This window comes from Gastrolobium bilobum, unplaced genomic scaffold, assembly GCF_033153095.1.
Source record: "Gastrolobium bilobum isolate Gb01-03AN ecotype WA unplaced genomic scaffold, APGP_CSIRO_Gbil_v1 utg10499, whole genome shotgun sequence".
Lineage (NCBI taxonomy): Eukaryota > Viridiplantae > Streptophyta > Magnoliopsida > Fabales > Fabaceae > Gastrolobium > Gastrolobium bilobum.
In genome coordinates, this window is record NW_026897582.1 from 4316 (window position 1) to 76404 (window position 72089).

General features: G+C 33.9%; 6 protein-coding genes across 9 annotated transcripts; 3 read left to right on the top strand and 3 right to left on the bottom strand.

The window, feature by feature from the left end:
• Positions 1-5168: 5168 nt before the first annotated feature.
• LOC133308282 (large ribosomal subunit protein uL15x) lies at positions 5169-5815 on the bottom strand. Of its 2 annotated transcripts, XM_061508891.1 has the most exons (2): positions 5543-5815; positions 5169-5464 (listed from the first exon to the last, which is right to left on the bottom strand). In XM_061508891.1, the coding sequence occupies exons 1-2, from the start codon at positions 5783-5785 to the stop codon at positions 5345-5347; spliced, it is 363 nt and encodes a 120-aa protein (XP_061364875.1). In that variant the 5' UTR covers positions 5786-5815; the 3' UTR covers positions 5169-5344. The 2 variants fall into 2 exon arrangements, with proteins under 2 accessions (XP_061364875.1, XP_061364874.1); XM_061508890.1 differs by having other exon boundaries at positions 5169-5815.
• Positions 5816-8813: 2998 nt separating this feature from the next.
• Positions 8814-15528, bottom strand: LOC133308263 (DEAD-box ATP-dependent RNA helicase 20-like). 3 transcript variants are annotated; one of them, XM_061508872.1, is made up of 10 exons: positions 15237-15528; positions 14631-15145; positions 14359-14538; positions 14108-14269; positions 13852-14006; positions 10808-10900; positions 10545-10630; positions 10241-10467; positions 9240-9473; positions 8814-9160 (listed from the first exon to the last, which is right to left on the bottom strand). In XM_061508872.1, exons 1-10 carry the CDS (start codon positions 15290-15292, stop codon positions 9036-9038), a joined length of 1833 nt encoding a protein of 610 aa, XP_061364856.1. In that variant the 5' UTR covers positions 15293-15528; the 3' UTR covers positions 8814-9035. The 3 variants fall into 3 exon arrangements, 1 of the variants encoding a protein (XP_061364856.1); XR_009751141.1 differs by lacking the exon at positions 8814-9160 and adding an exon at positions 9617-9704 and having other exon boundaries at positions 9335-9473; positions 9832-10467; XR_009751140.1 differs by lacking the exon at positions 8814-9160 and having other exon boundaries at positions 9335-9473; positions 9617-10467.
• Positions 15529-30077: 14549 nt separating this feature from the next.
• LOC133308264 (uncharacterized) lies at positions 30078-31838 on the top strand. The gene is made up of 5 exons (XM_061508873.1): positions 30078-30766; positions 30867-31054; positions 31164-31335; positions 31381-31550; positions 31633-31838. Exons 1-5 carry the CDS (start codon positions 30078-30080, stop codon positions 31836-31838), a joined length of 1425 nt encoding a protein of 474 aa, XP_061364857.1.
• Positions 31839-32790: 952 nt separating this feature from the next.
• LOC133308285 (ferric reduction oxidase 8, mitochondrial) lies at positions 32791-35874 on the top strand. Its single transcript, XM_061508894.1, has 8 exons — positions 32791-32947; positions 33115-33208; positions 33290-33475; positions 33554-33791; positions 33930-34257; positions 34356-34614; positions 34777-35453; positions 35531-35874. Exons 1-8 carry the CDS (start codon positions 32791-32793, stop codon positions 35701-35703), a joined length of 2112 nt encoding a protein of 703 aa, XP_061364878.1. The 3' UTR covers positions 35704-35874.
• A 252-nt stretch (positions 35875-36126) lies between these two features.
• LOC133308284 (L-type lectin-domain containing receptor kinase S.1) lies at positions 36127-38471 on the bottom strand. Its single transcript, XM_061508893.1, has one exon. The coding sequence runs from the start codon at positions 38281-38283 to the stop codon at positions 36310-36312; it is 1974 nt and encodes a 657-aa protein (XP_061364877.1). The 5' UTR covers positions 38284-38471; the 3' UTR covers positions 36127-36309.
• Positions 38472-69454: 30983 nt separating this feature from the next.
• Positions 69455-70600, top strand: LOC133308281 (protein PAL OF QUIRKY-like). The gene is made up of 2 exons (XM_061508889.1): positions 69455-69868; positions 69967-70600. Exons 1-2 carry the CDS (start codon positions 69715-69717, stop codon positions 70419-70421), a joined length of 609 nt encoding a protein of 202 aa, XP_061364873.1. The 5' UTR covers positions 69455-69714; the 3' UTR covers positions 70422-70600.
• Positions 70601-72089: the final 1489 nt, after the last annotated feature.

Consider the following 72089-nt stretch of genomic DNA (forward strand, 5'->3'; position numbering starts at 1 on the left):
TTCAGTTCTCAATTCCACACAATTCGACAATATTTGTCACAACCTTTGAACTCTTCCATTCTTAAAAGGAATAATTAATTGATATACGATCACAATCCCTGTGGAGACGAACTTTACTTACTATTATATTACTAGTGCGATCGGTATACTTGCCGGAAAGCATCAGCATTCTAATTCAGTTCTTTTAGTATCAGTACCCAAAGCCATCTCCAACCCTTTAAGGATTCCCCAAAGTTCTGCTTCTAGGGGTTAAAAAAAACCAATCTGAAGCCACTTGAAAAAACTTACAATCTGTTTTCGTTTACAACCTCTCATAACTATATTTTAACTATTGATTTTCATCAATCTATGATTATTATTTTTACAAATTAAATTCATTAATTAATTATTAATTCGCAATAAATAATAATCATATATTGATGAAAATTAACGATTAAGATATGATTGTAAGAGATTATAAACGAAAATAGGTTGCAAGTATGACCTTCCTCCATTTATATTGGCGCAAAATGATTTTGACTTATATATATATATATATATATATATATATATATATATATATATATATATATATATATAACGAGGAAGGATCCGTTTACAAACATCTTTTACAATTTTTGCAAATTACATTATGTACTCCCGGGAGAATATAGTGTAACCTAGTGTTCTCCCGGGAAAACATAGTGTAATTTGTAAGAGTTTGTAAACAAACAGTTTGTATATATATATATATATATATATATATATATATATATATATATATATATATATATATATATATGACTAAATGATTTGTAATGTGACTGCATATAAGTATTGGTGCAGTCACCTAAAAACTACGTCGTTTTGGTTGGGATAAAGAAAGTTCGCGTTCAAAATTAATTGTAGAAAATGGAAATATTATATTTATTTCCACATTTGTATGATTATGATTTCTCATATTTAATGCTTTATATTTATTTCTGTCTTTGTATGGTTATAATTTCCCATATTTAATGCTTTCATACTATAAAACTACGTAGTTTTATATGACTGCATCAATCCTTAGGTGCAGTCACTTTACATCCGCTAAACCCTATATATATATATATATATATATATATATATATATATATATATATATATACTCAATAAGTTTATTTTTTTTAAAAAGTGTTCAAAATTTCTTATGTAGTAATAGATAATTTTATCATTTATACACACATAAAAATTGCGTGTAGGAACATGAGAAGCAGTAATCATTAACTATAAATAACTATGAATGTTTTTACCAAAAATAATAACAATAACTATGAATGTATGGAGCACTTTTTTGGTGCATCAGATGCACTATATATTTGTCCAAAAATAGTAAAATTTTGGGATCGATGAAAAATACTTAAAGTAATATGGATAAATGGGAAGAAAATTTTCTCTTTTTAATAAAAAAATATACCCACTTGAATACATATGATGTATAGAAAAAATTTTGGTGCATCAGATACATAATATATCTATCCAAAAATAGTAAAATTTGGAATTTGATGGAAAATTTAAAGTAATATGGATAAATAGGAAGAAAACTTTCTTTTTTGATAAAACAAATATATCTACTTAGATACATCCGATGTATAGAAAAAATTTCCAAATGTATGATGCTGAAGATTTTAACCAGTATTTTCAGCTCTTCTAAAAAATATCTTATCAATTAAATTTACAGGACTGATGTTTCGACTTTCATGTCCAATTGTTCATAGCATTCATTCAGTCTTGGGAATATTTGGTGATTGAATATGGCCAAACAAGAAATACACACAATCTTGAGGTCTGACAAGTTGACTAAACAATAGTAACCAACTATTAATTACGACCAAGTCAACATCGATCTGGACCATAAGTCTTTATTATTGCTTTCCATCCATATACTATCAGTCATCTGCATCAGATACTGGATTTTACACTAGGGTTAGCCTAGTAGTGTCGGGTGAGTGTGTTAGGAGTGTGTGTAGTGTAGGGTGTTGTGTTCAATTCCTTGTAACCTCCAAAAAAAAAAAAAAAATACTGGATTTTAAACACTTCAATCAATATCCATTTTGCACCCAAAATCTTCTCCAAGTTTAGAGTTTGCTAACATTGCTAATTGATGAATCGTTAGCAACTATTTATTTGCATCAGCAAGACAATTTGGATTAAGTTCATTTTCCAAAATATATATATATATATATATATATATATATATATATATATATATGTGTGTGTGTGTGTGTGTTTTTTAGCGGATGTACAGTGACTTAATCTAAGTTTTGATGCAGTCAAAAATTATAACTATATACTACGAGTAATATATAGATATAATATTAAAATTATGTTTTTTTTTACCAACAAAAAAATTGTTTTTTTTTTCTCTCTTCAGAAATTTAACTATGTACTATGGATAATATATAATTATAATATTAAAAGTATTTTTTTCTTTCTTTCTCCTCAGTAAGTCGAGTGATATAGGAGAAAAAAATAATTTTAATATTATAACTATATACTAACCGTAATATATAGTTATAATTTTTTAAGTGCACCAAATCTTAGATCCAATCACACGACAAATCATTTTACCTCCCCCTCTCTCTCTATATATTATATATATATATATATATATATATATATATATATATATATATAAAACTATTTTTGTTTTTACTGCAGAAATAGTTTTCTGTCCAATAGAGTGCATTCCAGGAATGCACTATGTAATTGTTTTTTTTTAAGTAGTGTATCTTATTTTTTTTTAAAATGTATCTCCATGACAGAGATATCTTATCTATTGCCGCTACTTTTACTGCAGAAATAGTTTTCTATCGCACAGAGTGCATGCCAGGAATGCACCATGTAATTGTTTTTTTTTTAATTAGTGTATCTTATTTATTTTTTAAAAAAAGAATATCTCCATGACAGAGATATCTTATCTATTGCCGTGGCAGAAAATTAAGTAATTTTATGAGCATTTAAGTAGTTTTATGTATGAATAACATTTTAGGATTTTTTGAATGTATAAATAATATAAATATTCGGTATTGGATACTCGTTATCCAATATCCATAATTTCTATTTTAAGTATCTTAGACATTTTGAATATCTATATCTTGAATAAAATTGAATACAAATATAGAATTGGTTTTAGAAATTGAAGTAAAATACGGGTAGTGAAATTTTTTAACATTCACCCAATAGCCTTACCAGTTTTAAAAATTCGTTGTTCGAAATCCAGCAATCCACTTATTACTATTCAAGAGACATTACTTGTTATTCTTAAACAATTGCAGTTTACTACTACACCAACGCTAATTCTAACTAAATACAATGTAGGAGCGTTTAGTTCGTGTACATTTGAAGTACATGAAAATATAAAATTTTATATTTGATATTTGGTATTAGTGTTTATTCTTTTAAAGGATATAAAATTATATTATTTTAATCAAAACTACAATATTTTATAATGAAAGAAAAAAATTAAACAATAAAAATCATGATGAAAGAAAATGAAATTTTATTTTTAGTTTAAATATTAAATAAAAAACAGTCATTTTAGCATCGTTAAAAAGACAAAACATTGTTTCCTTAATATTTTGCCTGTAATACAGGATACAGAAAGCAAAGCAACAGCGCGCTTATTTGACATCTGTGAATTCTCGCTTATAGCATCTTTCAATATCGAAATAAAATATCCCCTCCCCACTTAGGGCCGTTTGGTATTAGGTAATGATAATCATATTTACTCACGTTCGGTATAAGATTTTTAAAATTTTTCCAGAAATCTGATTTTCTAGGAATTTTATTTTGTGTGTATTTTTTTTTGAAAATATCATCCAGAAATACTATCCAGGGAATGGTATTCTAGAATTTCTATGGCAAGAAAAAATTTAATACAAATAAATATAGAATTAAGAAAATTAATCCAATATTCCCAGAAATATTTTAATCTACCAAACAACTTTTTGTTAATATTTTCAAAAAATTCATCTTCCCATCATATTTCTGGAAATCGTAATTCCCGGATAAAATTTTTTTTTCCTCTACCACTTGAACGAATATGACAAAAGAAAGGGAAGAAAAAGAAAGGGAAGAAACAAGAGATTTAATTGATTAAGTTGAACGAATATGACAAAATTCTCCTCTATCTATCTCATTTATTCTCATCTGGGCGTTTTTTTATTAATTGTTTACTTGTCATTTCAAGAGGCTTATTGGTGAGAACATCTGATGGGTAATCAACCTTTCCAAGAATGTAACGGTAACACAAATCTTAGTTCAAGGGCCAGTCTTGGGCTTTCAGCAGTGCTAATTACATTCCATTGGTTTCGGGCCCACTGCAACAAGTTTAGCAAGCACTAAAAGACTGAAACCAGCATTATATATTTTTGCAAACACATCCTCAATGAGACGCCTAATCCTAAAGAAATTAAGGATGGAGACAGAAGGAGTCCAACAGTATATTAGAGTGGTAAACAAGCACTCAATACATTCATTCTTCGAAACTTTAACAGGTGAAAAAAAAGAAAAAGACTACAAATGAATATTGACATCTAACCATGGGTTGAAGTATTACTGGTTTTCAATTTTTCTATATGCATTGCTCACTACAGCACTGTTTCTACTTCTATAAAATGTTTAACCTTTGTCGCCACAAACACAGGATGGAGAAGAAAGCTCAGCTCAAGCTGCCTCATTCCAAATCAGCATTATGAATGGTAAAATTATCATCTTTCACACCATATGCTCATGATTTTTAATGAATGGGATGCATTCGAACGCACACATACATACATAACATGTATAGAACCGTGGCGAGTTACATGAGCATCAGTCCAACAAGCAGTAGGTTCAATTCAGCATTGGATTATGAAGTAGAAGGATGATAACTAGAAATGTCATTCTAGACAGGCCCTAATGAGAAGGTGCACGAGAATGAAATAAAAACACACAGCATCCATTCACTTTGTTAAGTAATAACCTAATGATAACTAAATGACAAAATAACCTATTTAGTTATTTTGTCCATCACAAAATGTGAATAATATAACTGAGACCCAAATGTACTCCAGAAGCAACGAGAAGAAGGAGCATCAGAGTATCTAATGCGACCATTCTAATACGCATATTAGTCTAATTAACAGAGATAAGTGTTAAAACAAAAACACACAGCATCCATTCACTTTGTTAAGTAATAAAAAACAAAAATGATAATTCAAAACATTCAGCATAAAAAACGAGACTAAAACATGAGATCTCATATTACAACTAAGTCACTACAGATCGCAACAGTTCAAAACCCTAAATTTCAAATAAATTTTAAAATTGAATACCGTTAAGATCAAGCGGTGAGGACAACGGCACCTCCAGCCTCCTTGATCTTCTTCTCAGCAATCTTGGAAACGAGTTTGGCCTTAACGACGAGGGGCTGGTTCTGTGGCAAAACCCCCTTGCCCAAAACCTTAAAGAACCCGAAGTTGGTGACATCGATCAATGGTGCCTTATCCTTAGAAGGATTGTCCTTAACCTCTTGGGGAACCAAAGACCACAGCTTGTCGATGTTGACAATGGGGCAATAGAACTTGTTGCGGAGCTTGTGGAAGTAACGCATTCCAACCTTCCCGAAGTAACCGGGGTGATATTTGTCGAACAGGATTCGGTGGTGGTGCATGCCACCGGCGTTACCACGACCTCCAGGGTGCTTACGGTGTTTTCCGATACGACCGTGGCCGGCGCTGACGTGGCCTCTCTTCTTCCTGTTCTTCTTGAACCTCGTCGTCATTTTTCTTCTCTTTCTCTTCTCCCACTATCTACTGAGCGGCCGAAAGACACCAATTAGGGTTTCGGGTTTTATAAACCGAGCGCGTTCTGTTGATTTACTAATTTGACCCCTCTCAACTAATTCAATAATTATTAGGAAAAAGTTAACTTATTTGAGAATTACTTATATTTTTGTGATTTTTTTATTATATATGTCCTCCTAATTTGTTAAGGAGTATATTTTTTATCACACATGTTCTTGTGATTTTTTATTTTTTACAAAGCACAAAAATATATGTGATTAAAAAAAATTATTAAAGCATAGATAATTCTGAAACAAACACACGACATTGATGAATTTTTTTCTAATTATTATTATATCACAGGTAATACATCCTTATAGAAAAACAAAAAAATTTCCTGTATATTAATATCCAAAAGGTTTCTCGTGTAATTACGTGACAAAGTTATGCATGTATACTTATTTGGTTTGCCTGAAAGCTTTTAACCGTGCATCTTAAAAAGGGGGGAAAAGAGAGAGTAAAATATTTAAAATGAATGAGAAATTACGTTTTCTACCTTGAAATTTTATGATCACAAGTCGGATTAAGTTGGTTTTAGATGAAAATAAAAGCTAAACTAATTAAATTAGGTGATGTTATGTTGGACTAAATAAATTATTATTATTAACCTTATCCAACCCAACTCAATCTTAGTTGAATTTGTTTGGCTGAAATGATCAAATTGACTTCTTCTTTTAACAAATTTATTATGTTGATTTAGTTTGAATTTAATCAAGTTGAGAAAATAAAATTTGATATCTAAATAAATTAATTTTAAAAGTTAGTACAAATTAAATAAAAATCAACCCAACTATAAAATTGGTTAGATCAAAATTGATCTATAATCAACCCTATCCTTGATCATTCGACATTAAATATTTAAATATTGAGTTAATAATTAGGAAAATTATTTTCTCTAAATGAACAAGCCGATGTATGAGATGCATTTTGTTACACTAAATTAACAATTCAACGGGTATAGTTTAGTTGGCAACGGCTAAATAGAGTGAGAAAAAAACCTAGGTTTGATTCCTACCAAATATATATTTGAAGAGGGGTGATAAATTTTAATTATGACAAAGCCCCAATTTAAAATTAGTCTCATAATCGGCTCAAATAATTGAAGTTTATGGGAATACTTGGAGAACCGACTACCTTCAAAGAGGTAAGTAGAGTTGGTATATATAAAATAAAATAAAATCTTTTCTACTAATTTGACACTATAGACTTAAGAGTAATGATTGATATTTGAGTTTTTTTTTTTAATTACAATGAGGATACGAATTTTGAACCTAAAATTTTATCTAAACTATCTAAACCTATCACCACTAACACACTCATAATGGTTATGATATTTGAGGTTTGATAATCTATTAGATTACTGTCTGGTACATTGGACTTATAAGATAGGTCTATTGGTAACGAATAGGGTGGAGGTTGCAATACTTTAAAAAGGTAATCTCATGATTGCAGTATCTTAAAGTCGTAATTATGAACCCGCCCTGAATATGATTACTATGGTTTATCCAAAAAAAAAAAGGTAATCTCATACTTACCAAGAAGAATATGTTAAGGTTGATGAAGGTCCTAGAGTGCCATACCTCTTGGAGGCTGAAAGGAGACACAAAAACAAATACAAGAGGGATTGAGTTGGCCACCCGTTTTAGTGTGATGTAGTGATAATGTGTGTTTTGTTTGAAAAGAAGTGATGATTACAAGATGACTTAGTGAGTCAGCTTTGAGATAGCCAATTTTCAAGCCATGGATGGAGATTAATCGTGTAATTGAAATGTAGATAACGCAGCTCAGCAAACTAGGTCCAAGGGAGGTGAGAAAATTGTGTTAGACTGAATGTAAAGGGCATGCCAGGTAATATCCAGTATGTGCTCCTTTTAGTGAAAAATATTGGGTCAAAACAACTCATCTTACTTGGCTAAAAGACCCTTATCTAAATCATCATACTTATCTTCGTTCCCAAAAGCCGTTTTCATTTCATTCCCATTCCTAGGTGCTTGCTCTCCAATGACATTATGTACTACTTTCAAACTGACTTGTGAGAAAATAATCCTAAATATAAATATTTAAATTGGAAAATTATCACATGATATGATGTTCTCAATTACTGTAATCACAATTAATAAACAGTGATATTTACAGAAAACTTTTAGTGGTACTTATAAATTATCTACCAATGAAAAACCATAAATCCATAATCACCAAAAAATTAAGAACTTGGAATCAAGATCCTCCCAGTTTTCTTTAAATAAGAATCTGTTGATTATGATTTGAAATATCATTATCAACTATCGACCACAAGCAATTAAAAACAAAACCAACGATAGCCTGTTAGCTAATATAAACAGAAAGTGAACCAAAGTAAGAATCTATTGATTATGAATCCTCATAGCTATTCAGGCACATTTCGATGCTTGATATTGGCTGATCGTCCACATTTAACCCATCCCACCCTCACCTACTCCAATAAAAAATTACGATTAACCCATATAAAGAACCAATTCAATCGAAAGCTAAGCTTAAGTTGATCTGATAAACAAATTACGCTTAACTCATATAAAGAATCAATTCAACCCAAAAACTTAAGTTGTTAAGTGAGATTATATTAATAATTTTATATATCTCAACACACTCCCTCACACGAGAGCCCACTGCGCTTAAAACGTGGACAATGCACAGGTCCACCTACATATGAGAATAAAGAAATTCCACCGAAAAGAAAATGAGAGGCGGCGAGGATCGAACCCGAGACATGAAGCTCTCATACCATATAAAGAACTAATTCAACCCAAAAGTTTAAGTTCTTGAGTAAGACTATATTAATGGTTTTATATATCTCAACAATCCATAATGATAGTCACCTGCCTCGGCTACCTGACCTAATACACCAATCGGATTAACTCATTGCTTACTATGAAAAAGCATCAAAACTTAAAAAGAATGGTCGGCACGCTAAAATAACAAAATGCAAATTAGAAGGGCGAGTGGGTAAATCCAACAAATTAGGTTACAAGTATCAGTCATTTACAACACATACCTTGTTGACTTTAGTCATTGTAAGATTAATTGTTTTTCTTCCTAAAAGCTAACAATTAATGTGTTGTTTCAAACGTAATACGGGCAAACTGCCCCCCCCAAAGAAAAAAAAATGTGGTTTATATAAATAAAAGTTGTAGAGATTGGCCAAGGCAGCACCTAATACATACCCTGCCAAGGCCTCTTTAAACCTCCTATAGGAATGGTATTAGATCCTGATATTGAACCCCGACCCCGATTGCCATAGCCTCCTCGTCCTCTAGAACGAAAGCTTCCCTTAGACCCTACAAAATAATAAGAACTAATTAAACATCATCCCAATAAAAACCCTCAGACTTCAGTGTTAAAAAGAAAGTGAATTACCAAATTGACCCGAACCAGCTGACCGAGCCAATGCTGACAATGAAGGACCCACAACCTGACCAGCATCTTGTAAAATCTTGATCAGATCCCTAGCATACTTGCCATTGGCATGTGTGAAAAAGGTGTATGCAGTTCCTTTAGCACCTGCACGACCAGTTCGACCAATTCTGTGTATATAATCTTCCAGGCTTGATGGAAAATCATAATTGATCACACATTTTATGTCTTTCACATCTGCAAGCAACAATGTAAGACATCATCAGGAATAAAGTGCAAGGCTTGAAAAATGGAGATAACTGCAAAAATCCTTATCCCTGCCCCGTAAGATTTTAGAGATCAAACTCGAGTCAACACATTCATCACATCAATGTGCCCACCTTAACCTTTCAGGGATAAGGAGCAGCTTCACCATCACTGCCATCTACCACATCCAATTATCGACTAAGCATGTATGAGTCAACCGGGCTGCAAAGACAACCAGCTCTATAACTGTGGATGGGGATCAATCAAATCGACAATGTTCTTAAAAGCGGACAAAAGTTGTATGACTTGTATCACTTTAGGCAAAACTAGCAAATTATAGGTAACTAACCTTGTTTTGCCAATCATGTACATTGCCACGCATTAACCCATCTTATGAAATTTATAGGATATCAAATGATATACTACCTCAGAAATTATAGATCAATATTCAAGCCATATCAATGGAACTCTGCCCCATGCATCAAGATAACTTGACATCTCTAAAAAAGATAGTTCCCAAATTAACAGCAGCAGGTAGTCTACTGACTGCAGCAAAACAATTTCATCTCTGAATGCAACTCATTAATCCCGTGGTCAAGTTAAAGGCAGTTCCAACACATTGACAATATGGCCCCCACACACACCCAAACCACAAATTATATCAAGGGGAACTGGACAGCAGCCGGCCGACTCGCCTATGGTTAAAGTTTTAGACCTATATCAAAAATCCTAAGATTCTAAACACACAGTGATCCTACCAAGACCCCGTGCAGCAACATCAGTGGCAGTCATTACTGGACTTCTGCCACTCTTAAATTCAGCCAAGACCCAGTCTCTTTCAGCCTGATTTTTATCACCATGAATGGATAGTGCTGGCCATCCATCCATTCTCAATTGTCGAGTAACTTGGTCACAACCCTTTTTTGTCTCCATAAATATTAGAATTCGGCTCCCATCCATCTCTTCTTTCAGCAGTCTGATCAATCTGCATTTGCAAAGCTGGAGTGTTAATGTGGTTAGCAAAAACATTGGTCACTCTCTACTACCAGTGAGGATACAAACCTATTGTATTTCTCCGTGTCTGTAACTATTTCAACAACTTGATTGATAGATTGATTTGCTTTCAGTTCTGATGACCCAATAATTACCTATAAGATCATGATATCCCACAGGAAAACACACTCATCAATAATCACCTAAATAAGGTTTAATTAAGTTAATGCATAGCATAACAAAAAAGAATTGTTGAAAAAATCAATAACGAACGAGAACAGAAGTCCATAAATGATTGTGAACATATGAATTGGAAAAACTATTGCAGTAACCTTATATGGGTTGCGCAGAAACTGCCTTGCCAGAGTTTCAACTTCCCTCGGCCATGTAGCACTCCAATATAATGTCTGCCTATCTGGTCGAATCTGTTATTTGAAATCACCAATGTAACTGATTAAGTGTATCTCTAAAGCTAACGGACTCAATATGTTACAGTAGTATACACCAGTAGCTCATGAGTGATCCTAGAATAAGGGCTAAAGGGTACGCTTGGTAAGGAAGTTGGGAAAAAGGAAGGGGATAAAAAACGAAGTGACATGAAAAGCTTTGATTATGGCAAATGGGTGGAAATTCATAGAGTTTACTTTCATGATATGGGAAGAGGGGCCAAAACTTATGACTTGTAGAGAAAATAAGTTGCAGTCCACTTTAAAAAATCCCATATATCTTTTGTACCAAGAAAGCATAGGATATGTATTTATATTCCAAATTTTCATGTTCCACCAGCTCATTTTTTTCCAACATAAGACCTATACGACTCAATTGTTGATGTAGACAGTCAAAAATAAAATTATTTGAGGTTGATATTTGTGATTAATTAGGGTTTCTATCCTATTCAAGGAGTTTGATTCTGTGTGGAGTTTGATTATGTGTAATAAATATTACTGCAACATTTTAATAAGACACTGATCTAATCAATGAAGCACAAGACAAAGTGTTAATCACCTAGAGATAAAGATACCAGAAAATGACTTCTCTTAATAATAATGAGTTGCCCCTTGAAGGTAGTTCCACTAATAGGCCACATTTCTTTAATGGAACCGATTACCCATCATAGAAATCTAGAATGCAAATCTTTCTTGAATCGGTTGAATTAAGAGTTTGGAATAATATTGAAGAAGGATATGAGTTCCCCACCATTCTTGATGAAAATAACAATGGGTTCCCAAAAAAGATAAAAGACTATAGTAAATTGAAACGTAAAGAGGTTCAATGGAATGCCAAGGCAAAGAAACTTATAACTAATAATCTAGGAAGATATTAGTACTTCAGGATTGCTTCTTGTAAGTCTGCTAAGGAAATATGGAAAACCTTAAAGGTCACACATGAAGGAACAAATGAAGTTAAAAATTCAAAATAAAATGCTCTCACTAGAGAATATGAAATGTTTGAAATGCTTGATGAGGAGAATGTTTATGATTTACAAAAACGTTTTACTCACATCATTTCAAGATTGAATGTCTTAGGTATCCGTTACAATAATAAGCAATTTGTCACAAGATATTGAGGTGCATGACCAAAAAATGGGACACGAGTTTCGGCTATATATGAAGCAAAAGAACCTATCTAATATGTCTAGCTATTTGGGAAACTTCAAGAATATTAATTTGAAATAAAGAGACATGCTATAAGAGATTAACCCAGAAAGAAGATGAAGAGAATTTCTCTCAAGTTTACTACTCCAAAGGATCAACAAAATGAATTGGATAAGGAGGAAATTGATATGGATGAAATGACTCTTTTCATAAAAAAATATAGCAATTTTTTCAGGAAGAAAAATATCCAAAAGAACAAACAAGCTACTTCCCTAAATAAAGGAAAAGGTTTAATGCAATGATGTCCTAAACTAACCTTTAAGCAAGGACCCAGAATAATTTGGGTACCAAAAATTCATTGAATAAACTTGTTTTGTTACTTTTGTAGGTACAATTGTATTTGAAAGCAAAGAGCTCAAAATATTACTAAAATAATGAATGCTCCAAACACATGACTAGAGATACAATAAGGTTTTCATCCATCATCATGAAGCAACATGAACATGTCACATATGGAGATAACAACCAAGGCAAAATTGTTGGTATATATAAAATTGATAAGTCTTTCACTACTTACTAACAGATGTTTTATTGTTGGTATATATAAAATTGATAATTCTTTCACTACTTACTAACAGATGTTTTATTTGTTGCAGACTTGAAACATAATCTTCTAAGCATTAGTCAATCATGTGATAAGCAACTTAGAATAACATTTGACTCATTAACATGTAACATTATTAATATGCTTGGTGGTGAAGTTAAATTCATAGGTCATAGAGTTGATAATGTTTATATGCTAGAACTAGATGAGTTTTCTTCATATGACTCTAAATGCTTGTTGAGTAAAGATGATGAATTGAGGCTATGGCATAAACGTATTGCACAGATTGGAATGGGTTATCTAAATAAATTAGTGAAAAGGGACCTAGAAATTGGGCTTCCTAAACTCAAATTTGAAAAAGATAAAATGTGTGATGCATGCCAAAAAAGTGAACAAATTGAAGCTTCCTTTAAACGTAAGAATGTTGTTATAGGCCACAAGAAAAACGATGTTTGGTGGTAATTAATATGCTCTTGTGATTATTGATGATTAATCTAGATATACATGGACATTATTCTTACCTCAAAAGAATGAAGCATATAAAGCATTTAGCAAAGCATGTTATGAATGAGAAAAATATGAAAATAGTGCATAATAGAATCTTGTGATTTGAGAGTGAATCAGGATAAATCTTATTTTTGATCTTCTTATCCCTTATCTTTTAAATTCCTCATCTTTAATTTGACTTTTGTTGTTATAGTTGCATTTTAATCTTTATTTCTGCAATGTTTTTTTATTAATTCAATGTGCATTTGTGGTTTCTTGATCATGAACATTAGTTTCTCCGTAAAGAGACCTTAAGGGATTAAATTTCTTAGACATAAAGAAACCTCAATTCACCCTCTCAAGGTGCAAAACCATTCTTCCTTAACAACTAACAAGAATATCTCTTAATATAATGATCGTATTTTATAAAAGTTTAAGAATATCAAAGATAATCTCTTAGGAACAGTTATCATATATCTTTATATTATATGATTTATTTCTGTATTTAATTAGGATTATGAGTATTCTATCGGTATTTAATATGAATGAAGCTTAGTGCTTCATCTATTGTATCATATATATCACATCATTCACATCAATATCAACGTAGATTTATTATTTTGAGTATTCCTTTACTCTCTTCCTCCTTCCCTACCTAAATCATGAAAATTTCAACAGTTTTAAACAGTACCTGGCCTATAATTTTCCGTATCTGAGGTTCAAATCCCATGTCCAACATTCGATCAGCTTCATCCAAGACAAGATAAGTCACTCTCTGCAGGTCTGTATGCTGAGCTTCCAACATATCTATCAGACGACCAGGTGTAGCAATAACAATCTCAACACCTGCCAAGTACCAAAAGTTAATCATCATGTTCATGTTACTCCACAATTATGATTAGTATAAAATAGGCCATTCATATTATACATAGAGGCAAAACAAGTACCTCTTTTAAGGTCACGGATTTGAGGCCCCTTTGGTGCACCACCATAGATGCATGTACTTCTAATACTTGCCTGTGAACCAAATTTCAGAGCTTGTTCTTGAATTTGAACAGCTAACTCTCTAGTTGGTGCTAAAATTAAGACAATGGGACCTTCACCATGTGCTGAAAAAGCAGCATAAACATCCATTATACCACATAGATAAAGCGGAAACTCTGCCTTTGACAGATTAAAGAGGGAATCCAATTCATACCCAATCGAGGTTGTGCTTTGACATGCACTAAAGCAGGAAGCAGATATGCCAAAGTTTTACCCGAGCCAGTCTCAGCAATGCCAATTAAATCTCTACCCTTCAGAGCCATGGGCCAACCCTGAGCCTGAATTGGAGTGGGCTCAACAAAACCCAATTTGGCAAAGACCTCAAGGCAGTAATCTAACATCTCAATAGAGTACACAGTCAGACAAAGGAACCAAGAAGAATCATCAACAAGCACAAACACAAAGAGCATAAACTAAGTAAAATACCAGGAAAATTTGCCTCATTAAACATCCGAATAGGTTTCGGCACATCATGCCCTTGCACGGTGATATCTCTACTGGCACGGTACTGCATAACATCATGATCAGTCATGGCCTTAATCGAAGGGCTCTCAAAGTAGAAGTTCTTCTCAAAAGGGACCAAGTTTCTAAAATCTTGCTTGGGGAGTGCAATATTGTCCAAGTCATCCTTAGAAGATCTACCACCATGTCTACCTCCAAACCCGGAACTTCTGCCTCCATTACCTCCTCTCCCGGAGCCCCTAAAACCGTGAGTTCCGCCTCTTCCACCGCCACGACCCCTTCCACCACCACCACCACCACCACCACGACCATTGGCAAATCTTCCACCTCGTCCAACGTCAAAGCCTCCACGAGGGGGCACAAAGGGCGGAACCGGGGCGACGGGTCCGGATCCGAAACCATTGGGTCCAGATACGGCGTAAGGACCACCGTAAGGACGCGGACCGCCGCGGCCGCCAAAAGACGGCGGCACCAGGTCACTACGAACGATGAAATCGTGTTTGTTTTCATTTCAAGAATCACAAACAGAAAATTAAAAAAAGAAAAGAAAAGAAAAATGAAGGAACGAACCTGCGACGGTCGCGAAAAGAAGTGGCGTCGGAGTATCTGTTGTCGTAAGGGTGCATAGCTAGGGTTTCGGTAAAAAAAAAAGAGGGGAAATTTGGGAGAGCGATGAAGATTGAGGAATATGAACAAGTTGGTTTGCTATTTGCTATGAGACTGTGATGGATGGAAAGGGAACACGGTTCTTTTTGGGTTTTTAACACGTTCGAATATGATCGTCTCTCTCTCTCTCTCTCTCTCTCTCTCTCTCTCTCTCTCTCTCTCTCTCACGGTATAGGTCACTGCGCCTCTGAATGTCACCACCCCACCGTCTCCCGCACACCAATTAATATTGTAATTTTAAATGATAAATCATCAGCACGGGTTAGAAATTAAGATCAGCACCCGTTCTCAATTAAGATCACTCTTTTTTAGCACTATGATTAATAATCATAAATTTGTCATTAAGTATGGAAATTGATTAAAATCAATAGAGTCATTTGAATCCTTGCAATAATTAGAAGTATTAATATTTGAGTAAATATTTTTTTAGTCTTCAGCAAATTTTACGATACCTTTATTAATTTCTAGCAATAAAAAAGATCATTCGTCATTCTGATCTTTTCAGATTAAGCCCACGTTAATCCTTTAGTTTTTGGCTTTTGATTAAATGAGTTTAAATTGAAGGAGATAAAATAAAAGGTGAGTAGGTGTAATATTACTCTAATTAATGGTATGTAAAACATTTAAAAGAATATAATCAATTTGTGATTTGAATCCAACTCTATAAAAATTATTATATGTTTTGAACTGATTTAATAATCACATCGTTTTATATAAAGGATTCGTTTTTTCTACGGTCATAATTTATTTACATTGAGCCTAAAAAAACGTCGTTTTGAGACGAAAATCAAGGTATTTTTGTAATTATAATTTATTTCAGCGTTATTATAGTCTTTTTCATTATATTTTTTAATTTTTCAACTCGAAACGACATCGTTTTGGAAGTAAATATAGATAACTTATCTATACTCACTTTAGAAATATTAAAACCTTATATAAAATAAAGGAAAATTATTTTCTCATGTCGTAGAAGAGTTATTTTTTCCTACTAGCGACCCTTCGATTCTTGTACAATATTTTATTTTGTTTTTGTTCAGTCCTGGATAGACCGTATTGCTATACCATAGGGTATGCGCTCAGAGATAATGTATATCAAGTGTATACTAGGCTTATAGCCGATGTCCCAATCACTGCGCACAAGCAATAGGCTTATAGCCAAGGGGTGGGTGTGTGCACAGTGTGGGCAGAAGTAGTAAATGAGTTCTGAATATCTACCTTGGGTCTTTAACCTCTTATTTATAAGGGTTACCTCTTGGGCTTGTGTAGATCTCCCAGTTGTAGTAGGATTTAACTTCCTTTCTGTTGGGATAGAGACTCTATCCTTAACTGCCTTACTGTTTTATATTGTTAGGATAATTGGAGAATTATCCTTTAAGGGATCCTTGGGTAGGTGGTTAGGATATGAAAATATTCCATAACAATTTTTTTATTTTTTTAATAGATGTGGGTTCCACATAAAATGTATCTATAGCATGAAAAAAATTTCTTCTATGACATAGAAAATCGAAACCCTTATATAAAACCAGATTAAGAAACTAATCATTTTATGTGAATCAGTTTGTGAACGAAATTAACTGAATCGTTTTTCCCCCATAACTATTAATATTTTTAATTTTACCTTAAAACTAGTTTGAAACAAAAAAATTTAAATCGTTTTGTAAAAAAATAAAATCAGTTTCCGAACCAACTTAAAATTGATTCGGTATGGTGGCAAAAAATTAAAATATCACTATTTTAATAAATAATTACGAATACATAGTTGTTTCGAAATTATTTACGAATTTATTGCACTCATTCACGCTCAAATTAGACGTGATTATTCACGTCCAAATTAGGCGTGACTCCCAAGGCATTCACGTCTAATTTAAGCGTGATAGTCATGCCTAATTTGAGCGTGACTCATCTAGTGTTGACACGTGACACAAAAAAGTCAACTTATGAACCGTAAAACTTTGAAAAACCATAACATGTGATTCAGGTATCCAAGTCAGGTGAAAAAAAATTTGATTTTACAAAACTTTTCGAGATCTACGCAGTGACACCTCATTTGATATATATTTTATCTCTCAGATAAACAATTCAAATTTACAATAATGATATTATAAGAACATTTAAACCATAAGCCTCCGAGTTCTGTGTTTGTTTATAAAGAAAATCAAAAACCATGAACAATTCAAAAAAATAATAAATATTTGATTTATGATTTAAATTAAAAAATCAAAATTTTTAATTTTTAATATAAAAAATAAATAAAAATTTGGTTTGTGATTTAAATTAAAAAATTTAAAAAAATTATTATTAATAAGGAAAACAAAATAAAGATTTGATTTGTGATTTAAACTCAAAAACCAATTTGAAAGATTTGTATTAATAAAGAAAATAATTAAATAAATATTCTAAATCTTTAAGGAAGAAAAATTTTATTCTTAAAAACCATTCATAAGCTTCGAACGAATCCAGTCTTTTTATACTACCATTATTGTAAATTTAAACTTTGTTTGTGAGAGATAAAATATATCAAATAAGATGTCATTGCGTAGATCTCAAAAAGTTATGTGGAATCAAAAAAAGAATTACCTGATTTGGAAACTCAAGTCAAAAGTTATGGCCTTACGAAGTTTTACGGTTAAACTATTAACTTTTTGTGACATGTGTCAACACCAGACGATTCACGCATAATTTAGGCGTGAATGAGTACAATAAATTCGTAAATAGGTTCGAAACAACAACTTATTTATAATTATTTATTAAAAATACAATATTTTAATTTTTTTGACTCGGTATGGCATAAAAAATCAAATCGAATTAAGCCATAGTTGTTAAAATCTCGATTTATCATTACGATTTTACGTTTGTACGATTTTTTTTATCAAAATATTTTATCAATATTCCAATACGGTTTTATGATTTTTTTACATTACGATTTTACGTTTTACGATTTTTTAATCACTTTTCGATTTGACTTAAAATCTCAATTTTAATAATATTTTTTTTTTTTTTTGGACATTACAGGAAATCGAACCGCACACCTAATACACCCTAAACACACCCAACACCACTAGCTATCCCTAGTGGTGCAAGATTTTAATAATATTGAATCAAACTGTATTCGTCCTTAACTCATATTAATAAACAATCACTTTTTTAATTACATGTTATTTTAGCAACTAATTATACATTTTTTGTTACAATTTATTAATTATATATTTAAAATGTTGCTCAAATAGAAGAAGTAAAACACATTATATAGCTTATACCCAATATAAAGTAATAATATTCGGAATAGAAAAAATAACGATATGAGAGTCTTCTAATATAAGTCCGGCTTAAATTAATTTGGATAGAAAAAAATATAACTGTTACCTAAAAAACAGATTATTTAGCTGAAATACATTTTATTTTATTTAATCCCATTCAATTTGATTCTCTGCATTTGCTTCCCTTTTAGAGGGGGGAAATCTTGATAGGACTCACTTTACCCTTGAATTATCCAATTACTATTGGAAAAAAGATAATACATATGTGGGATGAAACTTAAAAATAAAAACATATCTAAATTTTATTATATCTAAATCTTAAGATAAATACACTTACTTTTTATTACTCTTTTGACTCCAATCAAATACTGAGCTAATTTAAGTAAATACATTGTAATTCATATTAAATAAAACTGTTTATACAACATTACCCAATTATAGAATATAACATTGTCTAAATAACACGTCTCTTTTGAACAGAATTTTCCATGTCCATTTCACTGGTGAAATTGACAACAATTTTATTCCCAAAAATAAAAAATATGATGGACATAAGTCTTCTGCGATCCTAATATCCTACGTTTTCTTTAGATATTATGGTTCGAGAGCTCTATCTCCTTCCTCGTGACCAAAAGTTGTAACATGATTTCATAAGCTTGCTTCATTCAGCAAATCAGCTCGCTTTTGCTAGTGTGAGAAATGTACTAGTTATCCTTGTCTTCTCTCATGCACCCTGTAAGCAAGGGAAGGGTTTGATTCTTAATAGACATGAAAAGGATTTGATTCTTATCTGTTGAATCAGGATAGGAAATGAAGGACAAACGCAAATATACGTTTTCGAACAATTTTCATGAAAATGAATAAAAAAGTAAAGTTCAGAAATGTTGTCATGATGATTGTAACTCCACAATTTCACTATCTTCTCTCTCTTTTTTTAGTCTTATTCATCAAGCATTCATTAATTTGCAATTCTTATTTTCAATCTTCCTAGTTTCATCCGAACCCAGAAGCATATATTTTAGTACATTTATTTGAGACTCGGAGATTAGTAGTTAAGAGGACTTGCCTGAAAAGCACATACACTGAAAGAAGTTGAATTTTGAGTGACCTTTAGTTTGTGATACAAGGCCGTAGGATGCCAAGCCATCCATGTAAGGGTCAGGCACAAACACCTCGCCATTGTAAACCAAGGTAACTTCACAGGACTGTGGTGCATTTTTCATTACGAACTCTCCTTTGCTCAATTTGTTATTGCGCCTGTGTTCATATACATAATTAAGATAACTAATTAGTCAAAGAAGATTAACTAATCCTTAACCTTTAGTAAGTGCTTGTGACATTGTCTTATCAAGGTCACTTTCACTTTGTTCTAATAAAAAATACGTGATTACTGGTTTTCTGACAAATTATAGTTGCATTACTTGTTAAGTGTCAAGCAGGACAATTCCATCTCAAGATAAAATTTTACACCCTCTGTCATCGAATTTATGAATGAAATCCAACCAGTGGTAGCATACCGTGAATAGGGTAGCTTTTTTATTCCAATGACAAGGTTGGTTAGGTTAAGAATAGATATGAGATCCAGAATGGCTTTTCCTGTGTCATTGCTCTCCAGAAGCAACGTTTCTGCCATTACCTGAGGAGAAAAAATAATTGGTTTAATTTTCGCATATGGTTTTGTGGTTTAGAGATATCATAAGAGAGTCATAAAATTACACCTTGGCTTCAGTACTTAGCTGGATGTATTTCTGCAAAAGATCCTTCCTCTTGTTGTTCACTTCATTCACGTAAAGTCTCACTTGTTGCGGGGTTAGTTGGCTTCTATCAAACTTCCCAACTATCAGATATATCATTACCAGCAAGCAGATATCATTTAGTGGTTGAGAATTGAGATGTATTCTTGATAGACAATGCACAATTTTGATATTTGCATGCTATAATTTATGCAAGACCACTCAATAGAATGGTTGATTTTTCAGATTGCAAAAGTGCAGTTTGCTTCACAATGCCACCAGTAGTAACAACATACAAACTAAAAGGATGTACTTTTTATGAGTATTAATAATATAGCAATGGCAAATTGGCAATGCCTTCAACAGCCTCATTATGTAGAGTGCTATAGAATCACGTACACAAGCAATCATATTCTCAATTTACTCTCAAGATGTAGGTGTCACTATAGAAACAAATTCCAAAGGAAAAATTATTAGCAAAATCTGTTTTGTGATTCAGGACTAATATACTAAACTCAATTGGAAAACTCTTCATGTGGAAACGAGAGTTAAAAGATGAAAAGGTTAGCTGTTACCTGGCGTAGGAATCAATGTGATTGGAGGAGAGACATGAATAAGAAAAATACGAGCACCAGGAGAAACAGCATGATCAAGAGCCCATTTCACAACATCCATGTCATCTTTGCCAACAGCCACGTAAAGGTCATCAACTCTTCTATCTTTGTTGTTTGTTATGCTCTTGCCATCCTCAACTATTTCCACAATCTCTGATGACAACACTTGTCTAGAATAATGGCCATAGTCATCGTTTTCTTCACCACCAGCCTCGGAGATATCATTAACTCTGTTTCTGGTACTAGTCAAACTTATGTTTCCTCCTAATGTTTCAGAAATCTCGGGAGTCGCTATTTCTTGGGAGTTATAGCCGTAGTGATCTCTACCAGCACCAAAATAGATGCCATTAACTTCATTTCTGTAATTTCTCTTGAGATCCCCAAATGCCTGTGCAGTTTCTGACCACCATATTGAACTAGAATAGTAATCCTTTGCTTCTGTTGGGGTTCGAAACTCATCTTCCATATCTATGACTCTTTGTCTCTCCTTCCCTCACATTACAAAGGAGAATAGAAGAGAAAGAGAATGAATTGTTTGATTCTAAATTGGAGTTTTATGAAGAGTTCGTTGCTATCAAAGCCTCAAAACAAGTGAAGAAAGGAGATTCTCTTTTGTCAATTTACAACTAAATATGGTTTTATTAATATCTCCTAAGTACACTACGCGGAATCTATTTTTTTTTTTCTTCCTATCACATAGGCTCCACATACTTTTTATGTGTATATAAGAAATAATTTTATCTCCTACAACATGAGAAATATCAAACTATATATATATATATATTGGTGAGCTCTCTTGTCAATATTAGCAACTCATTGGATATGTCATTCTATGCTGACTCCTTGTTACCTTCCTTTTTTGGTAGCAAAAGGGTCTTCTGGCTCTTCAGGATTTATCACTTTACGCATATTGTAGTCTATAGTCGCTTTAGCATTGACTCATTCAGGATTAGTTGGGACCTAAGCATCTTTGGCTGTAAGCTTCACATTTTTTTAAAGTTTTATGATCACGTGGGTGCTTGGTTTAATGCCCAAGTTTCCAGTAGTTTTGTATGATTTACCCTTCTCAATCAGTATCTTTTGCAGAAAAATCAATCAGCTAGCAGAAATTCTCAACATGTTACTTGAAGAAACTAAACGGGGAATTGTTTATCTTGCCAGCAATGTAATAGCTTTTCGTTGATGTCAATGTTGTAATCCCCAAGCGCCTTAAGTTGTCGTATTTATATAGTTTGAGGATAAATTATAAGGCCGTGTTATGTTTAGGTGTTACCATTCCAACAATTTGCTCATCATATGAAATAACCAATATTTGGATGTACTTGAAAAGGCTTTTACCTTCTCTTTTGACAAGCCACAAATTTGGCATGTTGTAACTATAGACCTATGTTTAAATTTAATGAAGGTCCTTCCTCGCGACACCATTTCCTCCACCCCAAGAAACAAAAAAACAAAAATCAGATTTTTTATTATACATCTAAAAAGTTATCAAAGGCAATAATCCACTTTTTCGGATTTTGAAGTGTGAACAAAACACGACACATTTTACTATGTGACGAGTAAAGAATCTTGGATACACCATCCCAAAAGCTAGCTCAAAGGGTGGGAGTGCCCAAGACCTTATAAAGGTCACATTAATTGCACATACAACTAATGTGGGACTATATATCTCAACATTGAGATTTAATTTTTTTTTATAAGAAGAATGGGGCGGTAAAGATGAATGGCACATCACTCGGTCATATAAGCTTAAGCTTAACTCTCTGGTATAAGTGTTGGGAAAAAGACACATGAATGGTTCAATGATTTCATTACAGGGAGAAATAGCTTTTCTGCCCGATTTTTATCCGGTTAAAACATCACATAATTTGACAGAACTTTGGTTGGGTATCATAGGATATTTGTATAACAATCAACGGAGATATTAGCTCAACCCTTTGGATCCGGTCAGGGGCTCATACAAAGAGTTACATCCCTACATTAATAAAGTGGGATTTTTAGTACATAGATAATGGATCATTTGATTGCAGATTGACCCATATGGCATGCCCACCATAGTCTGTCATCCGCTTTATTTTGGGGACTACACATTTGTAATAAACGTTCAAACAGAAACAAATCCTAAATTGAAGATGAATAGATTTTGATGAATGTGATGCATTCCATTGGGGTTTTATTTACTTGATAAATTTTCCATCAATCAGTCTAAATTATTGTTGCTATATCACTAGGATAGAGGCAAAGGGTTCATGGCATGGACCAGAATTCCACTATCTGATTCTGATGGAAGGACCATTTAAAGGAGAAAAAAAAGGATGATTATGACCTAGAGCTGCCACATTACCACTGCCTTACTCTGAGTAAGACAATTATATATATAAAAATAATGTAATGTAATATAAGATGATGGTCGGTCATAGTGTTATCATGTTCTCTCAGTGCTTGATCACACCATTACCAAATAGGTAATTGTGGACTGTATTGATCCCATAATGATGAAAATTGAGAATCAAGTTGTCGACATATCCCGTTCAAACATTGCATTTTCCATTAACACATAGCTTAATATATATTTTTTTATCCTTATCCATTATATTTATTTTTAATTTAATTCTTATACCAATTATGTTTAACATTATTTTTACTGCCTGTCTTCGTTGTAACCGTAAAAGTTGCATGAAGTTATTTCAATGTATAAAAATCAGATTAAAAATGACTATAACATACAGAGACAAAAAAACATAATATTTTTAATCTTGGATTGTGATACTCATTTATAATTTAATCCTTACATTTTTACTGTATTATAACTCCAATAATAATAACAAACAATATCATATTATAAACAATTAAACACGATAAGAATAAAGGGTGATTGATCATTTTGCCCCTGAATAAAATAAATATTACAACTTTGCGCCCATTCCAAAATAAAATATCAATTTGTTCCAGTTTGACCGTTGATCGTTGACACTCACTTAACTATATCAGTGAATTGGACCATGTTAATTTTTTTTCCATGATATTTTTTTATCCAAATGAGTTTCTACATTAATGTACTTGTACATTTGGACTTGGGGATGGTCTTTGGGATTTCATAACACCTACAGGTAGTTGCTCCGCGCAAACCGCGCTGGCTGGAGAACTTCAAATTCTCTCCTTCACTTTATTTTTGGTGTTTCCTGCTATTAAAATGAATAAATCGAGTGAGAGAACGATTGAGAATGAATAATCAATATCGCTTGCATTTATAACTTATTTTCACACATTTATGATTAATTTCTTGCTTCTTTTAACTTAGAAAGCACCATATGTTGGACGCATATCAATAGTCCTAACCAATTAAAGGTACAAAAACCAAGGACTAGAATTGGTTCCAACATACCAAAGTTTCATTCATGTTGAAGAATGATGCAAACTTGATTCAATTGATACGACTCCTACATTTGGAGTTCGGGAGAGGCTTTGTGGTTTCATCATACCTACGAGAACTTTGTGTAACATAAATGAAGGTATAATAGCAACAAAACATTGTAATGAACATAATCATTGAACTTAACAATTAAGTTTACATCAACAAAACAAACCACAATGTCACTAATATTAAAACTTGTATATTCTCATTGGACATGTACATATGTTATAACCAACTTGCTTGTAGTGCCTAAATCTACTCTGGCTACTTGAAGATTTAGCCCAATTCATCTCATTTTGTATTATTGATGATTTGGTCTTCCCTTTGGGCATACCAAGTTCGGATCAGGTAATACAGTTGGTCCATCGCTTGGCGGAATTAACAACTCATTATTGATTGGATACCATTGTGCAACATATACTTGAGCAATGTAATTCATAGAGAATACAAGATCCACGTACTGATGAATATTCATGGATGTCGCCTTACATACTGCTATGTGATGAACCCTTAGTTCATCAGGTTTTTGAGCATGAATTAGTATAAATTTGTGTGATTAAATGGATGAAAAAGAGGTCAATATCCTATAAATTCCTAAATACAAGTTCTGGAAGTTGTATTGAAAATTTACATTGTTCTTGTAGGGAATTGAAGCTCAAAGAAGCAAAAGAGAGAAGGAAGAAGATTCTGAAGAATGGAAAAATTCTAAGTGTTGGGCGCTAAAACGCCCAAAGTCAAGAGTTTTAGCGCCCTGCTGCAAAATGAAGCCAAAAAGTGCTGGTGTTGAGCGCTAAAACGGCCAAATCAAGCGTTTTAGCGCTCGGATGTGCAAAAAGGTTCTGGTCGTGAGCGCTAAAACGCCCAAATAGAACATTTTAGCGCCCAAGACAGTTGAAAGCAGTTGGGCATCCGTCAAAGTTGGACGCTAAAACGCCCATAAGTGAACGTTTTAGCGCCCAAGTCAGTTTTCAGTTGTAATTTGTAAACTATAAAAGGACAAGGGGCCTTCATACTCTGACACACAATCCAATCCATCATATCTCATTCTGACTTTTCTCATCACACTAGGAGAAGGGAGATCAGATCAGGTCTTTCATAGATCTGATCTGACTCCTCATTTTCTTTGAATTTCCAAATTCTTAGGATTAGTTCTTGTAATAGTTAGTATTTCCTATGTAATTGCACTTGGAGATTGAAGACTCAACTATCATGTCAATGGAGTTTGATCTTTCTTCTCTTGTTTGTATTTCAATTATGTCTTAGGAGAGTCCTTTGTAGTCTGATTCAATGGAACTCAAGTTTGAATTTATGAATGGTTAATTAGATGTTTTGTTTATCTATTATGTGATTGTATGAAGTTGTCTTGATTAATTCTTCATGTTGAGGAATAATGTAGAACAGACATGTTTACATTGTTTCTCTATTTTTGACAACTTCATCATCAGTGTTCTAGTAGTCAAGGGATTAATGCTAGGATTCTAATGTGATCTTAAGACCTTAGTAATTAATGCATGTATTAAGAAAGGAATCATCAAGGGATTGGGGTTTCTGATTAATGTGTTTATCAGGGTAGTAATGGATTACATCTTGAGATGATAAGAAAAAGGTTGATCAACATCACATAGTAGATAATTCATAATAGAAATTGGTTCATCTATAAATTTATGTTTGAGGGAAAATGACATCTGACTACTTGTTTACATTATAATTTATATTTTATTTATTTATCAAGTTTTAATTCATTTCAGTGTAGTTTCTGGTGACAAGAAATCTATGCAATCTATAAACTTTTGTTTGATTCAACTCAAGTACATATGGTTAGTCAGTGCTTGACACAAATCCTCGTGGGAACGATCTTTACTTATCATTTTATTACTTGTACGACTAGTGCACTTGCTAAACGTCCAACACTATGACATGGCTATATGGATACTAACATCAATGTTGATCAGATATTAGACATACATCATCCCTATGTGTCACATGACTGCGTAGATTGGCCAGAAACCATGACGAATCATCCAACTTCTCACCCGGAGGTACAAAGTAGCACATGGTTATCTCCACCATGTGTTGTCACAATCAAAAGTGTCCCTCTGTATTTCCCATACAAATAAGTGTCATCAATTTGAATTATCGGCTTGCAAATTTTGAAAGCCTCAATGCATTGGTGAAATGTCCAAAAAATCCTTTCAAACAAGACCTTATCATTGACAAGCCAATGGTGGACAAAATAATCATTAGTATCAAGCTTGAAGGCAAAACCCACAGAAAATTGCAGCATATATGTCAACCACATGGGTAAGAAGGCATATGATTTGTCCCAAATCTCAATCACTAAATATCTTCATAATACCCTTCATTTTGGCCTTGCAAGCCTTCCTATAGGATATTCTGCAGACATACATATGTAGTATCATCTCTTACATGAGAATTGATCGAACAGAAAGATCTTCCTTTAACATATCTATCAATTGCGAAGAAGAATTAATACTTACATTAACATTCCTCACTAAATAAAGAAAATAAACATGCCAATGTAATTGTAAACCATACAAGATATACCTAAAATGGGCGAGCATATAAACTCTAAGTCCATCTGTCTATGATCATGGGAAAGAGTCTGGTTTAAGTAGGTGTGATCATCACCCCACTTACGGATCACCTATTTGTTTCCATTCTTCGGCATGATTGCCCTCACATACCAGGGACAACCATCAGCATGGTTTCAGCATTTCATCATAAACTATGTTCATCACTTTTTGCAACTGTGGTTGTACGATGGATCTTCACACAAAACAATTTTATAGCATGTTGCATTTCAGACTTGGACTCGAACTCATGTTGCATAAATAATAGGTCCCCTAATTGCCAGGCACTGTTCAACTCATCATCATCATACATCATCTCTTCAGTGAGGTGCGCTCAATTAATGTATGTATAATGTTGCCTATCATTCCAGAATGGCCCAATCTCTAACACTACACCTAAACCATGATATTTTTATCAGATGCATTAACAAGATAAATATGACATGTTAAATAAAAAAAGAAATTTACTAACTAACCACTATTAACTGTGTCAACATGAAGTGCTGACAAAAAAAGGGATCTCATGTTTACTGAGTTCGTGTCAACATCAAAATTACCCTCCACGTCAGTATTCTATGAATCACCAAGTGGAATAACACTTTCAGTTCTCCCTCCTCATCATTGTCCATATCCTTCTCATCATCATCTTTTTATTCCCCTAATGTTATCTGACTTAACATTTGTGGAGGTGCAGATGAGCCGACAAATTTGTCTTCTTGACCAAAATATCGTTCAGTGCTCACATGCATAGGTAAAGAAGATAGGTGACCATAATCAATTTAGCATATATCTCAATAAATAGTTCTCTTTCCTTTTAATATATGAAACTATAACACAATCCACATCTTCATCATCATTGATATTGTTATCAATATAGTACCCTTTTTTAGTCTAGTACCTGACAATCAAGTAAGAAATGCATTGGTTGCCTTGAAGCACCAATTTTTGATGAATTCTCCTTTTGAGATTGTTGTATATAGTGTCGCGTTTGATTTGCAATGTTTTGGTTTGACCTTCAAAGTGTGCGTCATTGGGACCTTCAAGTTTCCTACCATTGATAGACAATTGCAATATATGTGTTGGAACTTGAGTTCATCTTTGCCACAAATTGGGATTAGGATTTGAATTTGGGATCATATTTTTGAACAAAAATTGAAATATCTAAGTATAATGACAATGATCTGATAAGGTTAAAGATTTAGGGATGGTGGGATGAAAGTAAATTTGATGGGTTGGAATAAAGATGAAACAAGTGAGATTTTGGGATAAAAAACCGATATAACTAAAATGAGACAGAAACTCACTGATATAAGACTTTTGGGCATCATTTACTTGAGTAACTAAGTTATTTACTCGAGTAAATGAGTCACTCAACAATTACTCCAGCACAAGGCTCGTGTACTCGAGTAACTTGTTCAAAAGAGTTAAACAGTAATATATTGATGTATAATTTTAAAAAAATGTTAAGATCATGGTTGTTAGTATCGCACGATACGCGATACGTATCGTGCGATACGATATGATACAGTGGCAAATCGATACGGATCGCAATAGCAAATCGTTTTTGGCATGAATCGTGATTTGGAAACGTGGAATCGAATGATTCAGTTGTGAATCATGAATCAAAATTTTTTTGCGATTCAAAATATAAACAAAATTAAAAAAAACACTCAACAATCGCAGGATTTGGAACAACATGTTTTTATCTGAAAGGTTGTTTTCTTGAGAAAAATCAGGGATTCAAAATCCCATTTAAAAAACAAAAGGAAACAAGAAGTCAAGAACAGAAAGGTGCGAAGGTGCAAACTGCGAAACAGAAAGAGAACAGCAAAGACAAAAAAATAAAAAACGATACAGAAGGAGAGACGACTTGCAGAGAGGTGCGAAAGCAACAAAACAGAAGCCTACTTGCAGAGAGTTGCGAACAGAGACGACTTGCAGTAACTTATAAGAAGCAACCAAACAGAAGGAGAGACTTGCAGAGGAGAAAACGCCTTGCAGAAATTTCCAAAGAGTAGCGCTCAAGAAGACTTGCAGACTCTGTGTAGAAGAAGACTTGCAGAGGAGTAGATTAAGAGAGCGTGTAGAAGAAGACTCACAAAAGGCAGAGTAGATTCAGAGAGCGTGTAGAAGAAGACTCACAAAAGGCAAAGGAGTACGGGTACTATTTTTGAAATGGGTGATTTGATTTGTGATTGAAATTTGTAAATTGTAAATATATTAAAATATTATAGTGATGATTCAGCTGAATTGAAAATGTATGAAAGGATCAGAGGAATACATTATATTATTATAATATTATGAAAAAGCTGCAGTGCTGAAGTCGTTCTCAATTTAAATACATTATTTTTTTTCTCTCTTTTACAGTAACAGAAATAATAAAAATGGCTCCAAAGAAGAAATCCCAAAAACAGAAGGATATAACTTGGGATCATTATAAATCCCTTGGGAATAAGTTGAATGTTAAATGTAACTATTGTCCCAAAACAATGTGGGGAGGAGCATTTAGAATGAAGCACCATCTAGCTGGAACACACAAAGAAGTTCTTCCATGCCAACAAGTGCCGGAAGAGATAAGGGATCTATTTAAAAAAATATTAGAGGATGCAAGAGAAGATGATGAACTAGAGTGCTTCGATGATAAAGATTCACAAAAAAAGGGAGCATGGATAGTTTTATGATAAAAGGAAAAAGTGGAAGTGGCTCATCTGCTATGAAACAACAAACTATAAATTCAATGGTGAAGGATGGAGATTTGGTGGTTCGAGATATTTGTAGATGCATATATGGCAATGCATTGCCATTTAATTTAGTTAAGAGTTCATTATTTATTAATATGGTGAAGTCTATTAGTGAATATGGTAGAGGCTTAAAACCACCAACTTATCATGAAGTGAGGGTGTCATATTTAAAGAAAGAAGTTGATCTTGTCCATACTAGTTTGGATAAATATAAGTTGGAATGGAAGAAAACTGGTTGTACATTGATGTCAGATGGATGGACTGATGGAAATGGTAGATCTCTTACTAATTTTCTTGTTAATAGTCCTAGAGGGATTGTTTTTATAAAATCTGTTGATACAAGCAGCTTTATTAAAGATGCTGAAAAATGTTTGAATTACTTGATGAGATGGTGATGGAAATTAGAGAAGAGAATGTCGTTCAAGTAGTGACAGATAATGCTTCAGCCCTTGTATCTGCTGGACAAAAGTTGATGGATAAAAGAAAGCAACTCTTTTGGTCACCCTGTGCAGCCCACTGTCTTGATTTGATTTTGGAAGATATTGGTGGCATTATAGTGTTCTATAATACCATTTGGAAAGCAAAAAAAATTACAACTTTCATTTATAGGCACACATGGGTGTTGAATTTGTATAGAACCTTTTCCAAAGGTAGAGAGTTAGCTAGGCCTGCAATAACAAGGTTTGCTACATCATATTTGACAATGCAGTCAATTTTGAAACAAAAGACTGCACTTCGATCTATGTTTACATCTGAAAAATGGGTTAATAGTGCTTATTGCTCTAGGCCGGAAGCCAAATTTGCAGAAAATGTTGTTTTGGCTGATAAAAGGTTTTGGAAATCAATACATTATTGCTTGAAAATTGTGTCTCCTCTTGTGAAAGTTCTTAGACTTGTGGATGGTGATTCAAAACCTGCAATGAGATACATTTATGAGGCTATGGATAGAGCAAAGGAAGAAATAGCAAAGAGTTTTAATCATGAGGAAAAGAGATATAAGGATGTATGGGAAATCATTGACAAGCGTTGGGATTTACAACTTCATAGGCCTCTTCATGTAGCCGCCTATTTTCTTAATCCAAAGTAAGTATTTTTTTTTATAAAATTTATTTATATAAAATTCTTTATATTTTATATTTGATTTATTATTAAGCCTTATTCTAAATTTGTAATAATTATATAGGTTCCACTATGACACAAAGTTCAACCCAGATCGTGAGGTTAAAACTGGCTTGTGGAAGACATTGGAGAAGATGTGTCCTGATATTGAAACAAGGATCACAATTGATTCCCAAATTGAGAAATTTGACAGGGCTGAAGGACTCTTTGGAAATAGTTTAGCAATTGCAACTAGAGCTAGGAAGCAACCTGGTAATCATCGAATTTTGTGTATTGATTAAATTATGTTTTGATATTTTAAAATTAAAAATTAAGTCATTAACCAAATATTTATTTATCAATTATATTTTTTTTTTGCTAGCTTTATGGTGGAATAGTTTTGGAGACGACTGCAAAGAGCTGCAAACAATAGCTATTCGTATCCTAAGCCTCACTTGCAGTGCTACAGGGTGCGAGAGAAATTGGAGTGTGTTTGATCAAATTCACTCTAAGAGAAGAAACCGTTTAGAGCAACAAAGGTTGAATGCTCTTGTGTTTGTTAAATACAACCTTCAACTTGAAATTAGGCAAAAATAAAGGGAGGAAAAAGGAGACACATATGATCCTATCTGCTTATCAGATTTAGATTCTGACGAGGAATGGATTACTGAGCAAGAGGAGCCTTGCCTAATGGATGAGGAATCTTGGATGGATGTTCATGAGTGCTTCAACGTTGATGAAGGAGACCAAAGCAAAAAGAGAAAGAGAGGTATATTTGCATATGTTATATTTCTTTTAATCAAACACCTTATCTAATATATTTATTTACATTATGTATATTTTTTTTTTAGGTCCTCGAAATCTTCAAGATGATAGGAATGATAAAAGCAAAGGCATCTTAATACAAGAGGATGTCAACAGGAATGATAACAGAAAAGGATATCAAATTATTGAACAAGATATGGGAGATGAGTCAGATGACTCTACTAATGGAGAGGATGAAGGACTAGATATGCCAATACTAGATCTTGATAGTGATAGTAGTGATAATAATTAGGGGAGTTCATCAACCGATCCAAACTGATTTAAACCGCGAAAACCGAACTGAAAAATCGATAACCGAATAAACCGAAAACCGAAAAATTGGAAACCGAAAAAAACCCGCAAATTTTAATTGGATTGGATCGATTTTCGGATGGGTTGATGAAAACCGATCCAATATATTAATTATCCTCTACCTACTTGTCATTTTTCCAATCATAGCCCAAAAAATTCTAAACTCAAGACCCATTAACTCATCAACTAAATCCAAGAAAAAAATTAGTCACGTCTCATCAACTATAGTATTGTTTCAAAAAAAAAAAAAATTACAAAGCTAATATATACAAAAGATATTATTTGCACAATAATCATGAAACTAATTTTAGGATATTCAAAAAATCGAAAACCGATTCAATCCAAACCGAAAAAAATTGGATTGGATCGGATCGGATTTGAAAAAAAAACTAAACTGAATGGATGATTACATGATCAAACCGAAAGGATTGGATCAAATGAGTTTTGCTTCCAAAACCGATCCAATCCAGACCGCGAACACTCCTAGTGATAATATTAGTCTTGAAATTGAATGAATATGAGAAATAACTGGTTTTAGATTTGGTTACTTATGGATTTTGGTATTTAGATTTTTTTTTAATTTGAATTTATATGATATTATATATTTTTAAGTTGTTTTTAATTTGTTTTTGAATCTTACGATTCGATACGATTCACGATTCACGATAAAAAAAGCAGCCGAACGATTCACGATACGTATTGCGATCTAACAACCATGGTTAAGATTTTTAAATAATTTAAAAATAGGAGCAGAGTGAATATTTATTTTAATTAGGGGTAAAAAAGTCAATCAACCCATAATAAAACTGAACCAATCTTTCTATTCGGTTTCCTTTATATATGGATATTTATTATACTAGTTGAAGTCAAAAAAAATCCCTGACTTGTCAGGCATGGCAGGCTCGACTTTACTTGCTATTCTAAAACTGCTGGTTATTTTCATATGCGCAGGTTGGATTTCTGTTTGGCTTCTGAAGCCAACACAAATTTGGACCAGAAAATGGAAACATGCAGAAGAAAGCGCCAGTGATACAATTTTTGGATACTATGGTACACCCCTGGAATCTCAACTTAAATGGCTCTTAACATCAATAATCCCCTTTTGTTTCTCTTGCATGAATCTGTTTCAATAAAACAACTCATGAAATTACAAGAATTTCAGCCAAATGCTAATTAGAAGTAAAACTATGGGTGATACTGTAGAGGGTCTTTTGCAGGTCTTAACTTTGCTGTGTATACATTTCCCATAATTGCTATTGCTATAATTGGACTTCTTTTCTTGGATTTGAAAGCTGGATATCAAAGAAGCAGGTAATATTAAATGCTGTTCAACTTCTTTAATGGAAGTTTTGCACTTCAAAAATTATTTTCTTGATGTTATAAACTACACAGAAGTGTAGGGAGCTCATCAATTATCCTATCAAATCCACTGGTGGTGAACAGTCTACTGGGAATCTTATCCAGTATTGAAATACTGGTAGCTTTCCTTTTTCTGGTCTTCTTAGCATGGACTTACTACTCTCGTATTTCTAATGACTTCAAAAAGTTGATGCCAGACAAATCACTGAAGTTGAACATGTAAGTGTTCTTGATACTCTTTGTGTTGGATGGTAGAAAAGCTGTTATTATTTCACCAAATGCATAACTTTATTTCAGATGGCAACTCAAGTATCTCAGAACAGCAACTCGGTTTGGCTTGCTAGCAGAAGCCTGCCTCGCTTTGCTTCTTCTTCCTATTTTAAGGGGGTTGGCTGTATTTCGCATACTTGGCATTCAATTTGAAGCTTCAGTTAGATATCACACCTGGGTTGGAACTGCAATGATATTTTTTGCTACAATACATGGCGCTAGCACTTTGTTTGTCTGGGGGGTCAGCCACCATATACAGCATGAGGTAAAGTCTAATTATTTTAATCTGGAAGCATTTTCTTTATTAGCCCAATTTTTCAATATTCATTGAGTATACATTCAATACTTTGTTATAGTAGCAAGTGATTAGTTCTCTCCTTCTTTCTTAATATTTTTCAAGCAGATTTGGATGTGGCAAAAGACAGGACGCATATACCTTGCTGGGGAGATTGCACTTGTTATCGGGCTAGTTATCTGGGTGACTTCACTTCCCCAAATTAGGAGGAGAAAGTTTGAAATCTTCTACTACACACATCATTTGTATACAGTCTTTCTAGTATTTTTCTTGTTTCATGCTGGGGATAGGCACTTCTATACAGTCTTCCCAGGAGTATTCCTCTTTAGCCTTGACAAACTGCTCCGTATCATACAATCAACCCCAAAAACTTGCATGGTTTCGGCTAGAATTTTCCCCTCCAAAGCTGTGGAGCTAGTTCTGCCCAAGGATCCAAGTATTTAGTTTCTTTACAGCAATCTGAAATTGACCCTTAGAATTGAAAACACCAGGTAAAAATTGCACTTTAAACGGTTTGTTTTTAACGATTTGCAGGGTTGAAATATATCCCCACAAGTGTTATATTTTTGAAGATACCAGCCATATCACATCTTCAATGGCATTCTTTCAGCATAATATCCAGTTCCAGGGCTGATGACCATATTATGTCTGTGATAATTAAATGTGAAGGGGGGTGGACAAATTCTCTTTATGACCTGATACATGCTGAACTAGACAAAGGTGCTGATAAGAGGAAGGGTATACCTGTTGCAATCGAAGGACCTTATGGACCTGCTTCAATAGACTTTTTAAAGTGAGCAAAAACATCATACCTAGTACTTCTAATTGAGCTGTTTACCATAATTCCTCGGTCGCCACTTGTCATTTGTTATTCATGGCCTAATCATCTTCTTCTAACGTGAAAAACAGAAAAAAGTGTAAGATTATCCGGAATAACGAAAAAAATTGTCTGCAGATATGACAGTCTACTTCTTGTTGCTGGAGGAAGCGGAATAACCCCATTTCTGAGCATTTTGGCAGAAGTTGATTCAGCTACAAGCAAAAGTAGATTTCCCTCGAGAATACAACTTGTATATGTCATTAAGAAGGCACAAGACTTTTGTCTGTTACATTCAATCTCACACCTATTACTCAACCATTCAACTAGAAAATTTCATTTGAATCTACAATTGTTTGTAACCCAAGAAACACAGTCAGGGGTGGGAATTAGGGAGCTACTAAACGAGTTCTTCAGTGTAAGAACGGTGCATTTGAACATGGAGTGTTCAAATTATGTGGCATACGGGCCTGAAAGTCCAACTTGGATGGCTGCCATTGCGGGATTTTGCTCCATCATTTTCCTTATTTTTCTTATCTTTTTCAACCATATTATAATCCCATCAGGAAAGCGCTCCAAATTGTCCAAAGACTCCACTCCTACTTGGGTTGTGGATCTACTTTTGATAGCTGCTTTTGTCCTAGCTTTAACTTGCAGCACCTTGATGGCAATAATTTTGAGATGGAGAAGGCTGAAGAAAGGGATTCCACCTATATCCCAGAAAGAAATTAAACCCCTTGATCTAAGTTCAGCCGAAACTAGGAATGCCCTTGAAGAACATGAAGTCCATTATGGGGGAAGGCCTAACTTTAAAGGTAGTGATCTCATTGTCTCTTTCCTTGTGTTTCTAATATATATTGACAGACAGCTTAGTAAGCTTCGAATTGAACAGATATATTTGGCAAGTTCCGGAACGAAACCTGTGGATCTCATATTGGGGTTTTGGTTTGTGGACCTGAAAGCATGAAGGAATCGGTGGCGTCCGCATGCCAGCAGGAATTCAACTTAGGTGCTAAGAGAAAACAACCCTGCTTCACTTTCCACTCTCTAAACTTCACGCTTTAGCAGAGTTAGTCATATTGGAGTTTTTAGTACACTTATGCCTTTCCATTCCTAAGTTACTTCAGATTCACATGGTTTGTGTGGTCTATCAAGCCATTGATTTCAGTAAGCTTTCTGAGTACACCTACGAGTATATATCATTAGATGTTTCAATGTAATAATTAAAACAACCTTTCCTGCTTTTCCAAAAATGTAGTTGTGATGTTATCTCTTACCACTACAACTTCACATCTGAATGTAATCAAAATATCATATATAAAGATTATAATCAAATTCAGTCATATAAAGAAGGGTAATGCACCCTAGTGGAAAGCAAGCAAATAACATGCTTTCAGATTCAAGTGGCAAATTCCCTAATCTTATAGGCTGGAATTTAACGAGTTGGATAGATACTCATTGATTAAAACTATAAACTATTTTGCTTCAATCGGGTACAATGCACACTTCAGAGTAACTACGTTGGCTTTGAGCTTCAACGAATTAATCCAATAAATACAGGAGAAAATTATCCGTAACCAAACCACAAGCTAGCAAAACCAAGTCCCAGAAAGCACCCCAAAAAAAAAAAAAAAAAAAGGGTAAAAAGAAGAAGAGTCTAATTAAGTGCAGTCAAACCCTAGTGGTGGTTTGCAAAGGCGCCGCCTCATCAAATTCGCCGGCTCCACCTTCATCTTCGCCGCGAGCCAAATCAGACAACACTTTCCCCGGATGCTCCGCAACCTCCTCCCCTAAGAGGAGGGCAACAACTTCCTTAATGGTTGGTCTCCTCAGTGGATCAGGGTGGCAACAAGCCAACCCAAGCTTCAACACCATTTCCATGTCTCCCACATCGTACTCACCCTTAATCCTAGAATCGGCAGCCTCAACAGCACACCCTTTCGCGTAAAAGTCCCTTACCCAATCCACGAGCACCATCTCCTCCTCCGGCAGCGACGTCTCTATCGGCCGTCGACCGCAAGCAACCTCCAACAGCACCACCCCAAAACTATACACATCACTGGCCGAAGTTGGCGAAGCAACCGTCGCCAGCTCCGGCGCCAAATACCCCAACGTTCCCACGACACGTGTCGTGTTGGGAACTTCGCCGTGTTGGTAAAGCTTGGCCAAACCGAAGTCTCCTAGTCTTCCTCGCATGTCGGAGTCCAATAAGATGTTACTGGACTTGATGTCTCTGTGAATCACAACCTGGTCCCAACCATGGTGAAGATAGTTAAGTCCCTCTGCCACGTCGACAAGGATTCTACGGCGTTGTTCCCATCCCATAAGCTTCTCTGGTTGGTCGAAAACCCACTTGTTGAGGCTTCCATTGGGCATAAAATCGTAAACAAGCATTAACTCGTTCCCTTTTCTGCACCAACCTCGCAATTGGACCAAGTTCTTGTGCTGAAGCCTCCCCATGCTAGAAATCTCTGCCATGAATTCTCTTAACCCTTGTTTAGAATCGTGGTTGACGCATTTCACCGCAATTTGCGTCTTGTTTGAGAGTGTCCCTTTATACACTCTTCCGAACCCTCCTGAACCTAGGAGCTTTTCTTTTCCGAAATTCCCAGTGGCCATGTTCAATTCCTCGTAGGAGAATCTATGTGGCCAATACTCAAGTTCCCACTCTTCGATCTCATCCTCTTCTTCCTCTTTCATTTTGTTGTTTCGCCACCAGAGGTAAAACCCTGAAGCACACATTAACACAAACACAACACAACCAATGGCGATTCCTGCAACTGCAGCACTAGAAAGCGAAGAAGATGATGATTCTGGCTTGAACACTGGGAAGTTCGTTGTGTTTATTTCTCTCGCAACACCTGAATCGCTGAAGCTCCATGCGAGAACTCTCTGTGCCTCGATCCAATTGGTTTTCGAAGCTGAAAACCCAACGTACATATCAGAGGAGACATAGTTAGCCATGGCTGGATCTCTATACGAAAGTGTAGGCCTTAACGGGCGTGACACACCGATCGGCGCAACTGTAACGTTTATCTCCGAATTCATGCCATCGAATTCGATCCAAGCTCGAATGTTTTCACCACTGCGCATGCGGACAGATACGAAGCCGCCACTGGAATTGAAGTACCCAGCAGGAGTTGCGTTTTTCGATTCGACGTTGTTGAAGTCGATTCCGATGTGGTTGTCGTTGATGTCGTTGAACTCTGGGTTCTGGCCGGTGTCGAATTCGACGGCGAGAAGAGGGAATTGGGAGGGAGAGGTTGCGTTGGTGAACAAGCCGAAGTACTGGCTGGCGAGTGCGCCGGGAGGGGAGGTTGTGTTGCAGAGCACGAAGGCGAGGCCGAACCCTGGGCTGGTAGCGATCTGTGGCAAGATGGAGAAGACAAAGGAAGTGGAGAATGAAGAAATGGTTGAGGAATTCGAGGTGGGTTTCATGGAGATTTGTGTTGGGTAGAAACCTCGCCCATAAGAGTATTGGTTGGAGTCGTTGGTCATGCGTATGACGGAAGCGTCGACGCGGGCATCGTTGATGAGAGTCAGGTTCGTGATTCCGGTGAAGGAATTAAACAGAAATTCCAAGGAAAACATGGGAGTGACAAAGAGAAAGAGTTGGAGAAGAAACAGGAACTCTAACTTACCCATCCCGGAAAATTAAGTTTCACCGGTGACGGCGACGGCGGGTAGAGGATGTGTTAATAGGAGACATAAATGGTTTGGTTTGAAGTTTGAACTGATTAGTTGAACTTTTGAATATTCAATAATCACTTAACAGTGCGTGCAGAACCATGTATATTAAAACTATGGGTAAAGTTGTCTCATTTTAAGAGAGAGAAAGATATAGATAAAGGAGAAGAGAGAGTTGACAAAAAAAAAATAAAGGTGTGGGTCCCACCTCTTTGTGAGAGTAAAAGAATATAAGTTGTGTCATCTAAAAGGATAAACACTTTTCTTATCAATTGTTGTCATTGACATACTATATTTTTGAAACCACGAGCATATACTTTTTAGGGAAGGATATTGTCTCTCACGAGTAAATTGTGTTACTACTAACTGATTACGAATCAATCTTATTGTTAGATTGATTATGTTGATCCAATGGTTATATTTATTTCCACCTGTATATGGGTATGATTTCCCATATTTAATGTTTTTTAGCATTAAATATGAAAAATCATAACCATACAAAGATGAAAATATATATAAAGTATTAAATTTGAAAAATCATGACCATACAAAGATAGAAATAAATATAACCGTTGGATCAACATATTCGATCTAATGGTGAGATTGATTGGTAGTCACTTGATAGTAACATAACTTAATTATCACAATATCCTTCCCCATATTTTTTTGAAAAGTTCAAAAGTTTGGTAAGTCCTTTTAATCTGAATAATGTTAAAAATTATGGTTAAATGCATAATCCTAAACTATACACAAAGAAAAGGAAAAAAATAATGTTGTTTTCGCTTATTGATTAAAGGAGCAACTTTGTCCAGCACGTTTCACTTTTGAAATTTGTGTTTGGTATGTGTTCATTTTTCTGGATTGAATATTTGTTGGCTATAAGCTCCAGCTGTTTTTTTAATCATTATAAAAACGCTGCTGTATATAAGGCCTTCATATTCATACATTATTTGCAAAGATTAAAAAAAACTATAATTAATAAGTGCAACCTTTCACGTCCTGAAGGGAAGTGCATCAGTCACTCAACCTCCTGACTAAATTAACGATGACTTGTCAAGGTCTATATGGATGGATGAATGTGGCATGGTGCCCATAAAAAGTAGGGTATTATAGTTCTCCTGTGATAGGAAAGATCAAATCTCCTACAATAGTTAAACTTTTGATGTGGGCCCATTTTAATTAAAAAAATAAAATAAAAAACATAATATGTTACACTGTAGCATGTCTGGTGGAAGGAGTTGCATTTTCTGCAAGTAGAATTTCAACCCCCTTAAAAAGTAACTCCCATTGATGGTATACAATCCACCGTTCTGCTTTTCGGATCTTCAATAAAAAAACTATAAAGAGATTATACATTATATTTTTTTATTAAATATTAGATACTTTAAACATGATTTATAGTAATTTAGTAATAAATTTAAGGATTATACTTCTTTTATTTAATATAAGATAAATCAAATTTTTATAGACATATAAAAAAGGCTCATCGTGGTTCTTAAAAAATTCAAAATAGACCTACTTTAATCATTTTAGGAACTAATATGGGTCTTTTTTAAATTTGTGAGGAACCACGATTTCAACTAAATAGATCCATTTTGAATTTCTTAGGGATCACAATGAGCCTTTTTATTTGCTAGGAACTAAAGCGAGCATCGTGAAATTTGTTAAGGACCAAAAAATGTATTTACTCATACTTTTATTTTAACAACATAAAATAACTTATTTCCAGCTATATAAAAATAAAATTTCCTATATTTAATCAGTTGCCCTCACATTCAATCTTTTAGTCAAAATTTAATGGAGAGTGACTTTTAATAAAATTAACAAACTAAATCAATTGAATATGATTAAAAAATTTACTAATATATCTTTTGATTGAACTACTGAAAAAAGCATAGTGGAAACGATCATGGAAGAGTTTAAGGTGAGAAGAAAGACAGGAAAAATCTGAAAGAAAAATACCGACCGCCTAATGAAAAAAGAAAAAAGAAAAACAAAACACTGAAGATCGAGATTCCAGACTGTCTTTGATTGTAAATACGAGGGTGCAGTTCACATGAATTGGGTTTTCTTCAACCAACCGAATTGAATAAGGAAAAAACAATAGTTTGGAGAACTGAACTGATTTATTGTTTTAAATTAATTCAAAATTGGTACAATAGTCATATATGAACAATAAATTGAAGATTTGTAATCCAATAAATTGAATTCGATATTTAACATGTCAAAATATTATGAACTTATCCTTTTGACCACCGTAGTCCTTATTTAATAATTAATTATCAAATTGACATTTTAAAAATTTAACCTTGTTTAAAAATATACACCAATCTATCCTTGATTGACCGTTGACCATCAAGCCTACCGGGTATTTTTTGAAAATTTTATTCTACCCAGATAGAGAAGAGGTTTGTAAGAACTCGCACCATTAATTAAGAAAATTAATCAGTTATTTATGAGTTTAATGAGATAATTCCATAATTGACTCTAATAATTATTATGAGGCTCTAATAATTATAGTAAGTGAGTAATAATGTCGAAAGTCGCTTTTCTGACGAAAAGTGCAGATACCGGTTCTGCTAGTCGGTATAAATGCGTACCGAAAAAGTATCTCGGAAAATTATAATAAGTGCATGATAATTCCTAGAATAATATATAGGACTTGTAAAACGAGTTTCAAGTTAAAATAATGAGAACTGGTGCCAGAAACTGATACTGGCTATGAAAAACGCGTACCGAAAAGGTGCTGCGAAAAATATGAGAAAAATATGTTAATTCTTCTAAAATTGAGTAGGTTAAGAATCATGAGTTTGGGATTAAAATGCAAAGCGTAGCAATTAAAGTTAATATTGTGTGATTAATTGTTAACCGGCTATAAATAGCCACTTGCACACAACCCTAGGTTGATCATTAGCCTTTTATGCATGGGTTTTAGTGTGTGCTGGTCAGTCTCTTTGTGCCTTGCCTTCTCTTCACCATTTCTTCAAGGAAAATCTCCAAAGTCTTCTCTTTTCCTTTGATTCTTCTCCTTCTTTCTTTGTAAACACTTGGTAGAGTGGTGTGGGAGGGTTGAGTCAGCCATATTCTGAGTTGGTGCTTCTGTTTTGGGGAAGGGAGAGTGCTGGTTTGGTGTTGGAGCCATTGTGGTGGCCTTTTGAGCTTCAAAGTGTCACCTTTATGAAGAAAGAACCAACCTTTGGTGTGGCATTTTCGTGCACCTTCTTGGTTTGCATATTTAGAGCTGTTTGGAAAGCTCCATGAGCCTTTGCTTCTGAGTTTTGGAGCTTAGGTATGTTATACCAACCTTTGACCATGAGTTTAATGCTTAAAAATGGAACCTTGATGCACGTAATGAGCTTAGTTGATAACTTAAGGGTGGGTAACGTTAAACACACCTAGAAATGCATGTTTAGGCTTCTGTAAATAGGTAAAAGTGGTACCTTTGAAGGATATCTTCGCGAAATGCAGAACTGCATTCTGTCGTGAAATATCCGGATATGGGGTCTCTGATATCCGCATATGGATATCCGGATATGCCCCCGAGGAATATCCGGGTATTCTGGGTGTTCGATGAACAGTAAGGTATTGTTCATACAGAGGTCTTGTATGGGTTAGTGAACCCTAGTTTGATGAAGTGGTACTTCTGTAATAAATTATCTAAGTCAGAACCTATGTCATTAAGGGCTTGTGCCTTTGTGTGAAGCCTTAAGACATAATTCGTAAAAGGAAAACGTAGTCTTTATGTTTATGCGTATAAGCTGTGTTTATTGATATAATTATTGGTCTAAGCAGATTGTGATTGTTCTGTTTGTGGACGTTGAGCTGTGTGGACTCTTGCCATTGGATTGTGAGCTTGCAAGGTAAGCTTTCGTGTCCTCGGTTTAGCCATGTTGTGGTTCCACCATGTCCCATGGGGGTATGGTTATATGCATGTTGTGTTACATACTTTGGATATTTGAAATGATGTTGAGCTTTATGTGTAATGGCTTTTAATATGCATGTGTTGTTCCATCTTGACGGTAAGCCTGAGTATGTGCCGTCATACAAGACGGTGATCCGGGGTGGATGCAAGTAGCGTCTTGCACTATTTGTGGATATTAGACGTATATAAATCCTGCATTTCTCTGGCCAGTAGAAAAGTATGACACATATGACATGAGTATCTGCTGCATTGCACTGTTTTAGAAATGATATTGATGAACTGCTTTTGAACTTATATTGCAAATGTAAGTGAGCTTGGGGTGGAAGATCCTTGAGGACCCCTTGCCTTACTGAGATTTCTTGTTTAGAGATCTCACCCCACGTTTAGGGAACGCTTATTTCAGGTTCAGGTAATTTGGGGACTGATGTCTCTGGCGGCAGAAGGCCAGAGCTTAGTTGATGATATTGTTGTTATTTATGCTGACATGTTGGATACTGGTTATATCTTCTAATTTGATGTATTAGCTTACTTTTATCATGTTGTTGTGGTTGAGACGATGTGGGCTTTGTTGCCTTATTTGGGTGAGCATGAGAGTTGTCCATGCCACTATGTAATTAGTACTTTTGAGTTGAGGTGTATAAACTGCTAGTTGGTCCGGTCTACGTGTGGTAGTTCCGTGACTAGAGACATTTTTATGTTATTTAATTAATGAGGCATTTCAGTTAGTTGTTTATTGCAATGTACATACAGGCGATGTTTGAAAATGGTTAAGTAATCAAGTTGGTAATGATTAATAACATCATAATTGAAAAGAAAAAGATATTCCGCAAATATTTAACTAAGCGCAGCTTAATACGATAGTATGATAACATTACCGGATATATACGGGGTGTTACATTTATGGTATCAGAGCCTGGTTCAAGGAAAAATCCTGTATGTATTGCAATAGCTAGGATGTTTGGTTGTGTCTGTCTTGTGTGTTTACTCCGTCGAATTTTATTATAATAATGCATACGTAATAACATTGCATGGGCCTGATCAACTCATAATTTGTGTAACTTGTGCAGAGTCATTGTAAGGTCTGGGAGAACACGAGAGACTTCTGAGGATCAACCCGATCCTATCCTGACTGCATTGGCTGAGATGCAGGCGGCTAGGTTAGTCGATCAGGAGGCCACTAGATTGGCCAACGCGGCAATGATGGACGTTGTTCGCTAGGCGAACCGGATAGCCGCAGAAGAGGTTCGTGAAGTGAACCGGAAGACCACTGAGGATGTCCTCGAGGTGAACAGGATGGCGAACATGACGATGATGAGAGTCATGTTAGAGGAGATGAGGGCTGGTCGTGCTGTAGGTCAGTTTCCACCGCCGCCTCCACCTAGTGTTCAGGATGAGAGCCTGAGTCACTTTGGCAGTGCTACTCATGTCGCCGAGACGATGGAGACCTTGGTAGGGCATGTTGAGGATCGTGACATGATTGATCGTCGGCTGAATGCTTTCAGGAAGCATAAGCCACCTGTGTTTGATGGGTCTTTGGATCCTATTGCTACAGCAAGATGGCTACAGGCGCTGGACAAGATATTTCGGGTCATGCAGTGTACAGATCCGAAAAAGCTGATGTTCTCGACTTACATGCTGGAAGGCGATGCCCATGAGTGGTGGACGAACACCTCTCGTGCTTATGAGATACAGGGTCATGTCATGACGTGACCATTCTTCGAGGAATGCTTTTTAGGCAAGTATTTTCCCTACGATGCGCAGGAGAGGAAGCAGGGGGAATTTGATAGATTGGTTCAGGGCTCGATGTCTGTTGACGAGTACCTGGCCAAGTTTAATGAGCTTGTGAAGTTTGCGCACTTCCGGATGGTTCCTCCTACTCCGATGTTTCTGGCTGCTAAGTTCCACAGAGAACTTAGTGAGGTGATTGCTGAGCATATTGTTGGAGCTGCTTCGAGGGATTTTGGTACACTGGTTCAGCAGGGTAAGGACATTGAGGATGTCTACATTGCGAGCAAGGCCAAGAGGGCCAAGGTCGAAAAGACCAAGGGGACTGTTAGTTCCACTCCTGCTCCTACTTCCTGGAAGGACAGGAAATTTGCTGGGAAGGGTAAAGGTAAACAGTTGGCGACTAGGCAGGTGCCTGGTCAATTCAAGAGGGCTGCTTCATAGTATGGGAGTTCTGCTAGGCCTCCTTCCACTTCGAGATGTGCGGGGTGCGGAAAGGAGCATGCTGGTCGTTGTGCTTCGGGTCAGTTGATCTATTTCCAGTGTGGCAAGGAGGGCCACTTCTCTAGAGAATGTCCGTTGTCTACGTCGAGAGCTGCAGCTGTTCAAGCAGTTCCTTTGCAGATGGTTCCGATGGCTTCTACTTCGGCACCTGCGGTGCCACCTTCTGTTGGGCGTGTGTACACCTTGGATAGGCAGCAGTCGGACCGCGCTCCGAACCTTGTTAGAGGTACTATGTCTATTGGTGGTATTGTTATTGATGCATTGTTTGATTCCGGGGCTACGTATTCGTTTGTTGCTACCTCGATTGCTTTGGGGCTTGAGTTGCCCATGTCTGTGCTTTCTCCACCGTTGTGGGTGACTACCGCATCGGAGAAATATGTGATTCTACCACTGTACATCGCGATGTAGCATTTCAGTGGGACGACTGTGAGTTCTCGGTGGATCTGATAGGATTGCCGATGGCCAACTTGGAGATTATTCTGGGCATGGATTGGTTGTCTAGAAACTGTGCACTGATTGATTGCTGTGCAAAGCACGTGGTGATGTCTCCGTGTGATTCCACAGCTAGTTCCTCGCCATATATTTCATTGTTGCAGGCTAGGAAGGCCTTGAGAGCAGGGGCATTTGGTTATGTCATGTTGGGAGGTTTGGTGAGTGGGACACAGGAGGATATCACTGGCATTCCTGTGGTGGGGGAGTTCCTTGAGGTGTTTCCTGAGGAGAATCCTGAGTTTCCGCCACAGCGGGAGATAGAGTTCTCCATTAATTTGTTGTCTGGTGTGGGGCCTATTTCTTGTTTAGATGTATATGAAAGAACTAATACAAGTCGGTAAATATTAGTTGACTGCCTAGTGAAATGTAGCTTATTACAAGGATGTGTGACTTTTAGATTTGCAGCATCTGAAGTATTGTATCTTTAAAGGTATTCTATATTGCAGTTTTGTAAAAGGAAATATAACAATGAGGGAGCATATGCACTATTGAAGTGGCCAGATTTCGAAAGTCTTTCCTTTCACTCGATCAAATCAACAGAAAGACCAATGGTAGTGAGTTCTTAATTATCTAGTTAACAAACAAAGTCTGAACGAAATGTTTTCTTTTCTACTGTAGGGGATCAAATGCAAGCTGAGGGTAAATTACATTGGGCAGAAAATGAGATTTGTATTGTCTTCTGGAGAAGACTTAAAAAAAAGAATCTAATAATCAATTTGGAACATTTTGTTAACTGTGTCTGACTTTTGTACTGCTTGCTTCCAAGGTGGATCCGTATGTTGATTTTGATGCTAATGACATGGACTTGAGTAAACTTGACTCGTCTCAAATCGTATGTTAGCAAATAGCTTTTCCAAGAAGTGTTCCTCAGCTTTCCTTTTCATGTGATAACTATAGGATGAATATAACTGCATGTAAGAGCATTGGAAATCCTAATAGAAATAGACAATGTTGTGCTGCATATATTTCACATCGTATTGCCATTATGCTATTATTATCAAGCTTTACTATCTAAATTTTACATTGGATTGCTGCAATGGTGGTTTGAAAGGTTTGTGGTTGGTGGTTTGAAAGGTTTGCTGCAATGGTGGGTTTTTAGTGTTAAGAACCAAATAGGGCCTCGATAAACTTGTCAGGGACCAAATAGGACCTTCAGCTGTCCAAAACTCCAACAAGACATAAGGCATGTTCAAAACGGCGTCGTATTACTTCCACGCTGGCATACTTAACAGTGACTCAGCAAAGTAACAGTCCACGTGTGCTCCGTTAGTTGGGCTGTCAGATGCCAACCAAATAGGACCTTCAGCTGTCCAAAACTCCAACAAGACATAAGGCATGTTCAAAACGGCGTCGTATTACTTCCACGCTTGCATACTTAACGGTGACTCAGCAAAGTAACAGTCCATGTGTGCTCCGTTAGTGGGGCCGTCAGATGCCAACTAACGGAAGGACAAACGTGGCCCTTTTTTCAAATATTAGGGATTAAAATGAGCTTTTTTTATTATTCAGAACTAAAATATGTCTCGTGAAAATTGCCAAGAACGAAAAAGAGTATTTACTCGACAAATAAACATTTCAAGTAAAGAGAAATTTGTTCCCACGATATATCTCGATAAAAAAAAACATGTAATCGTGCCTTGAAAATCGGAATTGAAAAAATGTAACAGTATATTGTAACAAACAAACAAATTTTCACTACAAAACTTTCGTGGACTTCTTCAAAGATTTTGAATAAAAAAATAAATAAATGAACTTATTATTTTATTTTATTTTAAATTAGCCTTTTTGACTTGTCAAAGTAACAAAAAAACCAACCACTGACATAATACTGCAGATACTCCAGCTACCTTATTATAGGTCTTCCTTCTCCAATTTCTGGATAACCGACAAAGTAGCTTGAACGTAATTTATAGCGAATTCCATATTTCTAAAATTTATCAATCCATTTCATTCTCTCCTACGGTACTTCCGTACTCCATAGACAAAAGAAAATAAAGACCTAATAGCTTACCAATTTTTCTTATATTCTAATATGGGTTTTATTAAAGTTATGTGGTAGAAAAAGTGATTGTGTTATGTCATAGAGATTCGTTTTGCGTGCCGTAATTTTTTTTTATCCAAAAAATACGGGTCTCGCAAAATATTGTGTATGTAGAAAAAAATTTCATTTCATGTTAAATGATGAATGCAAATTCCTTCTAATATTTAGAAAACAAGTATGCCGCAAGAGAAATGGAAAAACGACAATTCACCAAAAACAAAAAATGTAAAAACGACAAACTAACAAAAAACGGAAACAATAACGAGAAGTTTTTTTTTTGTATAAAATAACAAGAAGTTTATTCTCACTGACAAGCGCACATGCAATGCAACCATGTTTTATCGCAAAGTATTTTAAATAACCTAACAAAATGAAATATACAGGGTTAACAACGTAGAAGAAGAAACCATTTAAATGTTAGAATGAAGGTACTGTAGCTATAGCAAATTTAGGTCGGATAGCTAATTGAAGCTAACAAAAACTCAGTAAATATTAACGTAAAGATCTCGACGTGTAGAGCAAAACCCTAAGTTTCTTAATTCAATCGAAGAAGATAAAATTCATTAAATAATGCATAAAAAAATCCCAATTTCTTTGATTCCATTCAACAACATGGATCCTATAATCATATACATAAGGCTCTGATACCAAATGTTAAAATTATTTTAACCCTAATCATGTATATAATTACAAAATACCAAACAATATGAAATCAAAGTTGGGATTATGCGTACCTTGTTGGGCAATCACAAAGTCGAAGAAGAACTGCTGAAAATAAGGAAACAAGATGCTAGATCTTCCTCTCTATCACCTATTTCGATAAAGGCAGCCTCAGCGATCGGAGCATGATGGCATATGGAGTTTAACTCCAATATAAATAGGCTAGAAATGAGACCTAGCTAATAACCCAGAGAAGAGAGTCTGTGTCCACTGGATCCACTCATCATGGAAAACCAGGGTCACACTAAAGCCTACACTGCCCAACTAGGCCCAATAACATCATATGCCAGAAGCCCAATTAAATGTGATCACAATGGGCTAGTTACAATAATAATATTGGAATACCCATTAATCCGATTAATTTTAAAATACAAAACTAATTAATTAATATTGCCCATAAAATAAAATTTCTAACACCTTAATCAAAAATTTTGAGTTCGAGTTCTAAAAATGAAAAAAATGATCATAGAAGAGCCCCCGCTTTGGGTCCAACAATGCTTGAACCGGACTAGTCCAAACTGTCATCACTCAATACGGGTGAAATACTTCATTTATTATTTCAAATGTTCCTCTCAGAGGTATATTTATACAGAGTAAATAATAACAAACTAACAAATCCCTAGGATCAGAATATACAAACTTGTACCAACTCAGAGCCTATTTGCAATGAAACAAATTTCCTAAAAATAACCCAGTTAAGATTCTATAGAATACAACAATATTTCAAACTCAAACTTTGAATTTAATTTTCTGTTTCAACTCTCCCCCTCAAGTTGGTGCGCGTATATCCAACATGTCCAACTTGCAAAGTATACTTCCATGTGCTTTAACAGAGATTGCTTTGGTTAGGCCATCTGCCAGCTGATCTTCAGATTTGATGTAAAGAATATTAATAATTTTTTGATCCTCCTTTTCCTTTATGAAATGCCTGTCAACTTCTACATGCCTGGTTTTATCATGTTGAACCGGATTTTGTGCAATTTCAATGGCAGCCTTATTGTCACAGTAAAGATTCATAGGGCAATCATTTACTAATTTTAAATCTTTAAGGACATTCTTAATCCACAGAAGTTCACAAATGCCATATGACATACCTCTAAACTCTGCTTCGGCACTTGATCTGGCAACCACCTTTTGCTTTTTGCTCCTCCATGTGACTAGATTCCCATCAACAAAGGTTAAATAGCCCGAGGTAGACTGCCTTGTAGTCTGGTCTCCTGCCCAGTCAGAGTCAATATATCCTTCTATGCCTTGTTTTTTATTTTTCGAAAAAAGAAGACCTCTTCCAGGTGATCCTTTTAAGTATCTCAGAATTCTAAAGGCAGCCTTCATCTGTTCTTCACTAGGAGAGTGCATAAACCTGCTCGCTACTCCTACTGCATAACAGATATTTGGCCTTGTATAAGATAAGTAGATAAGTTTTCCCACTAGCCTCTGGTACTTGCTAATATCAGTTCCAATCTGATCTAGGTAAATACCAAGCTTGTGATTTACTTCTATTGGCATGTCAGCTGGTTTGCAAGCTAGCATTCCAGTCTCAGATAACAAGTCTAGAACGTATTTCCTCTGTGATAATGTTATTCCTTGTTCGGATCTTGTGACTTCAATGCCCAAGAAGTACTTCAGTTGACCCAAATCTTTCATATCAAATTCAGTGGCTAAGTGTTGTGCAAAAGATTTCATCTCCTCCTCATCATCTCCAGTCAAGATCATATCATCTACATAAACTATGAGGATAGTTATTTTACCTTCCCTGTGCTTGAAGAATAAGGCGTGATCTGCATTGCTCTGAGTATATCCATATTTTTTCATTACTTGAGAAAATCTCCCAAACCAAGCCCTTGGTGACTGCTTTAGACCATATAGTGTCTTTTTTAACTTGCACACTGCATTCTCCTTTGAAGAAGAGAGCTTCACTCCAGGTGGCACATCCATATAAACATCCTCTTCCAATTCTCCATTCAAAAAGGCATTTTTTACATCAAATTGCCTTAATTTCCAGTCTCTGTTTGCAGCTAAGGAAATCAGAATCCGGATTGTGTTTAACTTGGCAACGGGAGCAAACGTCTCTTGGTAATCCACACCATACTTCTGGGTATAGCCTTTAGCCACTAATCTTGCCTTGAATCTATCAATATTCCCATCAGCTCTTAATTTTACATTGAAGACCCACTTGCATCCAATTGTTTTCTTGTCTTTTGGTGGCTGCACTAGTTCCCATGTGTTATTTTTCTGAAGTGCTTCCATTTCTACTTCTATGGCAGCTTTCCACTTTGGATCATCCAATGCTTCTTGCACACTATTCGGAATACATACACTAGACAGTTGATTAATGGTTAGAGCACATGATTCAGAGAGGTTTTGAATAGATACATAGTTACTAATTGGGTATTTGGCTTTGACTTTTGGATCTGGTTTATAAAAGGATTTTGGTATACCTTTATTGGTATGGACAGACCTTCTAACATGAATGAGAGAATTCTGAGATGTTCAAATTAGTTTGTATATCACTAACCTGTTCAATTTGTGTTTCATAGTGCTGTGGGGATGAGATCCGAGGTGTAGGAATCAGACATGAAGCTTCAGGATATGAAGAAATATTCGTGGAGCTAGGAGATGGAGTAGAGGTAGCACTTGATGAAGGAGAAGGAGCAGCAACCGTGAGCTGGTCTGGGAGACGAATTTTTGCTTCTCCAAATTGATCTAGGACAGTCTCCCCCTTAGAAGAAGAAATGGAGTCTCCCCCTGAATAATATGGTGTAGATTCATAGAAAGAAATTTCCAAAGAAATATGATTTTATGGGAAATAGGATCAAAACACCTATATCCTTTTTGTGAATCTGAGTAACCGACAAATACACATTTTTTTGCATTAGGATCAAGTTTAGACCTAAGGGTTTTGGGAACATGGACATATGAGGTGCAACCAAAAATTCTGGGTTCAAGGTTTGTGACATGAGGAAGAGAAAAATGGTATTCAAGGACTTGTTGTGGGGTTTTGAAATCAAGAGCACGGGAAGGAGTTCGATTCAAAAGATAAGCAGCAGAAACCACATCCTCCCCCCAATAACAGGGGGGAACATTCATTTCAAAGAGAGAGGCTCTAACAATTTCCAAAAGTTGATGGTTACGCCTCTCAGCCAGACCATTTTGTTGGGGTGTATACGGACAAGAAGTTTAGTGTTTTATGCCATGGGATGATAAAAAATCAGAGAATAAATTGTTCATGTATTCTGAGCCATTATCAAATTGAAAAATGTGGATGGCAGAAGAATATTGGTTCAATACCATGGCATGAAATTTTTTAAATGCAGAAAAAACTTTGTTTTTATGTTTGAGTAAAGTAATCCAGATCATACGAGTGTATTCATCAATAAAGAAGACATAATAATAAGATTTAGAGAAAGAAGGAACTTTAGAAGGTCCCCATACATCAAAGTGTATTACTTGAAATGGAACAGAACTTTTATTGAAACTTGGATGAAAAGGAATACGATGTTTCTTGCCAAAACACAAGTTTTACATTGAAAATCAGCAACATTCAAATTAACAAAAAGTTGGGGAAACAATTTTTTGAGGTAACTAAAGGAGGGATGACCAAGTCTATTGTGCCAAAGCCAGGTAGCAGTGGATGAAGAGTCCAAACTCGAGAAAAAAGATGCATAAATGGAAGGGAATTTATCAAGGATTGAGGAGTCCAAGAGGTAAAACTTGTCGTGTCTAATTCCATAGCCAAGGATCTCTTGATTCTGGTTTCCCTGAAAGACACAGAAATTAGGATAAAAAATAACCTTGCAATCAAGGTCTAAGGTTAGTTGACTGACAGAAATAAGGTTAAATTCAAGAGAGGTTACAACCAAAACAGATTTAAGGGTGATTGTAGGAGATAATACAATGGAACCTTGACCAGTGATAGCCGAGGTCCCTCCATTAGCAGTGGAAATCATTGTTTTAGCAGTAAGATTAATATGAGTTAAGGCATGGGGAGTACAAACCATGTGATCAGAGGCACCCGTATCAACTATCCAAGTAGTATTTCGAGAGAGTGTAGAGAAAGCATGAGACACACCTAACAGTCCTTCATACACAGCATTGGCAATGAGAGGAGGGAAATTGGTAGATTCAGTAGTCGAAGTGATGGCCATTTGAGAGACGAAAAAAATTAGGGATTCAATGAGGGAATATGGGTGGGTAATTTGATTAAGATATTGGGAAAGGATGAAGGAATACAGGTACGGGTACGGGAACACAGGTACAAAAATTTGAGATATTGGGTAATTTGATTCGGTGAGGGAATACAGGTACGGGTTAGAGGAAAAAAAATAAGAACTCAGAGGTAGGGTACTGGAAAGGGAATTAGGAAAAGAATTAAGGAAAAAAAAAATTCTGGAGAAACAGAGGTTAAGAGGGATTTACTAAACAAACGACAATTTTTTTTTTCCCAGGATCAGAACCGCACTAATACCATGTCAACACTCAATACGGGTGAAATACTTCTTTTATTATTTCAAATGTTCCTCTCAGAGGTATATTTATACAGAGTAAATGATAACAAACTACTTTGAATTTAATTTTATGTTTCAACACAAACGATGAACCGGTTGGGGAGATTCAAAAAAAATAGATGAGAAAAATAACATAAAAAAAAAATAGTTCTATTCATTATCTGATTTGTAAAGAACCAGTTTAGTTCATCAACAAAATATTTATCATAAACTAATTGGTGTTAGTGTCATATAAATTCAAATAAGAAGTACGAAAAAGATTAAGGGCAAAAGGGTAAAAAATTCAAATAATGTAAATAATACTAAAAGTTAAAAAAAGCAATAAAAACCTAAAATAAAAATAAAATAAAGTAAAAATAAATATAAGTAAGAGAGAAAAAAAATAAGAAAAAGAAAATAAATATAAAATCAAAATAAATAAAGAAAGACGATAAATAAATAATTAAGAGAAGAAAAACAAAGAAAATGAGAAAGATGAAAAAAAATCAATTTGATTCATGAATCGGTTAAAAACTAGTTCGATTGATATATTATTTTAAAAAATCAGTTTAATTTATAAATTATTTAAAAATAGTTTTTTTTATGGTAATTCAATATAGTTCTTTTTTTTTTTTGGTAAACATAAAAATAGTTCTTTTAAATACAACTTAGTTCAGTTCACTTTTTTTGATATTTGGCACCCATTATTTGTATGAAAAAATATTTTTCATTTAAAAAATGGCTGTATTTTAATGCATATTTGGTGAATTTTTAAATTTTTTTTCCTCCATAAAATTTAAAGAGAGAAGGAGAGAATATTGTGGAGGAGAGAAGGTAAAAAACCACCAAAACACCATAACTTCACTTAAAATAACACAAAATCATATCATTTAAAATAACAAACATTTTTTTCTCTCAACTTATACATAATAATTGTTATATATGTAATTATTCAATTTTAGGTTTGAACGTTGACACTCCACGGTCATAATTTGTTTACATCTTCCATATATATATATCAAAAGCCAAACAGAAAAATATTAATTAAATACTTATTGTTTACACAAGATAGGATTAACTTTATGATGATAACAAATATATGATAACTTTTAAGGAAAAATATACTCTCATTTTATTGAAGAGTATTTTTGTCTCATATACCTACATTGATTTTTGTGTTTTTTTTTTCATTTTCTTGTTTTATAAGTAGGTGGATTCCACACATATTTACGTCTATAACATAAGAGAATTTCTCTCCTATTATATGAGATTAATAAAGCTCAATTTGTAATGCATATACTTTTATCTTGTGAAGAAGTTTATTTGTGCAGGTCTATAAAGTATTATGTTCTATAGAAATGTTGGAGAGAAGCTCTTTGATGGACTCTTCTCCCATCTATTTTTATATATTAAATTAAAATTTACTTTTTTAAGATAGTTAAATCTATTGAAATATTTACAATATATATATATATATAAGGGAATGTTATATTCATAAATTTTTTATTTACAAAATACACTAAGTATGACCGGTCATACTTCAATGAATGTATGACCCGTCATACTTAGTATAATTTCAAAAAAAAAATTTGTAAACAAATCATTCCCCATATATATATATGCGGTAGGATATTGTAACAACCAATTAGTATTACTATCAACGACTCTGATTTGTAAGCATGTGACACCATTAATCTTTTTTGATCTAATGGCTCTCAGATGAAGTGTCAAATGCTTACAAATCAACAACTCAAATTTGACACTTCATCTGAGAGCCATTAGATCAAAAAAGATTAATGGTGTCACATGCTTACAAATCAGAGTCGTTGATAGTAATACTAATTGGTTGTTACAATATCCTACCCATATATATATATATGAGAAAAGATCTGTTTACAATTTTTTTTTTCAAATTATACTAAGTATGACCGGTCATACATCCGGTCATACTTAGTGTAGTTTGTAAATAAAAAATTTATAATATAATCTTCCCCTATATATATATATATATATATATATATATATATATATATATATATATATATATATATTAAATCATTTACATATATCTTTTTCATAATATTAAATTTATTTATGATAGATAATTTTAAATATTATTAATTTTTACTTTTTAAATTTTATCTAAATTAATTATAAATATTTTTCATAATTTTAAATTTTTCTTAAATTATGTTCTTTTTATCTGAATTTTTATATTTTATTTTATATTAAATATACGATTATAAACCCTACTTATGTTTGTGTGTATAGCATATCCCAAACTAAGGTAAAAAAAAGAGTTAACGTCAGATTTATTAAAAAAAATAGCTATTTTTATGATGATTCACTTTGTTATTTTGATGTTGAAATATACTGTATACTTGCTATTTAGTTGTAAAATGAATATTACCTGGAGGAATGATTGAAAGAATGTAAGATAATAAAAGAGTTTTATAAGAGTTATGTTGTAGGAAAAATGATTGTGTAATATTATAGAAATTTGTTTTTCGTGTTTTAGTTTTTTTTTTTTTTTTTGCTTCAAAAAATGCGGACTCCACAAAATGTTGTGTGTGAAGAAATTTTTTGTGTGTCATGTTGCATGATGAATACAAATCCCATAATAAAATCTTTGGAGATTCGTAAAATCAGATAAAGACACAATTAGCGAAGGATTCGGAGTACCTAAGGAAATTACAGAAGCAACCCAATAAAGGAGAGTCAGCTTCAAAGTGATAATTAACGTTAGGGAAATTATTGTCTCATTTTATATTAAAGTTGTGCCACCATTTTTTTCTTTTTTCTTTTTTTAATAGGTGATGGATCCCACATTCCTACCATATCATCTATATATGGTAAGAGATACTTATCTTCAATAACACCAGAGAAATAAAACTTGTCAGGGAAATTAAAATCGCGTGTTAAATCGGCCTATTCTCCGATTTTTCTCACTCCTACGAGTCAAATCATATGTAATATTATTTTCTTCTTCAATTCGTCGTGCAAGAACCTGGAATCGTACGATCCCACAATTTTGCAATTGAACTTAAACAACCCCAATTTGGATAGAATGTCAGCAACCACCAGCTTCGGAGATCCACAAAGAGAAAAACTACATACAAGCAAATTTGAACCTTGGAAGAGTGAAGCACAGAAAGGCTTTTTGACCATTGTAGCCCTTATGTAATAATTAATTATCAAATTGACCTTGATTATAAACTATTTCAAAAATTTAACCCTGTTTAAAAACATAACACCAATCTTCCCATGTTTGACTGTTGACCATCAAGTCTACCCACGTATCCCCCTCCCTACCCGGGTATTTTTTGAAAATTTTAAAATACCCGGGTAGGAAGAGAGATACCTGGTTATATTTTAAAAATCTGGAAAATGCTTGAATTATTTACCCGGATAGGAAGGCGGCTACTCGGGTAAACATAGATTCATCCAATTCTGTTGAATCAAGTTATGACGACTTTCCCAATCCCATTTTGTTTTCCTATTTTGAGATTCAAACTCCAAGCCCATTGGTACGAGAAATAAAATTCTTACCACATCAACCAATAATTATCGCTAACTAAACCTAATCTTTAGACGTTCGTCTCCTTTACCTAATAATTATGCAACTTTTGCTGTTAGACCCATTTGACTATGCAAGGTGTCATCATCTAGATCTCCATCTTCCTCAGCTTTGATCTGAAAAAATTTCCTTTCAAAGTTTCTCTGTATACCCATTTCTTGATTTGCATGCACATAAATCTCTCTTGCTTGTGATCTTTGTCTCCTCATCATGGCCTTTCTTCTTCGGTCATGATCTGCCATCCTACACCACCAACCCAGCACATAAATTAGAGAGAAAGAGAAAGCAAAAACAAGTGGGATCATAGATCAGGGTGTGTTCAAGTGTTACTCTTTGGAAAAAGCAAGAGGGTTGGTTATCCCTGAAAGACACAGAGGAACACCATGGGTAGCGCGCAGGTTTAACATGGACTGCATTTTGGTTTGTTTTGAGTCTCTAAGTCGTCATAACTTTACAAGATGTTTACCCGGGTATCCGCGTCCCTACCCGGGTAAATAATTCAAACATTTTCAAATTTTTTGAAATATACCCGGGTATCTCCCTTCTTACCCGGGTATTTTAAAATTTTCAAAAAATACTCGGGTAGGGAGGGGATACCCGGGTAGACTTGATGGTCAACGGTTAAACAGGGGCAGATTGGTGTTATGTTTTTAAGCAAGGTTAAATTTTTGAAATAGTTTATAATCAAGGTCAATTTGGTAATTAATTATTACATAAGGGCTACAATGGTAAAAAAGCCAGCACAGAAATGAAAGAGAGGATTGAAGAGAGAGTTGATGATTTATCAAGAAATAACAAAAACTGATAAAAATTAGCTAGATATATTTTAGTACGATTTGGATGGTTCCTTCGCAAAAGTTGTTGGTGTTTCAGATGCCTTCTTCGCTAGTATCTTTTGGACGCTTGAATTCGCCGCTATCATCTTACCCATTGATGTCGTCAGTTCTTCTATTTTTCCTCAATTAGGGTTTCTGCATCTTCCCCTTTCGTTGTCATGTTCCCTGAATCCCATCCCTCGATGGAGAGGCCTTTGAACTTGTTGTTCGGGTTGGGAGAGGTAAGCATGGTCAGAATCATCAATCATCTAGTTTCGGCTCTCGTACGTTTTAGGATTTGTTTATTGTGAGTTCTGTTATATGAGGCTTTTTGACCACTGTAGCCTTTTTTAATAATTAATTACCAAATTGACCTTGATTATAAACTATTTCAAAAATTTAACCTCTCCAGAAAACATAACACCAATCTGCCCCTGTTTGACCGTTGACCATCAAGTCTATCCGGGTATCCCCATCCCTACCCGAGTATTTTTTGAAAAGTTTATCTTAACCGGATAAGGAGGGGGATACCCTGGTAGATTTCATAAATCTGAAAAAATACTTGAATTATTTACCCGGGTAAGGAGGCGGCTACCCGGGTAAATTTCTTAACATAGACAAGAAGCTAAATCATCAAACACTTGGGGTGCTGCAGATAGAGATAGTGATGGGACCACTGAGACAGAATGAAACAAGCTTGTGTTTTTCGATAGGAGGAGTGAGTTTGAGCTTGAGGACCTGCTTCGAGCATCGGCAGAGATGCTTGGGAAAGGTAACTTGGGTACGGTTTACAGAGCAGTGCTTGATGATGGATGCACTGTGGCTATGAAGAGACTCAAAGACGCAAACCCATGCGAGAGGAACGAGTTTGAACAGTATATGGATGTTGTAGGGCAGCTAAAGCACCCAAACATTGTTAGACTCAGAGCTCATTATTATGCTAAGGAAAAAAAACTTCTTGTCTATGATTATCTCCCCAACGTCTGAATATGTTAAGAAATTCACCCCGGTAGCCGTCTCCCTACCCGGGTAAATAATTCAAGTATTTTTTTCAGATTTATGAAATCTACTCGGGTATCCTCTCCCTATCCGGGTAGGACAAAATTTTTCAAAAAATACCCGGGTAGGAAAGGGATACCCAGGTAGACTTGATGGTCAACGGTCAAACAGGAGCAGATTGATGTTATATTTTCTGGAGAGGTTAAATTTTTGAAATATTTTATAATCAAGGTCAATTTGATAATTAATTATTGAAAAAGGGCTGCAATGGTCAAAAAGCCGTTATCTGATTGTGTGCTAGAGAGAATGGAACGAGAATTTATTCAATTTATAGTGGTTGGACTCAAACTAGTCCACTTCTACTTTTTTTGCTTTCAATTTTTTCTATTATTTTTCTTTTATTTAAATTAGATTGATATATTTTAGAGATAGATTATTCTACCTACCATTTTTTCTGCCTACCACTCTTCAACGCCGTTAGATCAGAATCTTAACTAACATTTATCTTTCTCTCTCTTCTTGAGATTCTGATTTAACGGTGTTGGAGGGTGGTAGGCAGAGGTAATCAGAAAAAATGGTAGATAGAATAACATATCCCTATATTTTAATACGATTAATAAAAATTGAATGTTAATCTTTTATAATTTGAAATTTCTAGTTAAATATATATATTTAAATATATTTTTGTATTTTAAATAGTGTCGATCTTACGATCCATATCAATCTTATGATTTACAATTTTTTCACCCCCTTTCAATCTTAAGTAAGATCTTGATTTTAATAACATTGGTGATAATATAAGTTGCTGACAAATTTCAACCATAAGCTACTTGATGAAGACAGCGTATGAGAAAAAAAAATTATATCTTGTGGAATGTTCCCAAACCAAAACATTGAAAAATGACTACAATGCTTATGTATCACAAAGACATAGCTGGACCAATACAATGCTAGCTTTTTGAAGCACTGCATAGGAACTGCAACGTTACTATCAATTTTCTATGAATAGGTAGCTATTTGGGAGAAGAAACCACCCACCAGAAGAAAGAAAAACAGAATTTGAGCTTTCTTTTTCCATCCTCTGTTTTTAATTCTTTCTTTGAGCTTAGTTGAGAGTTTTTAAACTGTATAAGTGCTTAATCTTTCTTTTATCTATTGTAAAATTCTTAGTGAGTGTTCGTATTGGAAATTCAGTTAAGAATGGGCTATATGTTGAACATATAGGTTAAAGGATTCTTGAACTTAATCTCTTAAAATCTTAAATTAAAATGTGATGTTGAGTTTGTTGGAAAAGTGTGACTAATGAAATCTCATATTAATTACAATGAATAAATGAGATTTATACAAGTGAAATGACTCATAAGATTAATACCTTATGATTCAATTTATGAGTTGTAGTTTAACTAACTTAAAAAAACTAAATAATTTAAAGATTACCTGATAATTAGATAGTGAAAGTTTTCTTCTTAGATGAAGACTAAACGTTTAGCTTATATAAAAAGATTGAATTAACATAGAAATAAATGTGCAAGCTTTCCTTCTTCTTTTTCTCTTTAATTTTTACTTTTAATTTGCTACACGTTAACATATCAAGCATCTCATTAGTGGCGGAGCCAATAAAATTATTCAGCTCATGCCTAAAAAATTTAAGGGGTGCCAAATATTAAATTCTACCCCTTTCAAGTGCTGTAGTCTAGCTTCTTTGCCTTGTCTAAAACGTGGCTAATTAGCCAACGTGGCTAATTAGCTAACGTGGCTCCATCACTATATTTCATCATATCTGATAAGTTATATTATCCTATCAACTTTACTTTTTTTGCTTTGATTAGTTATCTTATACTAAAATATAAGAAGTTTTGCTTTAATTAATCTCTGGTATTAGATATCTAATCTTTTTGCCCTAGCTTTTTGTTATGTGCCAGATTTATCTTTTTAGTTGCTTTGGCATAAGTTGTTTTTATAGGAAATTCATTTAAAAATTTTCACTGGCCAAAAGTCATAGAGTCAATTTCTCACCATCGTTCTACGTAGGAGTGTAAATGGACTAAGTCGGCTTATAGGGGCCTACAGTGAAGCCTATGTCAGACTAGAGTTGGCTGATTTTATATAGTCAAATAAAACAGACCTAGATTTTAAAAAATATCTATTTAAAAGTACACCATAGATTTTTTTACATGTCGGGCCAATAAGTCTATAGCCAACCTATATCATGTTATTTATTTTAAATAAAACAAAGAGAATTATTATTTTAATAATTTTTAATAACAAAGTAATATTATTTTAATTATTGAATGTTTAATAGACTTAAATAGACTACAAGGCTTAGTCCAAGGCTTTTATTTTTTTAATATAGGTCATCACGTCAGACTTATAATTTAGGCCTACACAAGGCTAATAGAACTGGTCAGACCTAAAGTATTTTACACGAACCTAAATTATTTAAGCCAAAATCTAGTCTAACCCGTATTTTCACTCCTAGTCCTACCTCGTAATTTAGTCCCCAATGTTTGCTTATTTAATTAACACGTTCTGCCTATGAAAAGAGACTTTTCTTTTTGATGAGACAATAAGAATGAAAATTGGTCTTTTAAGATTAAATTGTATTTTTCATTTTCATTCTACTCGGGTTCATTTTTCTACATTTTTTTTAAAAAGTATTGCCTAATTTTTTTCTCCTTAAAATCTCTTTCTATCTTCCTCTCTCCTTCACATTAATAAAGTTGACAGTTATTTGGGCCTTGAAGTAAACCAGTAATAGTTTAATATTGGGCTTTGCGTAATAATAATCGTCAACTAGTAATTTCGTAATACGCTTTTGGGTAGTAGATGTCCCTTCTATGGGCCTATTACACCAATTGCGACAGGGTGATGAGCAAGAGCCACATGCTTTACGCAATCTTCTTTTTTTTTTTTATAGCCACGCAATCTTTTTTTATTTCTCACCAAGTCTCCTTTTATTTTAAAATTTTTGTGCAAATTTTATTTATACAAATTGTATAGATTAAACTAATTAATAATTAATATAGTATTATTTTATATAAAAATAATTACAAAAATCCTTGTACTGCACATTCGTTTCATATTTAAAAAATTATATATCACTTGTTTATTGATTTAATTTATACAATTTATATGAATTTTATACTACTATCACCCCTTTGTTGGCCAATCAGGTTTTTTCGTTCAATGGAATCTTATCTTATTTAAGCACTCAAGTTTTATTTCTTTGCAATAATAATCAGTGTTATTAAACCCGAACCGACCCGGCCGAGTCGACCCGTGAATCGATAAATCGATCATATAATCGGTCCGGTTCAAACAACGGACCGGCCATATATCAGAACTGGTGCGACCCGACCGGTTTTCATGAAAACCGATGACCTGGTCGGTTAACAGCTGACCCAGCCCTGTTTCAAAAAAATCCCAATTTTTTCTGAAAAAAATCATAATAGACATATTTAAATATACATTTTGCTTATTAACTTACATAATTTATGTATCTACAACACTAATATTATCTCAATTATGCACTATGCAGAAAATTTTGATTTGATTTATAGTTTGAGATGTCATTTTCTGAACCTAAAGCCCCGTATCACGATCATTATGTTTTTGTTTGATCCTTTATTCTATAATAATATGTGATTTATTATTTTTTATATTAAAATATTTGAATATTTTGTCATTTTTGCTTAGATATTTGAGTATATTTATAATTTTTTAATATAAATTATAAAATTGCATATAATTACCGGGTCATGCGGTTGAATGAATTTAATAACATTTCAAAAAGTAGAGGTATGAATTAATTCAGTTCCTCGACCGGGTCAATAACCGAGTCAGTTTTAATAGCATTGATAATAGCTCTTTAATTTTTCATATAAAACAAAAGCCACGGAGAATGCGTTGATTCCTCTAATCAGAGTACTCTGTTAATTAAGGTTTAAATTAAAATTCCCCTTTAATTAAAAATAATAATTTTCATATTAGCAATTTCTTTTAGTCCCGAGGACTTATACAAATATTTTTATTTTTAAATCTCGTTAAACCAAGATTAAATGAATTTTTTTTTATAAATATGTAAAAAGTAACTTTTCAAAGATATTATACTAATGTTTATTTTATAATTAAATATTTATCTTTTTCGTTTATTAAAAAATAATATAACTAATTGCTAATTTAAAAATCATGAAAATTTAGATGCTAATTTAAAAATCATGAAAATTTAGAAAAGATGAAAATCAAGACACATATACATAAAAGAGATAAAAAGTAAAAAAATAGATGGTTGAATAGGGATAATATCAAACCATTTATGATGATCTATGTATCAAACTAATATAGAGCAGTGGGGCTGATTCTGGTGCTTCAAATAATTAATTAATCTAATTTGAAAAGACGCACATTGCGCATCCAAGTCGCGCACAGCCAACGTGTGTTTGCAATGTGTTGCACTCGTGAGATGTTCATGGGGTCATACACAACTTAAATGAGCACCATCACCATGAGCATCTTTTAGAGTGCGATAGTATATCTGGCAAAGTGGACGCTGTCTAGTTCCGTCATCAACCTACCAAAAAAATGAGTCAGCCCGCCTCATTTCACTTTTGAGAATGGACTGAAAAACTTGGTCCGCTCTGTTGATTTGAACCTGTTTTATATTAAATAAAAATCAAAAAACTCGACGGATTGGCGAGCTAGACTATTGACTTGCCGAGCCAAGCTCGTTTTTGCCGACTCTAGCAGTAACAGGCACGCATTGACTTTTGCACGAATTGCACATAAAACATGCATAATTTGAACTCGCATGGCCATAATACATAAATTTTTTGTATTAAATTAATAAATTATTTGTCATAAAAATCAAATTATTTTAATATATTTTTATAAGAATAGTTATATTTACAATTTTTTTACTAACTCTTACAAATTAAATTATATATTTCAAAAAATACACATTTAAATATTTGTATTTCTCAAATTGCTTAATTTAATTTGTAAAAATTTATAGACAAATAATTTATAAATATAAAGTTTCTTTATTATTATATCTTAGGAAAATTATTTGGTTATGTTACATAAAATGGACTATTTCTTCCTGCAGACACATGAATATCCATGCATCACTTTTTTGTTTTTTGATTTTTTACAAAAATTGGTGGACTCACTTGTATTGTGAGTGTAGCACGATACAAGTTTCTTCCAGTGACATAATATTCATAAATCCCTATACCTTATTATAATTTTTTTTTTAGAATTCTCTATATTTTCGAAATAGAAAAGCATTTTGTATAAATTTTAAATCTATTGTATTTCCATTGTATTATTTTTTGATTCTTTTTTATTATAAAAAGTAAGGATCAAAATATAGAATAAAAATGGAATCTTTAGAACAAATCTTTCTTCCCATTGGTAGCAAACGGTTATCCATTAAGCAGGAAAAATCATACTTCACTTAAAAAATGAAAAAATTACCTTATTCCGATCTGGTCCAGAATGAACTTAACATGGGCTCACATGAAAACGAAATATGCCGATCTTTCCTGACTTTCCATGACAGGCTGATAAAATTGAGGGATGGTGCTGCTGGTTTTTGTTTTCTAGACTGATAAGACGTCACTCATGTGTGGCATGCCCTTAGTTCTCCACGTATTCCCTGAGTCTAATTATTTATTTTGTATAGTAAAATAGAATTTGTACTAATTTTACTATATATTTTATATTTCATCATCGGACAGGCGACTTCATTGAAAAATGTTTTATATATTTTTTTAAACTTATTCTTCATTTAACTTTAAATTTTAAACAAAATTAGGTATCATATCTAAATTAATTATAATAATTATAGAAATTTACATTAATTACTTTAAATATATATTAAAATTAAAAAATAAATTGCACTCTCTATACTAAGAAAAATTTTAATAAAATTTCTACTAAATTTTATAATTTATTTTCTAAAAAAATCTTAACTATATCATGTAGAATATTGAGTATTTTTTCTAATTTTCAAGAAGTATATTAGTATTTTAAATAATTTATATTTTAAGCATTTAAGGGAAATAAAAGATTTGTGAAGACTGTATGACAATACTACACACATAAAGTTGCCACAATTTATACAATGGCTACTATTTTGGCCACCATCATCCAACATGGTGAGAAAAATTTCAATAATTCAGGACTATGACTATGGTAATTCGATGGTTTTTCTTTGGAAAGTGAAAATGGTTTCTTCCATTATACTTCTTTCTTTTATTTATATTTTCATTTATGTCTTCTATTTTTTAAAGAGGACTATGGAATTCCAATGATCCAGCACCACGTAAATTTTTCTCGGACGTGGTGGGGTACCTTGATGAGAAAGGAGCATGTGACGTGCGTTCTGAGACAGCAGCAAATGAAACTTGGTCGGTTTGTACTAAATCATTAGATAACACGCGTCACAAGTAGAGGGGAACAAGACAAAAGAAAAATCATAATCATGCTAGCATTCTATGTTCAAGAAGTGGTGAGTGGTGACCGGTGATGCCGCATGGCAGGGGACTGAGAAGATATCTGAGACGGATTAGGTGGCTAACAGGGCCAGGGTGCTAAGTGATGGATATCATAAACACTGTTTGATTTTGTAACTTGGAGTCTCATGAGTCATGACCAACCAAGGACCCCCCCGCATGAACCCGGTGGCTTCAAGCTAGTTGTGTAAAGTTGGGGATTGAAGAAAGTAGGGATGTTTGAAACATGAACATGGAAATAGTTAATGAGTTTTATTATTCTCCTTCAACATAAGATAGGTATCTTATGTTGTAGAGATAAAATGGGTGGGTCCCACCATCATAAAAAGAAAGAAAAAAAAGAAAAAGGTGAGGTGCGGAAATCGAAATGAGAGAGTAGAAGAGAAGTAATCTTATGTAAAAGGAGAGTAATATTTCTCATAATTAATTTATCATGCATGGCTCTTTGATGTTAGATGTTTCAACTTTTTATTATGAAGTATGAACCACATAATGAGGTCACTGTCTCTTTCCCTTTCAAAAGGATGTTAGGCCAAACTCATTCGAGATGTTCGTACGAGAATATATTTATAAATTATGAATTAAGTATAAAGAAAATGAATAATAGTACAAATACACACACATGATGCATCTTAAATATTCGTTCAAGATCCTTTATTAAAAGGAGAAGATTTTAAACACCAACTTTATTAATTTCTCAATGCTAATTTAACAAACAATACATAAAATTATTATTTATTTATCAATTAGTACTTGCCTATGCCTAAAAAAAAGAATATCCTACGTAATCAAGGTACATTTGACACTTTTATTTGATTTCCCAAACTAAAGCGTAATCCAAAGCAAATGTTTTGGTGATGGTTTTACAAAGCGTTCGATCATATGATACTCGTCGTTTGTTTTCAATTGCATTCACCCGAAGCATATGAGTCTTATATATTATCGTTATTATTGTAGTGTATTTGGAAATTGATTAAAATGGACTCTTAAAGCATAAAGTACAAGTTAAAAATAGTCAACTAAAGATTCTATTGGAAGAAATACTACCTATTAATTCAGATTACCTTTTCAATAAAGTGAATCAAATGCTGTGCTTCTATCTAACTGCTCATATATCATATGCCGAATTTTGAGCAGGATATTACAGATTATTTTGGCATATGGACACATTTCCAACCAACGTGCCAGCAGAATATTGCCGAAGGTTATATAATTATAAAGAAACTGTTGAATCATAGGTTTCATAGTATTTGCGGAGTTAATTGAACGGTGACTGTGTTTTCAGATACACGCACGAGACACGTAAGAGGCGAGAGTCAAAAAGGGTGAAATAAACATACAGTAAAATGTTAGTGCATCGAATTGTCATTTCCACCTATTTAATGAAAAAGAAAACCTCAAAACTAAACCAATAATATTATGCCAAAAATGTTGACATGATCTAACGGTTACGAGACTGCTGGGGAAACAATATGTTACAAATTTTCTATACTTGATTTTATATTAATTGGGGCAATTTATTTTATGAAATGAGTTAAATGAATAATTTGACATATTTTTATTGAGACCATAAAATTACATGATGGGATAAGATCCTTTGATATTGGTGTCAAACTTTAAAATTTAGCATCAAATCCTAACCGTTGATTACCGTCAATCAACGATTATCATTTATTGAAAATTAATAATTAATTATGTGTTTATTGGACTCGGACCCAATTAAAAAGTGTGTTGAATTGTTATATAAGACCTAAAATCTTGTTCACTTGCTGGCTACACAGATTAGCTTTGCTGGTTGTCTGAATTATGAGAAATCTACTTCTAGAAAAAAAATTATGCTGGCCAAAAGAATTGTATCTTGAAAAAGTGCAAAACAAACTCTAACAGTCTCTTCCACTACACAAGCAAAGTTTGTTGTATGTTATGGGATTCCATTATGGGATTTATGAATATTATGTCACAGGATTGAGCTTTCATCATGCTATCCTCACAATGCAGTGGGCCCCATCAATTTTTATAAAAAAAACAAAAAGTAAAAAGTGATACACAGGTATGGATGTGTCTGCAGGAAACAACAGTAGATTTTCAATAACATAACCAAATGATTTTCCTTGCATAATATGTTGTGTGTGCTTGGAATTGTGAATCCCATTTTCAAAATTTACTGTGACGACAATTCTGTTTTCTCATTTACCTTAAATAACGTAATCACTACAATTTTTTAGCATACGAGGATTAAATTTTTAATTAGTTATTTGCGAGATAGCTGAGAATGAAGAGATTCTTATTGAGCATATTCTAATACATGAGATGCTTGTTGACCCCTAAATAAGGCGCTTAGACTTTTAGGGGTGTTTGGTGTAAGTTTTTTGGTTGAAATATTGGGAAAGTGGGGTGGAAATTTTTTTATTATTATGTTTGATATGAATAAAAGTACAAAAATCTAAGGAATTTTTTTTTCCATCATTCCCATTTTTTAACTACACATGGGAAAAAAATAATCTCATCTTATCTATAGTATTATTTTTTTCCCACCAACTAGGAAACACATTTTCACATTTGGATAACAAAATGCCCTTATACAATTTATCAGCAGATGTGTAAAAATGGGTAATTTTTTCATTTCGGTTCAGATTCTCATCAATATTTTACAATCAACCAAATATAACATCAAAAACCCAACTTTTCCTGAAAATTTTGACATACCAAATACATTTTCATAATTTACCCGGAAAAAAAAAATTCACATCGTATGCTCAATAAGAATCTCTTCATTCTCAGCTATCTCGCCGATAATTAACTAATTAAAAATTTAATCCTCGTATGCTAAAAAATTGTAGTGATTACGTTATTTATGAAAAATGTTGATAACATGGGTATTATAAGGTCCTTATTAATTTGATGTATTTGGTTAGAAGGAATTGTTATTCATTATTTTGTGTTTGCATTTATTACATTAAACTTATTATAATTTTGGTTTGATTAATTTATATGCACGGTGACATTTTACATTATTATTGATGCAATAATTATTGGGAAATTCTTTTACTGTGTTTATCCCATGATATTTTAGTTTCCTATGGAGAATAATGTTTCATGTAAAACATGTTTGTGATCTTCTACGGGAGATTGTTGTGTTAGTGTATTTTGGAGAAGACACAATGTAGCATCCATACACAATAATATGAAAGGGACATATAATATAGGATGATGTGTGCCTACACTTACACCGATGAATACTGATAAGGTCAATATTAGTTATGTGATTATTAGTGAACTAAGAGTTTAACCTGAGAGTCATTTTTAGAATGAACTTGAAAATAAATAAAATTCAATTAAGATATCTTTAGTGAGATAATGTTAGAATTTTTTAGATTTGAGCATCTATTGATTGATGCAATTTATTTTATAGAATAAGTTGAAGTGACATCTTGACATTTTCCCTATAAAATACATGTAATTACGTGAGCCATTGTAAATTTTAAAAATGTTTATATATACAGACTTATCGTTTTTCAAGTTGCTTGAAATAATTTTATTTCCTGTTATTAAATCATACCCGTACAAAGATAGATCAATGGTGATAAAGAAAAAAAATCATAATCATTCAAAGGTGAATCAATTAATATAAAGAAATAAATAAATAAAATGACGTAGTTTTTGGATAGACGGAGATAAATATATCTGAAGCTGCTTGATAAATATATTTCTCTTATATATATATATATATATATATATATATATATATATATATATATATATATATATGGAGAAATTATATTGACAAACTTTTTTTCTTACAAACTATACTAAGTTTGACTAATCAGATTTCAATCAAGAGTGTCTGACTAATCAGACTTAGTGTAATTTGTAAGATTATAAGAAAAAAATTTGTCAATATAACTTTACTTTTATGTATATATATATATATACATGTGCGCGTGCGCGAATTGCACTTAATTGACATGGTTTAAGGATATCGAGTTATTTTTCTTTTTGATTAAGAGGACAAGATTCCTTCCACTTGAGTTGATATGCTTCTAATGGCACATTAGTGTAATTTGTAAGTTTATAAGGAAAAAAAAAATTGTCAATATAACTTTACTTTTATATATATATATATATATATATATGCGCGCGAATTGCACTTAATTGACATGGTTTAAGGATATTGAGTTATTTTTCTTTTAATTAAGGGGACAAGATTCCTCCCACTTGAGTTGATATGCTTCTAACTGCACATTCCTCTTTTAAAATGACACTTACTAAAGTGAAGTGTTGACAACTGCTCTCTTTATGAGGTCAATCAATTGACGAGATAAGATTTTCAAGAATTACACGATTTACATATGTTTATAATTTTTCTGTTATTATAAACTTGAATATTGGTATAATCAATTTTAACTCAATAATCAAGTACCCAAATGAAAAAAGAAAAGAAAAAAGGAGTGATCGGATTCCATGCCGAGATAATGCAATCCGAAAACTGGAAGCATTTCATTCGCTCACACTTTCGTCAGGCGCAATGGTGTCAAATTAGATCCCCATTTGAAGACGTAAACCGAACCCGCGACAAACACTGCCTCTAAAATTCAATATTAAAATTTGTCTGGTAACGAAAATAACCGGAATTAGAGGATCCTTTCTGGAGTATTGTTATTAGTTAAATTATAGAGAAGAAACGAAAAAAGAAAATTGACTGGCCAAGTGGTCATGGTCATTAATATATGGCAAAATCAAAAGGTATTAATTTTTCTTTAAATAATTTTAAAAAATGTAATAAAAAAGTGTTAAGGGTGTATTTGGTACCGGAGAAATTTTTTTGTGACCGGGAATCATGATTAATGGGAATTCAGTAGAAATTGAGTTTACTTGGAATCTTACGAAAGAGGTGTTTGGTTCGCCAAAATATTACCGGGAATATTGGGTAAAAATTACTGATTCCATATTTGATTTAGAACGAAATATGAGGTTATTTTACAAAAATAACCCCAAACTATTTTTACTTTTGTAATTGATAGATTGAGTCTAGATTTTTATGTGTATTGGGGTATTTTTGTCTCAAAATTTATTGTTGTGCTTTCCTTTTGCTTGATATTCTGATTGGTATTCTGAATTACCATATTATTTTTGGTAATCTGAATAGTGACTTTTCTTTATAAATCAAATTACCGGTAATCCTTGGATATCCGGGAATCGTAATTTATTCGTTTTACCAAACATGATAATTACATTTACCAAAGAAAGATTACCGGTAATCCTCCCCAAAAACTTGAAAGAATCACCCCCTAAGTGTTTCCTTGAGGAAAGATCATCGACAAACAAAACCTTAATAATAAAAGCAAAACAAGGCACCTTTCATTAGTTTGCTTGTATGAAAGTGAAAAGTAAAGAACATACGACAGGAGATAGCGTGTGCCGTGTGGTGTGGGTCTTTATCTACCGTGTCGTAGGCCTACACTTCCTATAAATACCCCTGAAACTCAGGAACGAGAGTTTTCAAGCACTAACACTTCCAACACCTCTTCCTTCCTTCTTCCTCTCTTCTCTTCAACGGAACTGCTAACTAATTAACTAAACCGCGAGAGTGCCAGCATGGAATCCAAACCCACACTTTGTAACAGTACTACAGTTAAGTTCCTCTGTAGCTACGGCGGCAAGATCCTCCCTCGCCTCACCGACGGCAAGCTGCGCTACTCCGGCGGCCACACCAGAGTCCTCGCTCTCCATCCTTCCATTTCTTTCTCAGGTTCGTTTCCGATTCGCTTGTTCATTCAATTTCACCTTCGTCTTCCTTAATTTGGTTGATTTATTCGAGATCGTCGTGCGTATGATTGCGTTTTGCAGAGTTGATGGTGAAGCTTGGCGAGTTGTGTGGTTCGTCGGTCACACTGCGGTGTCCATTGCCGAACGGTGACTTGGAAACCTTGATTTCGATCACCAGCGACGAAGATCTTGCCAATATAATCGAGGAATATGATCGAGCTTCTTCATCGTTAGCTCATCCGTTGAAGATCAGAGTCATTCTTTCGCCGATCAAATCTCTCAAGAAATTATCACCTTCTCCGTCTTCTTCTTCCAGCGCCACTCACTCTCCTTCCGGTTCGTCTCACGCCTCCGTCGAATCCCCGCCGTATTCGATGGCGCATCGGTTTATCCGCCAAAATTGTTCGCCGGCGCCGGTTGGATATCCAATCGGTGTCCCTAACGGGGCGGTGAAAGGTTGTTGGTACACGGAGCACTTCAACGGAAGCCCTAGATTCCTTAATGGTGGGGCTCACTGCAATAATTACTGCCACTGATGTAAAGTGGATAAATCAGAAATACCAAATACGCAATAGTTGATGAGTTGATGACCCATAGAAAGTAAAAACATAAAAACAAAAAAAAAAAAAAAAAAAAGTTTAGTGAGCTATGAAATACGATTATATACATAAATATATGATCTTGGATACATTTTAAATTGAGCTTGAGCTTGAAATTGTTGGTGGTGGTACTGGTAGCTGTTTGGATTTCCATTTTGTTCACTGTTCCGTTTTAACGCTGCTAATATAGACAAATCGGCGACGCTTCCTATATATGCCGCTTTATGTGGTTCTGATGATGCCACAATTTCAGAAGAAAGTAAAAATCCACAATAATAATAATAATGATAATGATATTATAGTCGGGCTTCCGGATATAAATTCAAGTTTCATGTGACGGATGACGCCTGTTGGCTCGATTAACGTTTGACAGGTATTTTGTGGTCCAATTATTCTTATCCTTGTTGATTTGTATTGTGATGCTATTAGAGTCTCTTTGGAAGAGATTTTTTTTCTTTAAAAGTTATTTTTATTAAGAAAAAAAGTATTTTTTGAAAAAAGTCCGTTTGAATGTCTGCTTTTGAAAAAAGTCTGTTTGAATGTCTTCTTTTAAAAAAAATAGAAGTCATAAAAAAAAGTCAAAAATTTACTTTTTTCAAAAATTAAAAATTTTAACTTTTAAAAAAAGCAGAAGTCAAAATTTTTTAAAAAGGACTTTTTTAAAAAATCAATACAAACGCACCTTTAGGGGTCGTTTGTATTGACTTTTGAAGAAAGTCTTTTTTTATCACTTCCTTATTTTAAAAGTACTTTCTATAAAAGTTACAACTATTTAGATTTTTAAAAAAATATTTGATTTTTTTTTAAAAAAATTGACTTCTGACTTCTGCTTTTTGTAAAAGCTAAAAATTTTAACTTCCGAAAAAAATAGGTTTTTGACTTTTTTTATGACTTCTGCTTTTTTAAAAGCAGGCATCCAAACAGACTTTTTTCGAGAAGTGCTTTTTTTTTCTTAAAAAAAGTAGCTTTTGAAGGAAAAAAAGCCCATCCAGAAGTGACTTTTATTCTTCTATCCTGTAGGGAAATATTTTTTAAAGTAAATATTATTTTTGGTCCTCATTAAATTTCGTGATGCTAGCTTTAGTACTTAGCAAATAAAAAAATTATTCGTGGTCCTAAGAAATTCAAATGGACCCATTTAATTAAAATTGTGATCTCTCACAAATTCAAAAAAGACTCATATTAGTCCATCGAAAGAACTAAAACGGGTCCACTTTGAATTTCTTAGTAACCACGAATAGCCTTTTTATTTGCTAGTGACTAAAGCAGGTATCATAAAATTTATTGAGGACTGAAAATAATATTTACTCTATTTTTTAAGATCCGGAAACATCTGAACTCGTGTTTTCTTATAAGATTAATTTTTTCTTTTTCTTTTTTTATCTTTGCTATTTTTCTTCTTTCATTTTTTACCTTCTTAATTTTTATAAAGGGACCACTTAATCAACCATGATCATCCTCGTCATAAAAATTTTCTCTCATCGTGCAGGTCAGTATTCAGTAACGGGGGATAGACGTTGTATCGTAATGGGGTGAGACTTGGTGAAGAGAACGGAACATTTGGACCTTGTTACGCTAGAGCCTGGAGGTGGAGCGAAAAAATTT

Coding starts and splice junctions, on each gene's coding strand:
- LOC133308282 (XM_061508890.1), bottom strand. CDS start 5,785: ATGACGACGAGGTTCAAGAAGAACAGGAAGAAGAGAGGCCACGTCAGC.
- LOC133308285 (XM_061508894.1), top strand. CDS start 32,791: ATGGCAGGCTCGACTTTACTTGCTATTCTAAAACTGCTGGTTATTTTC. Junction 34,258..34,355: donor AGTTCTGCCCAAGGATCCAA/GTATTTAGTTTC, acceptor AACGATTTGCAG/GGTTGAAATATATCCCCACA. Junction 34,615..34,776: donor GCTTCAATAGACTTTTTAAA/GTGAGCAAAAAC, acceptor AATTGTCTGCAG/ATATGACAGTCTACTTCTTG.
- LOC133308284 (XM_061508893.1), bottom strand. CDS start 38,283: ATGGGTAAGTTAGAGTTCCTGTTTCTTCTCCAACTCTTTCTCTTTGTC.
- LOC133308281 (XM_061508889.1), top strand. CDS start 69,715: ATGGAATCCAAACCCACACTTTGTAACAGTACTACAGTTAAGTTCCTC. Junction 69,869..69,966: donor TCCTTCCATTTCTTTCTCAG/GTTCGTTTCCGA, acceptor TGCGTTTTGCAG/AGTTGATGGTGAAGCTTGGC.
- LOC133308263 (XM_061508872.1), bottom strand. CDS start 15,292: ATGCACCCTTACGACAACAGATACTCCGACGCCACTTCTTTTCGCGAC. Junction 15,146..15,236: donor TCTTTTCGCGACCGTCGCAG/GTTCGTTCCTTC, acceptor CATCGTTCGTAG/TGACCTGGTGCCGCCGTCTT. Junction 10,901..13,851: donor TACGGAAAATTATAGGCCAG/GTACTGTTTAAA, acceptor TTCAAATAACAG/ATTCGACCAGATAGGCAGAC.
- LOC133308264 (XM_061508873.1), top strand. CDS start 30,078: ATGGAAATTAGAGAAGAGAATGTCGTTCAAGTAGTGACAGATAATGCT. Junction 30,767..30,866: donor GCCTATTTTCTTAATCCAAA/GTAAGTATTTTT, acceptor ATAATTATATAG/GTTCCACTATGACACAAAGT. Junction 31,336..31,380: donor CAAAGGTTGAATGCTCTTGT/GTTTGTTAAATA, acceptor GCAAAAATAAAG/GGAGGAAAAAGGAGACACAT.